Below are 72,089 nucleotides of genomic sequence, written 5' to 3' on the forward strand. Positions count from 1 at the left end.
AAGAGAATGATTGTCCCAAACACCGATAAGTACCACTTATAATTATGGCTTTCCCGTTCCAGATGAGTGCTCCATGAGAAAGGCAGTAATGGAACAAAAAGCAAACAAAAAAATACAACTTTAAGATGCATGTGACGCTGAAAAATGACAAAGATAAAATGCAGTAGTCAGACACAAGTGCCCATTAGAACCTTGTTTTCATTCAACCCATGTAACCAAAAATAAACCCTGTATAACACCTAATGTTTACACAGTAACATTTACAAAACACAAAAAAGCACTACCTAAAGCTTCTACTACTAAACAGATGTGTGATATATTACGAAGATCCTATTCTATGAAGTGGTTCATGTGAGAAACGTTGTGAAGGCCGACCGACCCTTTCGTCTTCAATGATTCAAAGTCCAGGGTGTTCTCGTGAGCGATTCTGCGCACTCGGAAGGGCCCGTTATACAGCGTGAAGAACTTGTGGCACTGCTGTTTCACCTTATTAGATAACTGGAAGGGTTTCGCGAAGACGTTGTCTCCAATGTGCAACTGTCGCATCTGTGCAGTCTTGTCAGCCCGAATTTTCCTACTGCGAGCGGCTGCTTGAATTCTACGAAGCGCTTCCTCCACCACCCTTGGGACGTGAGTCACAAGAAAACGCAGACACAGGCTTCTAGTTCACAAAGCCTTACCACACATATCTTCAAAAACAGTCTTACAAAATCTTTTACAAACCGGCCTTACAACAGTAAAAGAGCAAAATCCCCAACGGAAATCTTAGACCAATAGACAGATCATAGAACAACGGAATTCCACCAATTATACAGTGACTTATTCCACTGAACTCATTCGTGAAATCCTTTTCAAGTATAACAACGCTTAAGCAGAAAAGACAGTTATCTTAATAATCACCAAGACGTAGCTGCCAGAGCTAAGGCCGTCCGAACATGTTTCAATCAAGGTGCCGCCCCTGTATTGGTCAATCCGGAACTGACTGTGCCAGCCGCTCGTAGTACACTGTAACATTAAAAAAAAACAAAGGCCAGACAACCAAAGCAAAGGACACAACACAAACCCTCTCACTTCAGAGTTATGCCGTCCTTAACACATGCAAGACCCTAAAGAAGTAGCATGGAAAATTATTTACAGCTCATACTTCTTTACTCTTGCAGGCATACCCCAATAACAAGCATAAAGTCTGGAGAAGTTAAATGCCTGCCGAACAAAAACCCATAATACAAGACACCATAGTCACTGCCCTTCCAAATGAAGACCACAGAATAATCATAAGATACTCATGTAACATTACAAGCACACTGTCTTAACACTGAACATGGCCTGCACGCTATCCTAGAATGGCTAATGCAACCTTCACGTTACTCACGCTTAATGCTCCCGTCAATGAGCAATGGTTTACAATCTTATCAGCACTACTCAACATATACCCGAACCAAGAGTGAATTCCTTACTCTCACCACGGCAGGGATAATCACATACAAATCACTGTTTCCGGCTGTGAACACAAATTGCAATGGGACTGATCACAAGAGCAACTTCAAAGAAATAGCTGATTCCCACCGTTAGAAGTAGCAAACGACGAGAATTCACATAGCATACATTGGCATCCAGCATCAGGTAGTACATAATACACACTTGCTAGTGCATTGGAGGCCATCAACACCAGCCCGCCGCCGACACACTCCTCAGTCGTAACACAGCGCCGCGAGCAACCAACGCTCCTCCGTAACGGTCACTGTAAGACTCGCCAAAACAACATTCGCCCTAGAAAAGGGCCCAGTAACGGAAAACCAAGAGCACCATAGCCTGAAGCGCCGCGCTTATATAGTGGCCAGAATAAGAAAACCAAAGAGAAAACGAGCATGCCAGAACGGGAGGGATTACTGCCCCTACTAGATAAGAGAATCACTACCGGCAGCAATTCCCCCACGGCTCAACCCTCTATGTTGTTCCCGCGTTCTTGCAGGGTAATCAACAATGGTTGTAATCAGGTCCTTTGGCTGGCGATTCCTCAGTACAGTCGCGGGTGCGAATTGTATCACTCTGTGAGGCACCTCACTGAGTATCTCCTGAGATTCGTTCAGGAAAACATCACACGTCGTATGTTGCTTATTGCTGCACATCCTGCAGATATTACCCAGTTCCTTTATCTCGCGTTCCACAGGGTTCGAATTTGGAGGGTGAGAGCTTTGTTCCTTCAACACCTCCTTTCATCCACCTGATTGAAACTGTGGACCGTTGTCCGAAATGATCTTCTCGTCGTGTCCCACTTGAGGCAGGAAATAGTTAGTTAAAGCCCGCGACACTGTCGTCGCTGTTGCCCTCTTAATACGTCAGCGTTACGAATTTAGAGGTAAGCTCCACGAAGAAGAGGATGTAACAGTATCCTATTTTGGTGCGAGGTAAAAGGGCCCTTGAGGTCTGTCACCGCTAGAAGTTCAAGTTTCCGAGGTATAATGGGTGTGTTTTCCCATTTGGCATAATTTGCTCACCCATAGGATGAGGCGGATTCCCCTATTCATGTTGTTGAAGTGCGCAAAGGGTCCGCAACTTCAAGTAACACTTCAGAGCTCATGTGCCCGTAACTATAATGAGTGTGCCAGACAACCTTTTCTATCAGTTGCTCCGGTAGACAAAGGCGCCATAGGGAATCCTCCGTGCTTCTCCTGTGAAATAGTATTCCCTTCCTAAGAATGTACGAGGGCAGTTCAATAAGTAATGCAACACATTTTTTTTCTCGGCCAATTTTGGTTGAAAAAACCGGAAATTTCTTGTGGAATATTTTCAAACATTCCCGCTTCGTCTCGTATAGTTTCATTGACTTCCGACAGGTGGCAGCGCTGTACGGAGCTGTTAAAATGGCGTCTGTAACGGATGTGCGTTGCAAACAACGGGCAGTGATCGAGTTTCTTTTGGCGGAAAACCAGGGCATCTCAGATATTCATAGGCGCTTGCAGAATGTCTACGGTGATCTGGCAGTGGACAAAAGCACGGTGAGTCGTTGGGCAAAGCGTGTGTCATCATCGCCGCAAGGTCAAGCAAGACTGTCTGATCTCCCGCGTGCGGGCCGGCCGTGCACAGCTGTGACTCCTGCAATGGCGGAGCGTGCGAACACACTCGTTCGAGATGATCGACGGATCACCATCAAAGAACTCAGTGCTCAACTTGACATCTCTGTTGGTAGTGCTGTCACAATTGTTCACCAGTTAGGATATTCAAAGGTTTGTTCCCGCTGGGTCCCTCGTTGTCTAACCGAACACCATAAAGAGCAAAGGAGAACCTTCTGTGCGGAATTGCTTGCTCGTCATGTGGCTGAGGGTGACAATTTCTTGTCAAAGATTGTTACAGGCGATGAAACATGGGTTCATCACTTCGAACCTGAAACAAAACGGCAATCAATGGAGTGGCGCCACACCCACTCCCCTACCAAGAAAAAGTTTAAAGCCATACCCTCAGCCGGTAGTCATGGTTACAGTCTTCTGGGACGCTGAAGGGGTTATTCTGTTCGATGTCCTTCCCCATGGTCAAACGATCAACTCTGAAGTGTATTGTGCTACTCTTCAGAAATTGAAGAAACGACTTCAGCGTGTTCGTAGGTACAAAAATCTGAACGAACTTCTCCTTCTTCATGACAACGCAAGACCTCACACAAGTCTTCGCACCCGAGAGGAGCTCACAAAACTTCAGTGGACTGTTCTTCCTCATGCACCCTGCAGCCCCGATCTCGCACCGTCGGATTTCCATATGTTTGGCCCAATGAAGGACGCAATCCGTGGGAGGCACTACGCGGATGATGAAGAAGTTATTGATGCAGTACGACGTTGGCTCCGACATTGACCAGTGGAATGGTACCGTGCAGGCATACAGGCCCTCATTTCAAGGTGGCGTAAGGCCGTAGCATTGAATGGAGATTACGTTGAAAAATAGTGTTGTGTAGCTAAAAGATTGGGGAATAACCTGGTGTATTTCAATGCCGAATAAAAGAACCCCTGTTTCAGAAAAAAATGTGTTGCATTACTTATTGAACTGCCCTCGTAGAAGTGCCAGATCACGGCCTATCTCCAGCCCTTCAACTTCTCCTTAAGCTTTAGGAACCACGAATTTTTGGTCTACTCTTCCATGATACGATGCATACTCGTAGTGACATTCTCTTCGAATGCGATTTTCCGCATGTAATAAATGCAAAAGTTTTCTCCCTGTAACTCATTATCTTTCGCTTCCACAAAGCCAATGGGTGACTGAGACAGAGCGTCAGCTATTTCATTGGTGCTACCTTTTGTGTGGATAATCTCGAAATAATACTCCTGAAGCAGGAGAACCTTCCTGGTGAGGCGTTTATGAAACAGTTCCACCGTGAACAGGAATTCCAGAGCGTTGTGGTCTGTGTAGACCTTGGTCCTACGCCCAAATAAGAAATACCTAAACTTCTGTCTCGATTATCGTATTTATCTGCCGAAAGTCAAGAACCAGGAGAATCGTCCCGTCTTTCTTCTCTACAAAACAGATCAGGCTATTATACGTCGACCTCATGGTCCAAATAACACCGTCTGCCAACATTCGGGCTATCTCTGCTGCTACCCGTTCGCGATACGCATTCAGTATAGGGTACAGTGGCACAAAGAATTTTGTGTGCTCTTTTACTTTGAACTTGTAGCATAAGTTCTTTTAAGGCCCACGTTTCGGCGAGAACACACCTGTGTTAACCGTTAACAGATACCTGAGCTCGTCCCATTCTGTCGGTTCTGTATGTTGAACGGTGTCCACTTTTGTCAATTGACTCCTCAATCTCCTGCATCACTTCATCACTGCGGTTGTCACTGTCATATTTTCCCAACTTATGAGACAGTCTGTTGTCGTCACGGCTGTAACAAAGTGCTGGTACTTGTGCTCGTATCGCAGTCTCATCGAACTGGATAGAGACCTCCTTTCCCTTGCTCAAACGGCCTCGCCTCTTGCCAGATCGAGTAACGCCTGATACTCCCTGAGAAAATTCATACCAATAATTAGATCAATGGCCAGGTTTGGCACCAATATAAAATTAGTCTCCAGGTGGTGTCCTTGACGCTCAAACTCAGCCCTGGCCTGAAAGTTGATGACAGCCCCATTTCAGCAATTGGCCCCTTAATCTGCGTCTTGCTCATGAAAAGTGTTAGAAAATTTTGTTGCTCCGAACAATGCCGAAAAGCATGTTCTGAAATGGCCGTTTTGTTACTACCACTGTCCACAATACCTTCAATCATTACGTCTGTTATCGTTACTGATTTTACCATATGTAAATCACCACAGGTGACTACATTTTTCTCTTGTATTAACACCTCCCTCAGGTCTACGTAACCAACCATGTGTACTTGGTGACATGGCTCCGCAGTTATTGGCTGTAATAGATGAGGGAAATCATCAAACAACGTCCGTAGGCCAATGCTTTGAATACGTTGAAGTTACGGAGGGGGGGGGAGGCTATGACAGGCACCGTTTCTCTAATAACAGCCCTTTCCTTTTACCTTTAAAATTTTACAACTTAATTAACTTGATTTTAAAATCGTGAGCTGTAAACTTCTTTAAAAATATCTAAGTGTAACGTTCTTTTAAAATATTATTATTTGTGCCTGTAAATGGATATACAATGCGTAGTGTTTGTCTTACGGGAATTTACTATGTAACGTGTTGTTGAGCAAATGGTTTGCTTAATGCGTTTTACTGTAATCCAAACAAAAATTAAACAGCTTAATCGGTAAAACTAGTATGCAATGCCTATAATGAAATCGAAACCTTTGAAATTTACTCATTCTCGTGAAAACCGAGTTCTATGACCCTGTGCAATAAACACGACATGGAAGAGAATGAGGTACTGATAAGGGGATACGTTAAGATCCAGTCGTTCAGTTTCAAACTTGTATTCAGAATAAAGTTTCTCCTTTACGAAATATAATATGAAACATTTTATGGTAACTTCAAAAACAGTGAACTTCTAAACTGTTCTACAATTCTCACTTACTGACGTACTTAACAATATTTGGAGAGTTACACGACAAAAGTATAACATCGTTTAACAAAATAGATTCCAAAATTTACTTGTCTTTATTAGAATTACGACATACACAAAGTAGTAGAAATCGGGTATACCAAATCGAACTATACATTAAATTTGATGGTAAATACTTGGTTCCTGCATTCAAGGGACGATACTGTTACAATTAGCAAAATCCACATTGCGCTGCTACATACTTAGAACTAAATATACAAAATTTCAATACCTAACAAAACTGTATTATGCTCCGTCCATAAGCCAACAGTTAAATTCTCACAGCTAGCTACTAGCTTTAAGTCTTACATACTACTTCTAACAGAGTGCCATGACAACTGCTACTGCACTCCGCGACCCTACTTACAATCGGCTATGCCACTCAAGCAACATCTTCGGTCCAGTGGTGTCAAAGATACAATCTATTCTACATGTGATAATCATTTCATGTCATTTTTCATTAAATAGTTTACAAAATCGGGCTCCACGTATATGTTGATCCCTCACTTAAGTAGTCAATGTAGAGATTGGTCATCTCATGTACCAACTGCTCTAAAATCATGTGGTTAGAAGATGCATAACATTAGTGATACTAAGAGCAAAATATATCACTAGTTGTCAAGAAAATAACGGGAAAATGGTTAAGGAAATATTGGTACATGGTTGAGGCTTATAACCATGTAGACACGGCTGCAATATGAAGACCACTTCTTTGCAGTCTCACATCTGAGCATTAGGCATAGTAGTTTGATCCAGCATACAAGAACAGCTAAACAATTCATCATAGTCTCACTCCAGTACAAAGGTACCAACACCCAAAGTTGGTTGTTCTCAGTACATCAGTATTGTGTTGATCATCATGATTACTATATCTGTAATTTAAGATTCTTCATCGACCTATATGGTGCATAGGCACAATGAAGTATGAATATTGATATCCAATAGCTCCAATGCCATCAGCAGAGGGAGGAAATTGGATGATGCAAGGTGGGAAGCAGTAAGACTGGTAAGGTAGTGGAACATATCCTAATAAATGTAGCAAAATTTCTACGTAAGTTCTAAATCAAACTATACTGAAAGTTGCCACATGACAACTCCTAATAAATGTCGGAACAGTGAACAGTAAAGAAGCAATATCCTCATAAAACCATGAACTGGACTAACTCGTAGTGCCATATATTATGACACGCCAGTACTATGCAATATAATAAGTACAATAATTCTCAAGAATCACAGATGTAGCTAGGAAAAGACGACTAGCATTTTATGAACACATTTACAGGATGCATCGTGACAGATTAACCAACCAACTTCTCTGTTACTGGCAAAAGAGGAAGACCAAACCACCATGGTTGATGGAAGTGGAGAAAGGACTTCATGAACTGGGAATAACAGAAGAAAATTTGAAGGACCGGACAGTATGGAAGAAGAAGCTTAGAAAAAAAAGAGGTTCCAGGACAGATTACCAAGAAAGAGGACTGGTGCCCTCAGTACATAGGAGAGGAAGGAATAATACTGCCAAAGAATGCATAACTACTGGGCAAACGTCAAAGACCACTCCAAACGAAGTAGTTGGATGTCGTGGTCCTCAGCTGGCCTATACAAAATAAGAAGAAGATGAATTACCAAGAAATGTGCCATCACTCTATCTCTGATTACATCAATACTAGCATACATGTTAAATAAACAAGACATAAAGATTTAAACAAACAAGGCCAGACAATATTGTTGTTAATGGTGGATAATCATCCTTCTTAATCTGCAGTGGCCTATATACCTATCACAAAGTATATAGCAGTGGTTAGACATATTAGAAAAATAGTGAGATGACTACAAGCTCATTTTACATAGTAAACATCTTGACAAAGTATTTAAGAAGGTGATAAGAAATACTCATCCTATGGCTGCATGCGGCCATAATATAAAATATACGTATTAATGGAAGGTCATAGGTCGGCTACAAGTGGCCGTTATAGAGTATACATGAATACATAGCTACATAAAGTAGTCGCTTAAATTTAAAGCTTCTGGCTCTCAATGGCCATTTGACATGAATGTTTACACAAACGCCTCATTATTGTCATGAAAATTAGAATGCTGGCACTCAGTGGCCTTGTTTATGCAATACTGTAACAAAATTACTTAAAAATGACTCTGAGCACTATGGGACTTAACTTCTGAGGTCATCAGTTCCCTAGAACTTAGAAGTACTTAAACCTAAGTAACCTAAGGACATCACACACTTCCATGCCCGAGGCAGGATTCGAACCTCCGACCGTAGCGGTAGCGCGGTTTCAGACCGTAGCGCCTAGAACCGCTCGGCCACTCCGGCCGGCCAAAATTACTTAAAATAAACGTAACAGTAAAATCAAGAATTGAATGGCTCCAGATGGCCATTTTCTTGGAATATGTGCACATTTTAACTAAAACACCTGTAGGGAAAATATAAATCAGAGGCTCCACATAGCCTTCTTACACACACAAATGCTGAATCTAGTAGCTATAAAATGTTACAGACATATTTGTGGCTCAAAGTAGCTAGGTTTTACAAAGAAATAATTGCTGACCATAATAACTCAAAAGTGACAAAAATGTTCTTTGAGGCTTACAGCAGCCCTGCTTCTACATGAAATAAATGCTGATCTTAATTGGCTGATCTTTCTGGTTCGAATTGGCTTAGTTTTACATAGCATAAACATCAGAACTAACTCGGAATAGCTTTCTACGAGAACAAAATGCATAAATAGCAGTATTATATAAAATTATGTCTCTGTATGGCCTGTACGAGTACATATTAGACAAATAGAATCAGAGTAAAGACACAATAGTTGTAGGTTGTGTAGCACTCTCGGGGCTTCATAAAAACTATTTATTAAATGACCTGTATCTCTAACAATGCGCATATTTTCAGGGGAAAATATGGGAATGATTGATGGAGGCAGTGCACTTTATCTGTAAAGAGAATGATTAATGGGCAATCGTCATTCGTCGTGAGTAAAGAACTGCTACAGCCAAGGCCAAGAAAAACGTGATTACAGTATGTGCATGCATAAATACCGGAGTTCTAGGATAAATATAGCTTACTGACTATGGAAATTCAACATATCACAAAAAACGTGATTATAGTATGTGCATGCATAAATACCGGAGTTCTAGGATAAATATAGCTTACTGGCTAGGGAAATTCAACATATCACAGGAAACCCTGAGGTAAAAATGCAAAGATAAGGGTGAACTGCAGAAATAAGGGACCCTGTATATGTGATTATTAACCTGGAAACCAAAAAAACGCAGTCATGCTAACATAATAAGGCAATATCATATGCAATCTCATAAGGAGTGGTGAAATGAAATATTTATGTGTACAGTTTCTGTGACAGTGTCCCACAAACACCTCCAGTCATGTGGTACAAAGCAAGACAGATTTTCCTAGAAAGAACACAACTTACAAAAAATATATATTAACATCCTAGAACATCATTAAGAAAAATCATCAATATGCCCATATAATCACCGCTGGAGTGCAGCTCATGGCATAAACACTTATTAAAAATGAATATTCCATCATTATTCCATAAAATTGGTGCAGCTCAGGGCATGAACACTGCTTAAATATTTCAATAATACTCTTATATTTAACACAAAGTGAAGAGAAGAAACATCCTTAATCCTAAATCTTTATGGGCAATCTGTCTAATTTACCTAGTAGACTAAGAGGAAAATGTTTATAAATGGCCTTCCAGAAAACTGAGTGAGAAGTGTCAATGGTGTTTAATTCCAGATAAAGTGCTTATGTCATGCATTCTATGTACTGCATTTCCTGCACTTTCATATGCTTCCATTTATGAGCATAATGTCTCCTTTGGATAAAATGAGACTTTGCTACATTGGTTCTGAGAAATATACAAAATAGATGAGTATGTGCAATGGACATGAGTTACAGGGTACATTGAGTCCTTAAATCCACATAGGGGAAAGCAAGTAAACTAGTAACATCATCAAGTACAAGAGACATAGCAAATTGGACCACAAGACTGGGCATAAATGATACATGGCAACAGCATAAAGAGCAAAGAGTGACTAACCTAACAAAAATGTAATGATAATTCATTAGAGAATAGCCTGAATTTCAGCACAGTATCGTAAAAATAGCACATCACATGCTACCAGAAAACACAAAATAGCATCAGAAATAAATGAACGTAAGGTATATAGAGGCAATATACAGAATGGATACAAGTTGTTATTATGAAAAAATGTTTCAGTTACAGTTTTCACCGGTCAGACCACCCAAGGGATATGATCCGCTGGACACATGTCAATATAAATGTTGTCTCTTTCAGCTGTTTTCAAGAACACCCATATGGAAACAGAAAATGTGCAAGGCCTAAAATTAGGGTAATAGAACTAACCTGCAACATTCTCCCTACCGGGTACATCGCCACCTAATAACATGCTGAATAATCAAGGAAATGTGAAAATAAGTACCAACAGAATTCCTATAAGCATGGGAAGTGCATCGGGGTAAAAAGTTGTGTTGTATCATATTATTATGTACACTTATATGGTTAGCGTACTGACATATCGCTGGCTTAGTTGTGGAGTATCTTTGCGGGCAGCCACGTCCGTCGAGTCAAGCGCGGGACACGGAACTGTTATGTTGTGTAGTGTGTAGCTCTGCATGTGAGAGGCATTGTTAGTATGGAAGTTGAAGTGTAGCTCCAGGTGCTATTACAGTAGAGTGATAAAACATGCAAATGGTTCAGAGGAAAATGCATCAAGAAGTAATTTAAAAATGAGCAGTGCTGCTGATAACGCATATGTGTATCCTCTCGATGCGTGTCGTACTGTACAGTATCAGTCATCCGCGCCGTGTTCGGTCCCCCAGAATGAACTGATGTGAATCAGTAGAAATTAGTTACCATAAAAGAGTGCATTCAAGTGCCAGTGATTAGCAGCGAGCGTGAGAACGTGCGTTCGGTTATCGCGTTTCCGCATTATCAACAATCAGCCGCGCAGCGACGGTTACGCGCACGCTCGTACAAGTGAGAACTGATAACTGAAAAACTAGCTTTACGAACAGTGTGAAAATAACATTACTAGTGTCAAGCAGGAGGGGTACTAAATATCTGTGTATGCGTGACGAGCGTAAGAACTTTCGTGCGATCATTCGGCTGCCGCATCATCAACAATCACCCGCGTTGTGTCGGTTCCGAATGATATTATGGACCGTTAATCATCCATTAATTGGGATAACATTTCTGAATTAGAATGTAAACAGTGCAACCTGCGATTTTCGTTTAATCGTCTTAGAATATAGTTGTTCATACCAGACGTCGGACAGTGTTGTGTTTTAACATTGAGTGGCTTCCCTAAACCCGCTTGCATATTTCGATAGATAATTTCAGGAAATCCAGCAGTAGTGTGGAGCAGAACGGTACGACCGCCCCGGGATTACCAGGTACGTGGAGTGGACAGGGCGCACGGTTCAGAAACGACAAACAATTTAAGTGTCCCCCACCCCCAAATGTACTCCCGAGCGTGTTACAATATGTAAATCGGAATAAGCGTACATAAAAACTGGCAATATAAATACGCACGTCTGTAAAAACATTTCTCAGCATAGTTCCTGAAAACTAGCAAGAAAAATTTATACCAAACTGAACGGCGAAAAAGTAAATAGTTTGTGGTATGTGATCACCAAAGTTCTATCTAGCTAAGTGAAATAAATAAAAGCAAAAGTGCTGGAAGTTGCTGATGCGTTCGTAAATTTTCACTGTGAACCACATTGGGATGGGTTCAAATGGTTCAAATGGCTCTGAGCACTATGGGACTCAACTGCTGTGGTCATAAGTCCCCTAGAACTTAGAACTACTTAAACCTAACTAACCTAAGGACAGCACACAACACCCAGCCATCACGAGGCAGAGAAAATCCCTGACCCCGCCGGGAATCGAACCCGGGAACCCGGGCGTGGGAAGCGAGAACGCTACCGCACGACCACGAGATGCGGGCTATTGGGATGGGGAAGATCACGTATCCTAAAAGGTCCAGAATATAAGAATTCAAATTTACTGCAACGACACTTTCCTCTGTTAGATAGGTAGTGAGTGCGTGCTAATACTTTTTGTCCTACGCGAAATGCCTGGAGGTTACTCACCTGTTTTTGTTGACGTTTGCCGCTCTGTGCTTCACGCTTTATATTGTTAAGAGCTTTGTCTGTAATTTCTTGGTGACGTAATCTTCTTGTATAAGAAGAAGAAACAATTTCACGAATTTTATTAGGCGGATCTATACTTTTCCACACAAGATGCGGCGAAAGCACGGTAGAGCCGTTTGGTATGGAATTGATGACGTCATGAAAAATCTGAAATGTGTTTGTCCCAATCAATGTTTCTTGTTACAGTAGATGCGACAAAGTCTTCCAATCTCTTTCATTATGCTCCCTGACGGGTTGGAAGAAGCATGGTATCTGGAAATAAATATGGGTGTAATATTTCTAGCTTGTAGTGTGCGTTTAGATATTACTGATCGAAAGTGCTGTCCATTGTCGGAGACTACCCTCTGAACATGACCAAAACGAGGCAAAAAAATGTTTAGTAAAAGCGTTAGAAACTGTTGTAGCAGGGGCTTTTCGTAACGGAGTGAAAGATAAAAATTTCGAAGTTAGTTCTACAACAACGGAAATATAACAGAAACCTTTGTTAGTTCTTGGAATGGGTCAAAATAGATCAACAGCTGCCATATGTCTTAACTTCATGGGTACAATGGGGTACAGAGGGGCAATGTGAGGTAATGTAGAGGATTTGGCTTTTCGACCAATTTGCAAGTCGCCAATGCTCTTGTAATACCCTTTTCCATGTTTGTGTTATAACAGTTCTGTCGAAGCATCAGGAAGCTTTTCAAAACACCATAATGGGCGTAACTCAAGTGTGTGTATCAGATTACCTTATTGACAAGTTCTTCAGGTATGCAGAGAGTCCAATTATCGCTGTCAGGGCGAGCGCGGCGAAACATAATATTATTTTGCAAGGTGTAGTAATTTCTGATCATTGCCTGGCTGGCCACAGAAGTTTCATCTCTTTCCAGACGTCGTCCTTGCTCTGATGTCTGGCAATGTCTTTTAACGATGCTGAAATAATATTTTCAGAAGCTACTTGTTAAATGTAGAGCTCTGATCTCTGGCAATGTCTTTTAACGATACTGAAATAATATTTTCAAAAGCTACTTGTTAAATGTAGAGAAGGCTGAAATTAGTTTGACACAATTTAGCGGCAATTACTTGCTGGTTACCGCACAGTGAGCGAGAAAGCGCATCTGCTACAGTATTCTGGGTTCCTGGTGTGATGACAATTGTAAAATCAAACTCCTGTGAATAAAGTTTCCAACGACTGAGTCTGTCATGTGTGAACGTAGCTGATAAAAAAAACTAAATACTTCTGTGATCCGTATAAACCGTTGTGAGTCTGCCTCATAAAAATGATGAAATTTAATGAAGGCCCAAACAACACATAATGTTTCGAGTTCTTTAGCCGATGAGAGGATTCGACTAGCAAACGCGATGTTCCTCTTAACAGTTGTACCGTTTGTTCTATTTCCTGAAATACATGGACACCAAGAGCAGTCTTGGAACTGTCAAGCGCTCGAAAAATTCTTTGTCGGATCAGGATGTGATAGAAGTGGAGCGTTAAGTAAAGCTGTTTTCAGATTGAAAAACGCTGACTGTGCTTGGTCGTCCCAGTTTTTTTACTAGTAAGATGACACAATCAAGGGTATCTAGTGCAGACCGGAGTATGAAACGGCGAAAAAATTGATCAAACCGAGGAATCTGCGAAGTTTTTTTGTAGACTGAATTGTAATTTCACGGATGGTTTGTTGTTTGTCGGGATCGGGCGTAATGCCGTCAACCGAAATTACGTGACCCACAAATCTAATGGAAGTCTTGCCATAAAGAGATTTATTGAGATTCACGGTAACACCTTCTGTAAGAAGAGTTTGAAATAGCATTCGAAGAACAGAATTATGTTGCGACCAAGAAGGTTCTGCAATTAGAATATCGTCAATGTAATTGGTGATTCTGTCTTAATTCATTGGGAACAATAGTATTCATAGCACAGATGAAAGCAGCGGAGCTAGTTGTTAAACTAAAAGGCAATTTGCAGATTTGATAGAAGTTGCCGAAACAGAGGAGAGCAGTGTATTTTCAGCAGTTAGCATGCAGTTGAATTTGCCAGAATCCAAATTTTAGCTCCAGAATAGAATAGACTGACGTTCCGTGAAATTTGTGTAAGAGCTCTTGCAGCTTTTGCGGACGATCGGTTTCAGTAATGATGATTTCGCTGATTTGACGTGAATCCAACACAATGCGAAGTGAGCCATCGTTCTTCTTAACAACGTGAAGAGGGTTAAGATATTGACTAATGGCTGATTCAATGATACATAACCTGAAGTCCTTGCTTCACTTGATCTCGATCAATGAACGGAATGGAATAACGTTATGCCTTGAATGTATCGGTCTTACTTAGAATTCGTAAACAAAACTGGACATGGTTGCTGGTACATTGCTAAATACTTCAGAGTGCTGTAAAAGAATATCCTGCAACTGTCGAAGCTTTACATTCATTCACCCTACTGTTGATCGTCTGCCCAATGTCATAATATACACCCTCAGGGATATTGTTACTACGGAAATACATGTTTGTATAGAATTTTGTATGAAAATTAGTATTCTTAGATGTTGAAATGATCTGTACTCAGTGTCTTGCTCCTCAGCTGACGGGGTATTCTGAAAAGTGACAGCTGTTGCGTATCGGATTTAAATGTAAGCAATGACTTCTTAAAGTTTATAACAGAGTCATGTTCGACAAGGAAATCCATACCAAGGATGCCGTTGGTTGTTAAGAGAGGAACGATCCAAAAATTAACATGAAATGTAAGATCAGCAAGTATAAAAGGTAGGTGGGTTTGCAGTTTCACATCTACTCCTTTGTTAGAGGTTACGCCTCGAACTTTCGTCTTACCACGTGGAAAGGTAGGACAGGTATTGGCAGCGTTACATTTTTGGAATGCTGTGTCATTAATCACTATTACTGGTTAACCAGAGTCGATCACTGCAGAAAATCAATACAAACAAATTTTAATTTCAACTACGGGATGAGAAATATTCTTCTGAGTTTAGTGTCTCTTGTAATAATGTGTCCCTAATGTCGTCGAAGGTTATGACGTTTTGCTGTACGGTATTATGAGTAGAAGAATCGCTTTGCTGGTTTTCCGATTGAACGGCGTCGGTAATTTCTAGTCATGCATTACTAGAGGGCTGTTTGGTGGCAGAAGTCTGCTGTGATGGTTCAGTTTTACATACTGCACCGTTGTTTTGGTCTCCAGAATGCCGCGGTTGGTGGAAACGAACATTACGTTCATTAAAAATGAACTGAGATGGTTGGGGCTGATTGTGATGAAAGTTTCTGTTGCCCAAATTACGCTTAAATTGTTGATTATTCCCTTCATGCTTGTGGTGAAATTTTCTTTTCTATTGATCGTTTCGATGTGACTGACCATTGGTGGGAGAAGTTATTCCTTTGCTGTTGCGTAAAATTACTGGACTGGTCTGTATGGCAAAGCTGGGCGGTGGCACATTGACGTTCGGTTTGGCTTGTCTACCGTATTGTTTTTGGATATTTCCGGGCTGCTGCGGCTGCGGCAGGAATTGCGTCTGGAAACTTATTGTTAGCGCCGAAATTCTTATACACTTGCTGCTACTGAATACCCGTGTTATCAAATTGTTGTCTCTTGTTAGCAGCTGGCCGATGTGACCGAGAGGTACTAGGCGCTTCAGTCTGGAACCGCACGACCGCTATGGTCGCTGGTTCGAATCCTGCCTCGGGCATGGATGTGTGTGATGTCCTTAGGTTAGTTAGGTTTAAGTAATTCTAAGTTCTAGGGACTGATGACCTCAGATGTTAAGTCCCATAGTGCTCAGAACCATGTGAGCCATTTTGCGAGCATTTCCATAAAATTCGTTATCAGAATGAAATCTTAATTGTTTTGCTATGGAATGGGCGGGATTGTTCGTTGTAACCGAATGAGTTGTTACCTTGATTGCTCTTATTGACGAATGAATGGTCCAACGGCTGAGTTTCTAATAAGTCTCTGAATGCTGAAATACTTTCCTTTTGATGTGCGGTGAGAAGGGAAACTCGTAATGAACATGGAAGTTTTGAGATGCATAATTGTATGAGCGCAGGTTAGCTATACATTTCGGCCAGGTACTGGTTTTGTTGGACCATATATTCAAAAAACTGGGTGATAGTAGGAAAACTGGAGTGTTCAAAATTGGGGAACTCATTAGCTGGTCTTTAATACCTCGTTGACTTGTTTCCGACCAATACGCATATAGAAAAGCATTTAGAAACTCTTCGACGGAGTGACATTGCCTTGTTATGGGTCCCATACGCATCAAAGGTTCTCCCTCTAAAAAGTTACATATAAATTTGAGCTTAAGAGTCACTGGCCAGTTTGGTGGCAGCGGAAATGAAAATTGCTGCATCCAATCAAGGGGTTGCAGATCTGTGCCGTTATTTCTACATACCTTAAAAAAATGGCTCTGCACCTTATGGGACTTAACTGCTAAGGTCATCAGTCCCCTAGAACTAAGTACTACTTAAACCTAACTAACCTAAGGACATCACACACATCCATGCCCGAGGCAGAATTTGAACTTGCGACCGTACAGATAGGAAATGTTTATAGTCGAATCCTTCGTGTTGCAGATTTTGAGAGGGTTCGGCGGCGTTAAAAAAAAATAAAAAATAAATTTGTTTGTGAGATGACTGGCTTGTATTAATGTCACGTACTCTTTGTAGTCAGCTCATATTATTTTGAACCTGAAAAATAGGTGACTGTTGCTGTTGCACATTAGTTTGAAACTGATTACGTGGAGAAAATTTTCTATATTGTCCACTTCCTGATATAAACTTAGCTTTCCTATGTAGCGATCTGTTATGTCCACCAATGTGGTTTAATGTTCGCTGTATGTACTGATATTCTTGAGATTCCCACCCAATGTCCGAGTTTTTTTTCCGTTTGATTTTCAAGTGTTTCTATACTTGCCGATAGCTCATCACATCTTTTCGTGAGCGTAAGAATGTGTGTGGAATTGTTTGAATCTGAAGTGTCGACTTGCTTATGTAATTTACGTTTAGTTTTGTTCATCTTTTTAAATGGTCTTTAATTGTTTCAGGGTCCTGCACCAGCTCTATTTGTTCACGATGGGAGCTTAATGACTCAATGACACCCGTACACTTTTCTTCAACTTTTTGGATTCGTGTGTGAACAGTGGTTTTGAAACAAGATTCATCTATCTGTATTTGGTTCTGTGATTGTTTTACTTTGGTAACCACGTCTGTAACGGAATTTATACTAGCGTCAACATGGGTTGTAAGACTAGTTAGCAACTGCTGTTCTACTTCCTGTTAATGACTGATAAAGCTGATTGTTTTCCTCTGATTGATTACGGAGACAGTCTTTGTATCGCTTTTCTGGGGTCTCAGTGAGTACTTTCAGACGTGCATCTAACCGAGTGTCATGTTGATCTATTCTGTCATTAACGGGTTGGATTTTATCTGTAAGCTTTCTATAGGTTTCATTACATAGATGTCTTAAATCATTAATAGGTCATCTCTCAAAGGGTTGGTGCTGCCCGCGTACTGCCTGGCTATGGCTTCAGATTTGGCGCAAAGACGTTCTTCACTGGCCGTAATGTCTGTATATACCTGTTTGAAACGGTTATCAGTCGTTTCTGCGCACGATTTAAGCTCGTCACGTATGGTGGAAAATTGTTCATTGAAGTGAGTGGTGGTGTCAACTTTTATTTCCCCCTATTTCCTGGTGTGAACTTGTAGGTCTCGTATTTCTTGTATGGTGAAAAATCGTTCTACTCGTATGATGGAACATGGTTCATAATTTTTATTAAATCGTTCATAAAACTGAGTAAACTATTTAAATATCAGTTGCATGAAATTTTGAAGTGTTACTTCCGCACTCTTTTCAACTGATGCGTCGTGTGTCACCTATGTTGTGCTTTGAGGTGTGAAGACATCTACAAACATGGACGTCTCGTATGTTGAATTCACTGCATAATTACCGTTTACGGAATCTGACGGATATTTAAAAACAGATAGAGTACTTTTTACTACCGTGTCCTCTGACGTACTGGTGGCATTCTGATTCACTGTACCAGGATTGGGAAGTTCACTGACCTGATTCGGTAAAGAATTCGTGTTCTGACATCAGCGTGTTAGCAGTATCTACGACAGCGTCTTCCGCTACGCCGGAATCGACAGTCGGAGCACATGGTTAATTAGGTGAAATCATATGCCAGGAAACAGTACATTACTCTGGGAAGCGGGACTCACGGTTTCTGTGGTGCTTTGCAACTTTTGCACCACAGAGTGGTTACTGTTATCCTCAATATTGTTGTCAATAATAGGAAAATTATATTTCGGTATCATCAGGGGCGGTGGCAAGGGGGGGGGGGGGCTATGGGGCTATAGCCCCCCCCCCTCGATGGAGTACCATTTTACACTGGCTAAAATGACTTCAGAAATCAACGATTATATTACTTCAACAGATCCAATAATTGTTTATAATTATGTAGCGATATTGGTTGCAATGTGTTTCAAAAACACATTTTAACAAAAGAATAAGAGCAGAAAACAGCTTACTATCTAAACCAACAATATAATTTAACTTAAAATGGGCGTCTTATTATTCATTAAAAGACTTACAATAATCAAGAAAGCTAAATATGCCGGTTATGCCTACCAACACTTAAATTGCTAACCCCAGACAAAAACTGCGGAATCGCCGGACGTCTGGGTCAAATCGTATTATTTTCCAGGGCACATACAATCTGTAGACGTGTTGCAGTGCTGGCAACGCCAGCGGGCGCGCGCCATCTGCCGACCAGCAGATATTAACTAACCACGAGACTATAGAGACGTTCATGTTCAAACGTAGTTCGCGTTTGTAGTAAGGAAAATGGACATTAATTAAGTCCGTTTCTAATACAGCTCAATGAAGGTAAATGATATTTAAACTATTCCTTGGTCTGGCGAAGGGATCGATGTCGTGGTGTATACGATCCCAGATTGTTGGCGGCGTCTCATTATCGCAAAAGGAAAATACAGGGTGTTCCAAAACGATCTTTACAACTTTGATCACAGATATTTCAGAAACGTGTTAAAACCGAAAAGTCCGAAAGAGAATGTAAATAAAATACTTCATACCCAGAAACTGAGTGTAAAATTCATATAATGGCTGCAACCGAGTTAAGAAACCGACTGGACGAAAAAAACAATCGACTGTTAAAAACAATCGGTTGCCCTTCCAATACTTCCACTTGCTGTCAGCGAACACTTGTTTTCCGATTACGATTACTGATATTACTGTTGTATGTGACTGAGTAGTGTGACCGAATCATGCGTCGTGAAGTGTCAACTTTTTTCGTAAATAATAGTGTATTATAGATTGGAGTGTGCGATGAAAGACGTTACTGCAACGAATCGCAAGCTAACGGATTCTTTTGGAAAACCTGAGTGTAGGTCCAAAAACTCTCATAAGGAGTCTGAAGCTTGTGCTACAAAATTGGAACCGTCACAGGCTTGTGCATCTAGAGTCTACAATTTCGACAACACAAAACAATTGGTAAGGGTCATATCGTCTTAATTTTAAATAATAACTCCTTCATGTAATTGAGTAAGATTAACGCTATTATTTTTAATCGATACCTAATGGTAGGAATATGACTGTTGGAAACACAGAAAGTGAGGTCATTTTCTTAAAGACACCATTCGTCTATAAGGTAGTAAAATATTTTCTGCACAAACCAGCATTATTTAATTAATTTGTACTGAAAAATAACACTTTGTTCTTGTACTTCTTGAACTAAAGCTGGCCATACGTATTTTTGGTATTAATAACATCAACAAAATTTGTAAGATGTGAGATGGTGGTGGCTTATTCTATGACGGAGGACACAGCTGTGAATGCTGTAATTGCATTTGTTTAATGTTGCAAATTTTTCACACATATACACTGTAGCGTTGCTCTTGGGGGACGAAAAGAAAAAGAACTGTTATTTTATTTTTTTTGAAAAATGTCGAAAAAGTGAATATATTGGTGGGCCACTTGGCAACAGAATCAGGGATTGATTACACTATTATAACAACATACGTTGAGCATTAAATACCTGAATAAGAGCAGCATATTGATATATATATATTTGAGATCGTTCGGAAGAAACGTTATCACTTCTGTGCATTTTTATAGTCGCGATGTAGTCACACCCAGATCAACACTAAGGGACCAGAAGATTTATAGACTTTAAAAGAAATGCAACACTACACAAAAAGTTGGTTCAGAAATAATAGGAAAACGATAATGTTCCTTCTGCCTCATGCTGCGTTCGGCCCATCAGCGTGATCGTAATTTCTGGTGATGAAGTAACACACAATAATTATCATTCAGGTAAATAAGGAGATGGGATCATCAAGGTTAATTTACTAAAATAAGCACACTTATCGTTAACACACTTTTTTTTAATGCTACGTACCTTTTCATATTAAATTACAATAGATGACCAATGTGGTTAAATACTTTATACATAACAGTCAAAATGTCCTCATGCTGCTGTCTGTTCGCAATCAGTTACAAGAAACTACATGCTTTCTGGTTGGAAAAAAAAAATAACATTTAGCATTTTCACTCAATATTTTCACATAGAATATAAAATACAGTTGCGGAACGCAGCAAGTCCGCGTCCGCCTTTCATAGAATACAAATACTAAAAGGTGAGGTGCCAAAAGCCTCATTTGTCTTGAAACAACAGAATTCTTTTTTATACCATTAATCGATACATGTACATAGAGATTTACAGGCACAGCGCAAGAACGGCAAAGATAAAGTATAATAGATTCTGTCGCTGCTATGCGATGGTTCATTTCTTTTACTTTACAATTGTTCGATAATTTTAGGCCATCAGGCGTTTACTATTGAGCGTATATTAATGTTTGTGAGGCGAAAATTACTAATATTACACTGCCTCCCATGAGGAGGGAAGGAATACCGAAGGTATTACTTTCATCCTCATGCCCATTGGAATATTAGCAAGTTTCGGGTGTAACATACAGGTTATTAAAAGTTTCATTTCACATTCATTCCATAATAAAAGAATTAACGTTTCAATTTGTAATTACTGACGCTGGTTCATTGTGAATTTGTTCTGTTTTTCTATCAGTGTTTGCATGGATTCAGTCTTTCTTGATGATTCTTAAAATTTAGGCTATAAGCACACATATTTACAAAATTTATAAGGAAATAGAGTCACACTTCATTTTTCATCGTTGCAAAAGTAATTTGACTATCACAACTGGTACACAACTTTCTGTTCTGATTGTATTCATTATATTGTCATCGTCTTGTCGATTGAATGCCTTGTCCGTTGTCGCACTTAATTATACATTTATTTTCGTCGCACATACACTATTTATGATAGACTTGGATTGTAGAGTGGCCACTGGTGATGGCTTCGACAAGGAAGTCCATATCTTTCACGTTCAGGGCTCGAGCGTGGCTCTCCGAATTATTTCACATATGAAACAGATAAAATATATTAGAATAGCTTACAAAACTAATTTTATATACATGTGGGATGGGATATAGGAGGATGGGTTCCTTTGACGTATTTTCGTGTGCTTATTTTCATTCGTATCGTGACCTCTCGTTAAAGTTTACATTTCAACAGTGTTCAGAGGTGACCTTGTGACTTGTCTCTGTGTACAATCAGACATTATAATAATTACACTAACTTCTCTACCTTAGAGTCTCTCTGAAGGTTTATGATACATACAAAAATGTTTTTAGTACTGGGTGTGAATATTTTTGCTGCAGAATGTAGCGCACAGCAGCTGTGTTGGCGGTTGAACGTTTACATTATTTCGTCACGTGGTGGCTGTCCGCCTCCACTGTTGCGAGCAATCTTGAAATTCAGTCTGTGCGCGCACATGTGACCGGAGCTTTCCTGCAGAGCGTTGATTTCGCGCTTCGGGTGCCGTGCGTCGCTTTTGTTCGGCGGATTGTGGCTTTGTGCTTTTTAGATTGCTGGAGGGAGCTTCTGCCACCGAAACTGCCTCACATCACTTCCTGTCCACTATCCAATTACGGATTCACAGGTAAGTGGTAGCTACCGCTGCAACTGCATGTGTGGAATGACACTGATTATTACACACTGCACACATCAATGAATTTTTCACACATGTGGTGCAGTAGAATACTGCCACTGAAAATCGTCGAACTTTAAAACTTCACTTGCACTGTGGTGAGCGTCTGCGTGAACGGTGTATTAAAAGAAATTCTCGCTTCATAACATCACACGGTGTTTACAAGTTGATTTACATACTAATATTTACAAGAGTTCATTTAAATGGAGAAATAATCTGATTGACCACTTTGAATCAGAACAATTGTCTCTTAATTAGCCTTTTTTTATTTATGCCTACGGTCACAGGTAAGCTATTATAAGTCATTTTTCTTTGACCAAATTCATTCCAATCTCATTTACAAATTAATTTCCTTCATAGTAAAATTTATCACGCTTGCTTATTCATTTTGTAGGCCCAATACATTTTTTTAGTGCTCATCTTATTTAGTGACTTGTGAGGGGAGCTTCATTTATGTCAAAGTTTTTCTCGTATGTGCTTGTCTTTAAAGAAAGTTCGAGGACAGATTTGAAAATAGCAATTCCGCCTCGGGATTTCGTGTAGAAATACAAACAGTCTAAAAAGAAAAGAGAGCAAAGCGGGCCTACTCGCAGATCGTCGACGGAATTGAAATTACTACTCAACCAGGTCGAATATTTCATTTACATTACGAAATTACAAAAGCAATTTGCGCGTCGCGAACCTACTCATTTTTATATCTAGTGCCTCACTTCCTAAGCACACGTGCATCTTTACAAGTTGGTCCTGAGGAGTGGATAGGATCAAGGATCTTAAAGGATTTGCACTTAGGAAAAGGATTCAATAATCACATAATGACAGAGGAAACAATAAATATTGCAGTGCGCACTTAAAATAAAATCTATCACTTCAAGCATGTATATCTAATATGTATCTTGCTACAGCTTGCTTACTACTCTTTGCTCATTTCTTAGACTAAGTCAAGTTTATGCATTACGCATTTGAGTATTAATTATCATTTGTGTATATAAGCCTCTCACTAGAGTGTTGTTTTCTGCTGTCGCGACCTGTGAAGCTTGGGCGAGATTCTTATTCTATTTGCTGCTAGCTTGTGAATTTGCGGTATCGCTAATGCTCAATAGTACCGTGAAATTGGCATAATAAACCATGTTACTCATAATGTTCTTTTACCCAGCTTGTTTGTAGTCTGGACTCATATTGCTTTGCGTTATATAATAAACTTCCTTTTTATTCCATCACGCTTTTATTTAAGGTTAACGTCTGGCCTTTTTACAACAATTGCACTGCGTTATCAGTCTGTTCATGCTTAATCGTAGGTACCTGTTTACTTCAAAGAGATGTCATTTTATCGCTGGCACAGCACTGTGCTGGAACTTACAAGTTAAATCTACCGACTGTTTTGCGCTAACAGGTGGTGCCATATTTACGCCACATTTGAAAATAGGGAATAACCCCATGGAATCGAATCTTTTCACACAACTTTCCTCTTTTGTCTGGACGTTTAAGTATTTCCTTTTAAAACAGGTCATTAATTTGTCCTAGATTAAATTTCACTTACTAATACTAAGCACATATAATCATCATTTTCATATTACTATTTAGCGAGAGAAGTGCATTATTCGCTCCTTCCTGCTCAATCTCAAATTACTATTTAGCGAGAGAAGTGCATTATTCACTTCTTCCTCTTTCCTCATTTTAGTACCTCGGGGCTAATTAATACCTGTCGAGTACATCATTTTTGTTACATACTAACTAATAACTAAAATTGAAAATCGCCTCTAGGACATGTCCTCCTGTTTACATAAAGATTATTCCTGTAAATACTTGTTTACAACTTATTCTGTATTTTATTTTTCAGACGCGTTGTTTTAATACATAAGGTTTCCTTTTAACACTGGTTAACGTCCGTAGTCAGTTCAGTACAGTTCTTGTTACTCATTGATTAATCCTAATCTCCAATACCTTAGAATTTTCTTACAGCTTAAATTAACTTAATTCCTGGCGTTATAAAATTTTCTTAAATCGTGATGGTGGAACAATCCTTTGATTTTATTCGTGGCAGGGTCAGATAACAAATAGCTACCAATGTGTGGTTTCCTCACTATCACAAAGGGACCTTCATATATGTGTTGCCACTTACGATTCTTCTTTAACAACAGGGATGGTTTAAAGTGAGTCCTGACTAATACCTTTTCTCCTTTTTTGAAATCTATAACTCTGTTTACCTTCTTATCAAATGCCTTTTTTCGGAGGTTAGCATACGTTGTCAATGATATGAGAGCTTGCCTGATTTTTGCGTCTAGGTCCAATTCGTTGTCTTGTAACTTTGGAAGGGGGTCCATCCATTCATTCCTTTCTTTTGATCTTGACATTAACTCATGTGACGTGAATCCGGTCGACAGATGAGGAAGGTGGCTTTCAATCTGTTCGAAAGGTGTTACGAAGTCTACCCACTTAGATTGCTTATTCGGAATGTACGTCCTTATAAATCTGTTAAATTCTTTGAAGATTCTTTCTGTCGGATTCGATTGCGGTCGAAACAGGGATATCAAAATTTGTTTCATTCCATGGCGAGCAAGAAATGCACGCCACGGGCGTGATGTAAAATTTGAAGCATTATCGGACAAGATTGATTCTGGAACCCCGAATCGTGGGAAATAATCATTTTCAGTGCGACGAATTATTGGATTTGCACAAGAAGATTTCACTGCGTACAGTCTTATGTGCTTAGAAAAATTGTCCAGGATTGCTACTAAGTATTTAGCGCCTCCCCTACCGGTGGGTAGTGGACCTGCCAAATCAATACTAAGAAGCTGGTTTGGCCTTTCAGCAATTATTGGATTTAGTGGGATTGAAGTGGAAGTATTTAAGGATTTTGCCTTTTGACAGATGACACAGTTTCTCAATAATTTATGGATTCTCTGATGTAGATTCGGAACATAACAGTAAGTCGAGATTTCCTTTTACAATTTTCTGGTCCGTAGTGACCCCATGAAATGTGAGTGTACCACAGAAGATGTTCAATGAAATTTCGAAGGATGCAAACACACCACCTCTCTGATGACTCAGACTTCTTATGAAATAGCACTTGGCTATGAACTTTATAAAAATGGTTCAAATGGCTCTGAGCACTATGGGACTCAACTGCCGAGGTCATTAGTCCCCTAGAACTTAGAACTAGTTAAACCTAACTAACCTAAGGACATCACAAACATCCATGCCCGAGGCAGGATTCGAACCTGCGACCGTAGCGGTCTTGCGGTTCCAGACTGCAGCGCCTTTAACCGCACGGCCACTTCGGCCGGCGAACTTTATAAAACTTGGACAACTTGTGGTCTGGATTTTCGTGAAGAATTTGTCTAACCTTTTTCCATTTTGGATCTGTATTTTGAAGAATCTGAATATGCCTACATAACTGATGAAAATACTTTCTGTGAATTGGATCTTTCATTAACAAAACTTTATAATTAGACATTTGTTCCACCAGTTCGCTGGTTTCTGGTAAGCCCTCAGGTGAGCGAGAAAGTGCGTCTGCTATAACATTATTTTTACCTTTTATATATACAATGTCAAAGTCATATTCCTGCAGGAATAAGCACCATCGAGTAAGACGAGGGTGTTGCAACTTGCATGTAAGGAGGAATGATAAGGCTTGATGGTCTGAATAGACTTTAATATTTCTTCCATAGATATAATATTTAAATCGCCTAAAAGCCCATATTACGGCAAGTAACCTAATAAAACTTTTCACACTCAGATAACACTCGACTCGCAAAGCTAATCACTTGGATTTGCTCGTGTCCATTTACTAACTGAATCTGGAAAAAACAAGCGCCGATACCCACAAAGGAAGTGTCTGCAGTAATACAAAATTCCTTATCCATCTGAGGATGATGGGGAATGTTACTGTTAATCAGACTGTCTTTAATTTTCTTAAATCCGTCTTGTCATTCCGGCGTCCAATTCCAATGTGAATTCTTTTTTAAAAGGTTGTGAAGAGTGGGATTGTTCAATAGCAGATTGGAAACAAAACGTCTGAAAAATGACGTAAGACCGATAAATCCTCTCAGTTGCCTTTTTGTAACAGGGGTTGGAAAGTTTTTTATAGCAGACAATTTTTCCGGGTCAGGTTTAATTCCTTCAGGGGTGATGATGTGTCCTAAAAATTTAATTTCACTTTTTCCAAACTTGGATTTCTTAAGATTTGCTGTAATACCATACTCTCTGAATCGTTGAAATACCTTTTGCAGATGGGCCACGTGATTTTCACAATTTTTCGATGCTACAAGAACGTCATCCACATAGACTGTTACCTCATCTAAAAGTTCAGGACCTAGTACACAGTCAAGGGCAGAAATAAAAATTCCGGAACTCACATTTAGTCCAAACGGTACAACTTTGAAATGGTAAGATCTACCTGCAAATATAAACGCAGTGTACTTCCTAGACTCCTGCGCAAGTTTTACTTGCCAGTAACTGCTTTTCAAATCAAGGGTGCTGAAATACTTAACTCCATGAAACTTCTGCAGATGCTCTTAAAGAGCCTCTGGTCTCGTTCTTATGGGTACTATAATTTTATTGATTAATCTTGCATCTAGGACTAGCCTTACACTACCATCTGATTTTAGTACAGACAATAAAGGACTCGAATAAGGTGAATGAGATACTTCTATCACATTCCAGCGTAACATTTTCCTGATCTCGCACTTGACAGCTTCGCGTCTCGCATTTGGAATGGAATAGCTTGTTCTACAGTAGGTTGAATGGGGCAGGACATCCATTCGATATTCAAATCCTTTTATTAGTCCAGGTTTCTTAGAAAATACTTGAACGTAATCTGTTAACAAATAGTAAAGCTCATTCTTCTGTTGTTTGGATAATTCAGTGGACTCTCTAGCTTTACCGTATAATTCATTCTGACCGGGAATTAGGTCTTTATACTCATCGTCATTAACACTTTCAGGATCTGTCACGTCTTCTGTCTGACTGTACTGTTGTCTTCTAGTCCATGGCCGTACTGCTATTTGAAGCACCCCAAAGTTTGTCTTCACCTTACTTCTTAACAAATTTACAGTTACTTGTTGCTGGCTCGCTACTAGAGTACAGATTCCACACCCGATGTCAATTTAAGCTTTCGTCTGCCTCAAGAATTCCATACTCAGGATACATGGCACTGATAGGTTTTTAACAATAAGAAAAATGCACGTTACTGAAATAGACTCTATCTGGATTTGAAGCTGAGTCTGAAGATTTACACGTTGTGTTAGTGGACCAAATGCTCACGATACGGTGCAACCTTGAATTGGAAGTGATAAAACTTTGCATACAGAGGATATTTGCTTAAATAAAGATAAAGATAAGACATTTATATTATCTCCTCTACAATGGATGTTACTGGTATGTTGGCAATTGATACTCTTATGGAAGCTTGAACTTGTTCGTCCCATACGTCATCATTGTCTTTCGTCTCAGTGTCTGCTACTAGATCATCCCGTAAGTTTGTCTCTTTGTCATACCTAATTGCTTTAATTTCGTGTGAACTAAGGGACAGGGTGCCTCCATTCAAACCTGCAGCATCCTCTAGGAGGCTCAAAGGTGCTGCTTTTAATTTTCCAATCGACACTTACTTTCCTGCTGATTTATATTTCTTAAAGTTTCTTCCGTCTGGAACTGGTGTTGGTTTTGTGGTACGAACTCGGTTGGAAATGGATCCTGTTGTCCTGGCGTATTCGCTTGCGCATAATAAATCTGCGTATTATTCGGGCGTTTAGGCTCCAGACTTCCCGAAGGTCTGTTCGCTTGTTGCGTGAAGTGTATATTTTGTGGCTGAAAGGTATTTTTCTGTTGCTTGTGTTGATTATAACCGTTACTGAAAGGTGTACGTTTGTCTCCACCTTGATTATGCCATTTATTTCCTTTCCACTGACGATTTGATTCGTAAGACTGATCGTTTTGATAATTACCGTTGATCGTTTGCGTGTTTCCATATTGCTGGGGCTGTGTACTGTAAGGTGCATTTCCGTACTGAGGTGGTGACGAATTATATATTGGATTGTATCTCTAGCCGTTATTGTACTTAGTTTTGTATTTACTGTTGGAGTACGTAGTGTGCTTATTTTTTAAACCGTTGTGGGGTTAATACTGGCCGTCGCTGTGACGCGCTTTCGCTCGGCCACCATTGTTGCCTGCGTATTCTGTATTGTGCTGGCCGCCTGCACTGAAGTGGGCGTTGCCAACATCAACTCTAGCGTCCTCGTAAATCAGATCTAACGAGTCTAACACAGATAGGAAAGTGTCCGTATCGTCCTCAGACACGTTTACTAACTTTTCTCTGATCGCAATCGGTAGCTTAGTTTTTAGAATCATAATAACGTCTTTGGCGGTGATCGGCGAATCCCAGAACTTGATTTTCTCTAAATACTTTTCAAAATATCTTCTCAAACTACCGCGCTTACTGTTAAACACTTCGGCATTGTAAACCTCTTTTCTCAGGCGCTGCTGCACACCAGAACTCCAGAATTTAGCTAAAAACATCTGTTCAAACTCTTTGTAACTTTTACAAGAGTCGACCATTTCGGTTCCCCATAAGGCAGCATCGCCTACGATAAATCCAATAACGAATTGAATTCGCTGGCGGTCACTCCAGCTATTCGGGAAAATTCTTGAAAAATTTCGGAGGAACACTATAGGATGAATTTCTCTTTCTGTGGGTGAAAGGTAGGAAAAACAAGATGTTTAATCACGCTTTCCTCCTGCATCAAACTGACAAAAGTGGGTGGGCTGGTACTCTGGTTAAATTGTGCTTCTATAGAACTATGAGTTTGAGCGTTATCAAATGGCGAACGGTAATGTACCTGCTGTTGTTCATTACATCGTGGTGAATTATTCCACTGTCCTGACACGGGATGTGGGGGATTTTCAACTTGACATTTTAGTGTACGAACTTCATCAACTATCTGTTGACGCCATTCAGGTAAATCTTGCGCTAACGTTCGTCTTATCTGGCCTAATTCTGACATGACTGTGTCTCCTGTTTTTCCTGGGGCTGCCAATATTTCAAAGGTCACGTTTTTGACAGTTTCCCTGAGTTCGTTCTTGACCTTGGTTTCTATGAATCCGTCTTTGTTTTTAATCCACTCTTGGTAGTTGTCGGACAATGCTTCAGCATGTGCCTTAACAGTATTCTTTATTTGATCCTCTACATTAAGAGTCTCAATCTGTTTGGAAAGATCGTCAACAACATTTTCGATCGTGTCTACTGCGGTTTTAACTCCTTTGACCCCCTCAGAGATTGCAGTATAATCTTCTTTTAAGGTCGCAGCTTGTTTTTGATATTCCATCACTTTTGAATTTATCTCTCCCTTGGCTGCTTCGATTTTTTCATCTAACCGTTTTGAAATATCCTCTATTTTTGACTCTACTTTTGTGTCAATTTCTAGCCTCATGGTCGTGACGTGACTACTGATTTGGCTTTGGACATTACCCAACAGGGTATTTAAATCAGCTGTTATGTCTGCCTTTAGTTCGGCCTTTACCGAATTTAACCGTGTATTTAGGTCATTTATCTCCGTTTGCAGATCTGTTTTTACTGAATTTATGTCTGCTTTTACTGAATTTATTTCTGTTTTTACTGAATTGCACAGATTTGTAAGGAGCTGATTTTTATTATGCCGTCTTTCGGCCTTCTCTTTTTTTTCGCGGGCCTTTTCATCTAATCTTTCCTGTTTTTGGCTTTCGAACTTACGTTCCATTATTGCTTCGATCATTGCAGCCAAGTCATTTTTTTCAAAAGCGGGAATAGTTTGCACACTAGGACCAGCTTCTAAAACTTCGGTCGAGGCTGCTTCTACCTCCGCTCGTGTACCTATCGCGCTTGATCGTAATGGATAGTGAGGTCCATTCGCATCACTGCTTTCGTCTGCTCTTGTTTGTGTCCGCCGTTTACCGTGAGCCATGTTCATGAATTATTTGTCAAACGTCAAAATGCTACAGATATTGTTTGTCACTGCCGTCAGTCGTTTGTCTGTGACTGGGACCTAAGACTTCGAACTAGTATCTATGGTCGAAGACCTAAGATGAAATTTTAACTCTGAGTAACAACTGACGTTCATGTACGCCAAGAAGACAAGATGGTTCGTACTAATTACAAACAAATGAAATATCACACGTTTAACGACTTTTGAGAGTAGTTTTCCGCCATATCGTAATTTTTTTATGCACTGACAGCAATGGTACACTTTCACTGAATTTAACTACATAAGAATGGACTATGGACAAATTGAAATAAAGCTGTTTCAAGGCAAGGAAAGACAGGTTTACGTTCTGATCAACTCGAAAGACGCTACGTCACTACGAAAGCTTGGCTACTGCGTATAAAAATTTCACTTACTATGGCTGTCTTGATGGTGATACGGATGAATACTCGCGTTTTTTGGTAATTTAATCAATAGTTCTTCTGAATTAATTAAAAGGTTTCCCCACTTCTCTTTCTCGGTTGAATTGCATCCACATGAAAAAAATGGAACAATTATTAGAACAAGCACTGAAAAATTTTTAAACACATACAAGAAATGATTTTTGATCAAGTCCCTGTTCGGACGCCAAGTGTAGCGTTGCTCTTGGGGGACGAAATGAAAAAGAATTGTTGTTTTATTTTTTTTTTAATGTCGAAAAAGTGAATATTTTGGTGGGCCTCTTGGCAACAGAATCAGGGATTGATTACACTATTATAACAACATACGTTGAGCATTAAATACCTGAATAAGAGCAGCATATTGATATATATATTTGAGATCGTTCGGAAGAAACATTATCATGTCTGTGCATTTTTATAGTCGCGATGTAGTCATACCCAGATCAACACTAAGGGACCAGAAGATTTATAGACTTTAAAAGAAATGCAACACTACACAAAAAGTTGGTTCAGAAATAATAGGAAAACGATAATGTTCCTTCTGCCTGAAGCTGCGTTCGGCCCATCAGCGTGATCGTAATTTCTGGTGATGAAGTAACACACAATAATTATCATTCAGGTAAGTAAGGAGATGGAATCATCAAGGTTAATGTTCTAAAATAAGCACACTTACCTTTAACACACTTTTTTTTAATGCTACGTACCTTTTCGTATTAAATTACAATAGATGACCATTGTGGTTAAATACTTTATACATAACAGTCAAAATGTCCTCTTGATACTGTCTGTTCGTAATCAGTTACAAGAAAGTACATGCTTTCTGATTGAAAAAAAATAACATTTAGCATTTTCACACAATATTTTCGCACAGAATATAAAATACAGTTGCGGAACGCAGCAAGTCCGCGTCCGCCTTTCATAGAATACAAACAGTAAAAGGTGAGGCGCCAAAAGCCTCATTTGTCTTGAAACAACAGAATTCTTTTTTATACCATTAATCGATACATGTACATAGAGATTTACAGGCACCGCGCAAGAACGGCAAAGATAAAGAATAATAGATTCTATCGCTGCTATGCGATGGTTCATTTCTTTTACTTTACAATTGTTCGATAACTTTAGGCCATCAGACGTTTATTATTGAGCGTATATTAATGTTTGTGAGGCGAAAATTACTAATATTACAACACGCTTTTACACAATTTACAATGTGACAATGTTAAGACAGTTGTGAAAATGATGCATCTTGTCCTCTTTAATTCTAAACGCAACAATATTAAATTTTAATTGTAAGTTTCTTTACAAAATTATTCTTATGATTACATTATGATGTTGGCTAGTACAACAATAAATCATCCAATTCCGGTTCAAAGTTCGGTACTATTTAGGATGACAATCAAGTCTATAGCGGATGCTTAGTTTTGTGACAAGTCGAGCAAAAGATTACCTAAGGTCGCTCGAGTTTACAGTGGACACAAGGTGGTGAACCAACAAGTTTATTTACCTTAGCTGCAATGTGCTGACATATGCATGGCCGCTCTCTTTCTCTGAAATTTCTATAAGAACTTATTAAACTTTTGCTGAATTTTCCAGCAGAAACTCTCCCTATGTTTCTCGTTATGCGAGGAAACAAGTACTCATCCCTAGTCTTGAAATATGGCGATATACATGTGCATGGCTGTAGCAACATGCGTATTATAATGCCCTCTTAGTTCTCGCAAGAACTTTTAACTAACTGGCTGGTTTGTGTCTCGGCTGTTGGAGCTAAACGACGCTACAGCTAATTTCTAGCTGGATGTCAGTCGCTATGAATGCAGTGTTCACTCAAATTTCTGCGCCCTGTCCTGCATTTGACACCTGTTCAGAGAAGAGTCCTCGAAAACTTTCGTCTTGGCCTTCTCGTAGCCAAACTGTTCCCCATGTCACGGCTTTTTTCGACCAATAGAAGCGTTCATCTTAGTTTGTGGAAACTATCTCTACCAATCGCAAGGGTCCTACCATTAAACTGTGTCAAAATCTCGGCACTTTACTCCTTCCTAGTGCGTTTCCGCCAATCGGACGTTTTGTGCCCGCTCCAGCAGCCTAAAAGGTTACATGTGCCCATCACGTGTGTACTACTCGCTCTTTATGTGATCGAATGCGTCACAGGTTTTGTTCGTAACCATTTGTAATTCCGAAACGCAGTTTTCTAAAGCTTTTTTCCGTCCTCCTTCTGGTGGCCCATTACTCGCTCTCCCGTCGGAGTCACCTGGTCGGTCGGTCGTTGACTCCCGCCTTACGACGCACCCTAAGTGCTTTCCGTGGTAACCCCTATGGTGTGGCCTTCGCCTCTCCTCGCAGTTGCTTCCAAAACAAAACGTTTCCTCTCACTGCTTGACTCACCTTCTGCTCATAGACATGCATTATATGATCGGTGTGTAAATACCGTCGATTGAGTGTCATCCCTTTTGCATTACATACTTATAGGCAAATTTGCTTATTACTGCCGAATTAAGTTAGGTATCATATTCACTTTCCTGTTATGATGTATAAAGCTTTTATGTAAGGTGCGAAATTTACCTTCATTTATTGTGCCACCTTACAAATTATTCAAAGCTTTCTTTCTCAACAATATCTACTCATTTTTACTAATACTACGACTGCAAGTAATGTGATGCGGATTCTTTCCTGGTTTTGCTGTTATTAATCTATGACCGACTGATAGCACGGGGCAGAACTAACCAACGAACTTCAGTGGCATAGATCGCTAATGTGTTAAATTTTGAAGCCTTCCTGTAGGAACATTTGCAAACAAAACTTCCAGGCAAAGGCCACTAAATTAAGGGAAACTTAGATTTTATGTATCTTTGGACTCACAAGCACCGTTCATTGACCGGTTTCACAAACAAACAAGAGTCAGTGTGTAAACTGTATCTTGACAGTCCTGAATTGGTAGAAGGCGGGAGACAGCAGTCACTTGTTCCGGGCTGCCGGTAACATTAGGCAGCTGAAACACTGTCTGAAGTAGCCATTGTTGTCTGCTTTCTTACTCTTTACTGCTTCACTGTTCTGAGTCTTTATTCCTTGTCATTATTGTACGAATTGCTGCAGTTAGTACCTTCATTAAGCATGACAATACACAAGACCATTTCAGTACTCTTTACTGAGGGCGCCCATAGGTATATTTGTAGGGGGAGGGAGCAAGACTTAGGGATATGAGGCAATGTTAATGTTTTGCAGACAAATGGTGACTTTTTGGTGGTCATAATAAATTAATATTATTTATATGTGTAAATAACGCTATATACTTTTGTGTTGTACCACTTGTACGTCATACTGAAATTTAAAGCATATTTAATTCACAGGAAGGAAGACCAGAAAGGACCAAAACATATTATGACCCATATGATATGGGAAGTGCTGTTAAAGGCGCCTTACGTGATGATGAGAAGCTTAAGTTTTTAAAGAATAGTTGGAAGCCTCCCGCAAACTTTTCCTACTCAATTACAAGGGAAGCAAAACCGAAGATTTAAGAATGAATGGATGAGCCAGTACAACTGGCTTTCATACAGTAAAATGTTACGTGTTGGATTTTGTACTGCATGTGTTCTGTTTTCGCCTTCAGGAGCCTGAATCGGCTCCTATATACTTATAACAGCTTTCCATTATTCTAAATAATTGAAACCTTTAACTGGCTTGGTAAAAAATATAAATAACTTGGAGGTGTCGTTTTTAATTGGAAACATTTCAGATGCAAAAACATAATTATTCAAATAGTTTTCAGGCTTGGTTTTTCAGCAAAAAATTTCAAGTGCTTACAAGGTTTGGTGTTTGCACTATTTCTTCTTTACTTAATTCTCTACCTAAGACATTTTTAATTTATTTTTATAGTCATTCAAAACACCGGTAAAAGAACCATTGGTCAAATACAAAAAGGCTACGGAAGATCGTCGTCATCATGAAAACACAAAATATAACAAATTTTCCATGGAGAAGGCTATAGAGTTCACCAAGTCTATGGAATCAAGTAAAAAAAGTATTGCTGTTGTCCTCGATACCACGAAATCTTCAGTTATTGAAGAAAACTGGAAACGCTTGAGGCCTATTATAAAGACTGTAGTCCCGCGTGCTAGAAATAACCAACCTTTACGAGTACGTTGTGATCACGGTTTAATTCGTCAGCTAAAAGAAGAAAAAACAGATGATCTTCTAGTGGCAAAACATGGAGTGTTTCAGAGTCTTTTGGCTTTTCGTGTGGATGCTGGAGATGATGATTTAAAACATCATTTCAGTACATGTGGCCGAAACAGTTCTATGATCTCCTCAACATCGAGGGATGTGAGAAAGGCTAAATTGTTAGCATTGTGTGTGATGAAAGAACTGATGACACCTCTAAGGAACAGATGACATTTTGTATTAGGTACACTGACATAGAGACCTTTGTTACTGAGCTTAAATCAACTACTGGCATTTCGACTGCAGAAGCCATCGATGAAGAACTTAAGACACTGGGGCTGAGCTATCAATATCTTAATTGACAGGGCTCTGATGGCGGGTTAAACATGGCTGGGAGATTTAAAGGAGTTCAAGCTCTTATTTTAAGTAAACAACCGTTGGCTATATATACCCACTGTTTTAGCCGCTCTTTGATCTTCTGCATTTCTAAGTCATGTGATACTCCAATAGTTAGTAATGGAAATTATAGGATCAGTTTCCGCATTCTTGTCTGCCTCTGCAAATATAAAATATTCCCTAGAGGAAGCTCTAACACGACTACCGTTCACAGAGTCAAAGAAAACTAAGCTGAAGGCAATGTGTCCAACAAGATAGGTGGAAAGACACGATACCCTTGTTACTTTCAAGGAGCTATTTGTCCAGGTCGTGACCTTGCTTGACCAACTTTCAAGTAGTCGTGGAACCAATGCAGAAACGGCTAGTAAAGCTTGTGTGTTTAGTTCTACTGTCCGAAGAGGAGACTTCGTAGTAGCTTTAGCAACTGCAGCATATTCCAGACTAAGCGTACAGCTCCAAAGTCCTGAAATGGATTTAACAACTCCCTTAAATCATGTCAATTATGTGCTTGAGGTGTTCAACAATATAAGGACGGATGCGGAAATAGAATTAGGAAGTATTTTTGAAGACGCTGTTAAACTGGTAGAATATATTGGAAGTGTAATAGCAATGCCAAGAACTATTTTAACACAAACCAAAAGAGAGAACGTTCCTGCTTCAAACGCCGAGGAATACTTCAGGCGAACAGTATTTTGACCTGTTCAAATGGCTCTGAGCACTATGGGACTTAACTTCTGAGGTCACCAGTCCTCTAGAACTTAGAACTACTTAAACCTAACTAACCTAAGGACATCACACACATCCATGCCCGAGGCAGGATTCGAACCTGCGACCGTAGCGGTCACGTGGTTCCAGACTGTAGCGCCTAGAACTGCTTGGCCACTCCGGCCGGCTTTTGACCTGTTGTGGATAGTTTTATTGCCGAGCTAGAAACAAGATTTACCCAAGAATTTCGCTCCATATTGCACTTGAAGGTCTTATTCCTGCATCTGTTTAAAATACAGTGAGGATGAAGTGATCCAGGCATCCGAGAAATATTAACAGTTTTTGGAGAGTTCTTCGCTTTTAATGAAAGGAGAGGTGAAACTATGGAAGAAAAAGTGGGTTGATGAAAGTGAAGGACCTGAAACAGTAACTGAAGCATTAAAGAATTGTGACAAGCACTTTTTCCCAAATGTATATGTTTTACTTCAAATATTTGGGACTATTCCTGTCACCACAAGCACTCCTGAACGAAGTTTCTCTACTTTGAGACGAATAAAGGCTTATTTACGTAACACAATAGGGCAGGTGAAACTAAATGGATTGGCTCTTGCAAATATCCGTAAAGAAAGAGATATGGACATTGAAAATATCATTGACATATTCAGTAAAAAGAAACAGAGACGAATGAGCATGGCAAATTGGGCGGAAGATGGAAATATCTAGTGAATTTTGTAACAGAATTTTTTTTTATATTCATGTCCAGTTAAAGTTTTTACGTTCATGTCACCTTCTGTATCCAGGAAATTAATGAAAACTTATTTGTAGTAAGTTGACCTTTTTTATTATGGTTTATGTCATTTATGAAATCTCCCATGTGAAAATAAGTTTCTTTTACCCTAAACTCCAAAACAGTTATCAAAAACTACTTTAAGCAACACCTAATTTTACCGATTTGTCGGCAGAGGACTCCCAACTCTCCTTTCTTAAGCGATATTCCATTCCCCCAAATCCCCCCTCCCCTCCCATAATAAGCGCACCTCCCCCATTCACCGACTTCTATAACCACTCCTGGGTATCTTTAATTGTGAGATTACGCGCCGGAAACTTAACAGTTTTGTGCGGAATCGTAAACCACATACAGCGTGAAAATCGAAAGACCAAAATTCAAGACTCAACTCACTGGAAAAAAAAAACAAGGCGGAGCATAAGAATGCCGATGAACTGTGAAAAAATTTTAATCGAGCTAGTAAACTGCGTTGCCCCAAAAAATCCAACTACTTTCATCGCTACAGAGTGGTTGAGAGAACAGAATATATTAATCTGACTACTTTAAATATCAAACATTGCAAAAAGCGAACGACTGGCAGAGCAGTCACCAAGTGTAATCTTCTTTAAAAAATTATAAAAGTGTAGCTTTCTTTAAAAATAATTAGTTTAAGGTTCATTAAAAATTAATTATGTGTTATCCAATTTTACTGTATGGTGTGTTGTTGAGCAAATGGCATGCTTAATGCGTTTTATTGTAATCCAAATAACAATTAAACAACTTAATCTGGAAAACCAGTATGCATTGCCTGTAATGAAATCAATACCTTTGAATTTTACTCCGTCTCGTGAGCACTGAGTTCTATAGCCCTGTGCAATAAACTGATAAAAGTCCCTATGCAAATAAACAATAAAATAAATTTTCCTTAGCTCTTGAGTCACAACGGATATAATCTAGGTATTCTGTTCTCTCCACAGTAGGCGTAGAAAATATTGAATCTTGTGACAGCGAAGTGTAATACTGGACATAAAATAACTTCATAAAAATAATGTCAGTATACTGCTTGATAAATGAATAACCTTGCTGATGTTCAGAGAACATACTGGATATTGGCTCAGCGCTGTGCAATGCTGCCTGCATTAAAGCTGTCACACGCATTAATGCCTTTCTGATCCTGAAACATTAATATTCTTCTAACTGATTAAAAAATCATTTCTTTTAAAAAATATTTTTGGATTTAAATAAACACGACATGGAAGAGGATGAGGTACTGATAATATGATGTGCTAAGACCGAATGGTTCCGTTTCAAACTTGTATTCAAAATCATGTTTCTCCTTTACTAAATATAATATGAAACATTTTATGTTGATTTCAGAAACAGTGAACTTCTAAATTGTTCTACAGTTTTCACTTACTGACACTTCACAAAACCTGGATAGTTACATGACAAAAGTCTATCATCGTTTAACAAAATAGGTTCCAAAATTTACCTGTCTGTAACAGGATTACAAAACACATAAAATATTACAAATCGGGTATACCTTATCAAACTATACATTAAATGTGATGGCAGATATTTGGTTCCTACGATACTGTTAGAATTAGTAAAATCAACATTGTTCAGCTGCAAAATTTCATTACCTTGCCAAACTGCATTATTCTCCGTCCATAAGCCAAAAATATAAATTTTCGCACCTAGTCTCTAGCTTGAAGTCTTACATCCCGCTTTAGCAGAGGGCAACGGCAACTGCTACTGCTCTCCGCGTGCCCCTACTTACAATCCATTCTGCCACACAGTTAACATCTTTGGTTCAGTTACGTCAAAGATACAATCTCTTCTACATGTGATAATCATTCTATCTCATTTTTCATTGAATAGTTTACAAAATCGGTCTGCACGTACACATTGTTCCCTCACATAGTGAACATTCGTTATGATGAACAACAAGATCCTCAATATAGTTTGTTAATGAACGTTCCTGAAGTACTTTAAGAGATCAAAGAACCGCTCTCAGAATCCGTTCCTGAAGTACTTTAACAGATCAAAGAACCGCTCTCAGAATCAATTTACAATACTTAAAACTCAAAATACCTTTCGAAGCAAAAGAAAAAAAATACAAATTGCCTAATGCAAGCTTAAAAAAAGAGTCTAACGCCACATGGCAATACTAAAATTTTCGTAAATATGACCTGTGAAATCTAAATGGTTCAAATGGCTCTGAGCACTATAGGACTCAACTGCTGTGGTCATAAGTCCCCTAGAACTTAGAACTACTTAAACCTAACTAACCTAAGGACAGCACACAACACCCAGCCATCACGAGGCAGAGAAAATCCCTGACCCCGCCGGGAATCGAACCCGGGAACCCGGGCGTGGGAAGCGAGAACGCTACCGCACGACCACGAGATGCGGGCTGTGAAATCTAAAGGCCATAAAATATTGATCACTCAATTTTTAATTAAAGTAATCTGATTATTATCGTCGTGTCGTCAAACCCCATAGCCTTTACCATGGGCACCGTGTCACAAAATTTTTCTTTACTTTAAAACACCTTACAACCTAAACATCCTCACACGTGATGCATGGTACCGCCAATGAATTATAACATATAATTAAGCATAAATACACTCCTGGAAATTGAAATAAGAACACCGTGAATTCATTGTCCCAGGAAGGGGAAACTTTATTGACACATTCCTGGGGTCAGATACATCACATGATCACACTGACAGAACCACAGGCACATAGACACAGGCAACAGAGCATGCACAATGTCGGCACTAGTACAGTGTATATCCACCTTTCGCAGCAATGCAGGCTGCTATTCTCCCATGGAGACGATCGTAGAGATGCTGGATGTAGTCCTGTGGAACGGCTTGCCATGCCATTTCCACCTGGCGCCTCAGTTGGACCAGCGTTCGTGCGGGACGTGCAGACCGCGTGAGACGACGCTTCATCCAGTCCCAAACATGCTCAATGGAGGACAGATCCGGAGATCTTGCTGGCCAGGGTAGTTGACTTACACCTTCTAGAGCACGTTGGGTGGCACGGGATACATGCGGACGTGCATTGTCCTGTTGGAACAGCAAGTTCCCTTGCCGGTCTAGGAATGGTAGAACGATGGGTTCGATGACGGTTTGGATGTACCGTGCACTATTCAGTGTCCCCTCGACGATCACCAGTGGTGTACGGCCAGTGTAGGAGATCGCTCCCCACACCATGATGCCGGGTGTTGGCCCTGTGTGCCTCGGTCGTATGCAGTCCTGATTGTGGCGCTCACCTGCACGGCGCCAAACACGCATACGACCATCATTGGCACCAAGGCAGAAGCGACTCTCATCGCTGAAGACGACACGTCTCCATTCGTCCCTCCATTCACGCCTGTCGCAACACCACTGGAGGCGGGCTGCACGATGTTGGGGCGTGAGCGGAAGACGGCCTAACGGTGTGCGGGACCGTAGCCCAGCTTCATGGAGACCCAGCTTCATGGAGACGGTTGCGAATGGTCCTCGCCGATACCCCAGGAGCAACAGTGTCCCTAATTTGCTGGGAAGTGGCGGTGCGGTCCCCTACGGCACTGCGTAGGATCCTACGGTCTTGGCGTGCATCCGTGCGTCGCTGCGGTCCGGTCCCAGGTCGACGGGCACGTGCACCTTCCGCCGACCACTGGCGACAACATCGATGTACTGTGGAGACCTCACGCCCCACGTGTTGAGCAATTCGGCGGTACGTCCACCCGGCCTCCCGCATGCCCACTATACGCCCTCGCTCAAAGTCCGTCAACTGCACATACGGTTCACGTCCACGCTGTCGCGGCATGCTACCAGTGTTAAAGACTGCGATGGAGCTCCGTATGCCACGGCAAACTGGCTGACACTGACGGCGGCGGTGCACAAATGCTGCGCAGCTAGCGCCATTCGACGGCCAACACCGCGGGTCCTGGTGTGTCCGCTGTGCCGTACGTGTGATCATTGCTTGTACAGCCCTCTCGCAGTGTCCGGAGCAAGTATGGTGGGTCTGACACACCGGTGTCAATGTGTTCTTTTTTCCATTTCCAGGAGTGTATAATAATTAACCACGTATGTAAGACATTTCATTTCAAAATCAAAAAACAAAAATTATCTCTTACGTTCAGTGGTTACATCCGTTGAGAGATATGCAATACATAGCTATTGATTTCGTCATGCTCATGCGCTGTTATGCACCATGCTGTCCAGAATCACATGCGGCCCGCGAAAGATTTTCCACGATGGATAAAACGTTAACACAGCGCAACCAACTTACACAACCCGCATACTAGGATTATACGTCAATGTGGAAGCGGCTCGCGTATCTTAAAACGGGCGAGGGAGTAGATGCGGTACTACTAAACACTTCGACAATACCGCTCCGCACCAAACAGCAGTAAAGTGGGGCAGACAAGAGACTAATGAACAATTGTTGCAAAGCAACCACAGAAAAGGCGGTAATAAAATATTTGGGGCTCTAAATTCTTGGTAGGGCCACACCAAACCACAGAATGACGTCCCAAGCTAAATTATGAAAATACTATCGACGATTTCGCCCTGACAAGAAGAACCGTAAAATACCGTATGAACTGAAATGCGATTAACACGATTCATAAGCGTCCCACTGAAAGGCTCCACAGTCAATATCTCCCTTACTATAAACATCTACATCCATACTCCGCAAGCCGCCTGACGGTGTGTGGCGGAGGGTACCTTGAGTACCTCTATCGGTTCTCCCTTCTATTCCAGTCTCGTATTGTTCGTGGAAAGAAGGATTGTCGGTATGCTTCGGTGTGGGCTCTAATATCTCTGATTTTATCCTCATGGTATCTTCGCGAGATATAGGTAGGATGGAGCATTATACCGCTTGACTCTTCGGTGGAGGTATGTTCTCGAAACTTTAACAAAAGCCCGTACCGAGCTACTGAGCGTCTCTCCTGCAGAGTCTTCCGCTGGAGTTTATCTATCATCTCCGTGGTGGTGGTGGTGGTGAGTGTTTAACGTCCCGTCGACAACGAGGTCATTAGAGACGGAGCTCATGCTCGGGTTAGGGAAGGATTGGGAAGGAAATCGACCGTGCCCTTTCAAAGGAACCATCCCGGCATTTGCCTGAAGCGATTTAGGGAAATCACGGAAAACCTAAATCAGGATAGCTGGAGACGGGATTGAACCGTCGTCCTCCCGAATGCGAGTCCAGTGGGCTAACCACTGCGCCACCTCGCTCGGTCAATCATCTCCGTAACGCTTTCGCGATTACTAAATGATCCTGTAACGAAGCGCGCTGCTCTCCCTTGGATCTTCTCTATCTCTTCTATCAACCCTATCTGGTACGGATCCCACACTGCCGAGCAGTATTCAAGCAGTGGGTGAACAAGCGTACGGTAAACTACTTCCTTTGTTTTCGGATTGAAATTCCTTAGGATTCTTCCAATGAATCTCATTCTGGCATCTGCTTTACCAACGATCAACTTTATATGATCATTCCTTTTTAAATCACTCCTAATGCGTACTCCCAGATAATTTATGGAATTAACTGCTTCCAGTTGCTGACCTGCTATTTTGTAACTAAATGATAAGGGATCTATCTTTCTATGTATTCGCAGCACATTACACTTGTCTACATTGAGATTCAGTTGCCATTCCTTGCACCATGCGTCAATTCGCTGCAGATCCTCCTGCATTTCAGTACAATTTTCCATTGTTACAACCTCTCGATACACCACAGCATCATATGCGAAAAGCCTCAGTGAACTTCCGATGCCATCCACAAGGTCATTTATGTATATTGTGAATAGCAACGGTCCTATGACACTCCCCTCCGGCACACCTGAAATCACTCTTACTTCGGAAGATTTCTCTCCATTGAGAATAACATACTGCGTTCTGTTATCTAGGAACTCTTCAATCCAATGACACAATAGGTCTCATAGTCCATATGCTCTTACTTTGTTCATTAAACGACTGTGGGGACTGTATCGAACGCTTTGCGGAAGTCAAGAAACACGGCATCTACCTGTGAACCGGTGTCTATGGCCCTCTGAGTCTCGTGGACGGATAGCGCGAGCTGGGTTTCACACGACCGTCTTTTTCGAAACCCATGCTGATTCCTACAGAGTAGATTTCTAGTCTCCAGAAAAGTCATTATACTCGAACATAATACGTGTTCCAAAATTCTACAACTGATCGACGTTAGAGATATAGGTCTAAAGTTCGGCACATCTGTTCGACGTCCCTACTTGAAAACGGGGATGACCTGTGCCATTTTCCAATCCTTTGGAACTCTACGCTCTTCTAGAGACCTACAGTACACCGCTGCAAGAAGGGGGGCAAGTTCCTTTGCGTACTCTGTAAAATGCCGCACGGCCAGCCTCCACATTGACCCTCCGTCTTGTGCGCCGCGAATGCCGCTGAACCCGCCACTCCCCTTGGGTAGAGGATGGCCCAACCGCGCCCGGTACCCGCGAAGATGTCTCGACAGCAGGACAGTGGGTGAAGCATGTAACACCTGGGGTGTACCATGCGGCGCACCAGACTCCCCACTGCCGCTACACTCCGAGGCAGCAGCCTGAAGATGGCTGACTGCGGCCATCAACACGTTCAGCTGTTCGTGAATAGTGGCCAGCTCCTCCTGCGTCCGTACACAGCAGTCACACATCCTATCCATCCTATGAAATCAATTTACTGTAGAGGGTTAATCAACTTTTAACTAGATTGCTAATTCACTAAAGGCGGCTGATTGTTGACTAAACTGTGGTTGCTAGACACTTCTTGTAGAAAACAATGAAAATAGCACTACCTGTCTCTGGACTGTATTGAAAACAAACACTACCACTACTGGCACTAAGGCTGACTAAAGGGACTCTCTCTGACTGTATTCAAAACAAACACGAAATCTATGGAACACTATTACTAGCACTCGACAATTAAAGCTTCCTAAAAGCAAAAACACACGGAAGAAGAAGTGACAAGTAAGAAAAATACAGTTAATACTTAAATTAACGTAGCTCGCTGCACAATAGACGTGAAGCAGGCGGCAGTTACAACGACACTTAACAGTACCTCCAAGGTAACTCGTGGATACTACGAGAGTGTCAGATTACTTGTTATAACTGTGGATAACAGTTGAACAGGCTGCTGCCGACTTAGGTTTCTTAATAAGACGAACGATGATTCGTTGCCTCACTTGGCTCCACCTTCGATCCAAAACTGTCATTTACTTTAAAGCAGCTAAATAGATGACAAGGACGATATCAACGCTCTCCTCCCAAGCAGCGCTCTAACTGGAGACTGCAGTACAGAAGCGTACACCACCAACAACTCTGAAATACATGCCACCAACGTGCACCCTTTTAGAATTCTTTTGTTCACCTCGTGCACCAAACTTGCCGTAATTCTTCGTCGGAATCCAAGGGCAGAACCAAGAAATCACTTCTCAGCCCTTGAATGACCATATGATGATCGCCCTCGGGTATAACTCCGGTCCTCCACACAACGATCTTGGAGCCCACGGCGTTCCGTCCTCAACCGACTGCTTCTGCGTGCCCCACCCACCAAACACCCTTTCCCTCCGGTACTGACGTATCTTCTCCCGTCCAATCTAGTACCAACTCCGCAACCCCCTTCTTCCACGTTCTGTCCACCTCGTGGCGCGCAGGAAGCCAATTCGCCAAATATATGCGGCGACCAGAGACTCCAATCCGATCTCGATATTGACATAGCGGAGAGTACTGAGAAGGCGGGTGGTTTCAAAAGACGACAAAATTTAAATAGTGCGCCATACCTCGTCATCCTCCCCCACTAACACAAATCCGCTGTGCAAAGGACTAGCTCTGGCTAATCTGGCTAGAGTGAACCCGCAATATCCTCCCGGGCTCTAAGTGCTTGATCAGTAAATTCACCGTACCGACTCACCTTAGAACCCCATAATGCCGAAAAAGCGGGGTAACATCTTGCCGGTATAGTCTTCACCACCCTTCTGAGGTGGCCCGTGTTGCGGACGAACACCCTACCCCCAGGTTGGCAATTAAGTTCCTTCCTACCCTTATTATACCGCCTCTCCAGCCGCTGATTGGCACCCTGATTATGAAGCCGCGCCCGTTCTAACTCCACTGAATAACACCGGCCTCAATGCGCTCCGGGAGGACATCGTTAATCGACCACAAATTGGACAGCAGGGAGTTCAATTGGTACCTTAAGATCAACGAAGCCGGACATGCTAGTACTGACTCAAGTTGAGCTGTGTTAAACGCGAAGTTTAGCCAACCAAGTGAATTATTCCACTTGGTGCTGAGCTGCTGTGAAACGTGATTAGGTCTGCAGTTGAATTCCTGTTTACACGTTCCACAAACGACGGCTGGTGACAGTAAGGAATTTTGGTGATACGCCAAATGGCCTGTTCAAAATAAAAGCTCCTGAACGGCTTGGAAGCAAATGCAGGAGCTTTATCACTGTCTAGGGTCTTCGGTAGTCCAAATATCTAAATCATTCCCGATAAGTGACGGATGGTAGTCGTAGCTGTGACGCTACTAGTTGCAATAAGATATGAGAAACGCGAAAACGTGTCTACTACCACCAGAACACTCTGGTTACCCAGGCTAGTATGAGGCAGTTGTCCAACATGATCAATGAACGACTCGTCCATAGGATAACTTTCTCTTGTGCATTGGAGAAGCCCCTGGAAGGATACCAGTCTGGTCTCACATGTTTGTAAATTTTACTCTAGAACATATGACGGACATCTTGTATAAACTGGGCCAAAAGAGCCGCCTCTTAATGTTTGCGATGGTCTTATTCCACTAGGCAAATATTCGCCTAAAACGCCGGCACCCAGGCCCCGACAGCAGACCAACCCCGTACATAGGGCGTATCTGGTTACCTATTCGCCTGTGGTTAACCTTTAATTTTCCTAATGTATGGATCTCCTTCCTGTCTCCGGCCTGTCCCCAAACAATTCTGGGACCTCCGATAAAATAACACCTCGTCTGGCGTGAGGTCGAAGTAGTTGAGCGCGGGTACAAGCTCACAGTTCCTCGGTCGCTAGATGGTGCGGGCCAGCCAGTCGCTGGCGCGGCATAAATCACTGAGTCTCGCACTAGGGCGTATCGCTTCTGGTCAGGCGTGCTCCCGACAGGCCTCACATAGGGAAGTGAGCAACCATACATAGTCTCTCCTACCCAAATGGCTCCATCAGCTTTTCTGTGGTGCCAGACGTCAACATCGGCATTTCTCGGCCCCACCCGAAGGTTGCCTTGCGTCAGACGGGAGAGCTGCAACCCAAACCGATGCAAAAGCAAAGGGTGCCTGACCCATGGGGAGATGTGTCCAGGGACTGAAGATCTGGCCCTTGGGGGGGAGGGCTGAGTGGGGGTGTTGCTGACGCTGTGTGCAAACCCTCTGCCCTGGGCAGCTGCTGCTCTTCTCTCTCTCTCTGCGGAGAGCACAGAACACCAGGTACTCTGCATGCTGGTGATCTCGTTTGTCAGAGTGGGATCTCAGCGCCAGTCGGCAAGGACGCTTCACCACAACCATGGGAAACCAGGGTGTGTTCTGCCAAACCCAGGAGTTGGTGACATCGCCTAGGCCAGACTGCTCAACGACTGGGTGACCAGCCCACCATCTGAGTAGGAGTGAGACCCTGGCTAAGACGGATGCTAGGGCTTGTAGGTGGCTAAGGACGAGGAGTGAATGTGCTTCTCCAGAGTGTGGGGTGCACTTGTCAAGGAGTGCTGGGTGAAATCATCGATGACAGGGCCACCGAAGGGTACCAGTGCATTGGCGATGACGTGCTGAGCCCGGCAGCTCGAGAGTGCCCTTGCCCTAGGGGCGAGGTCAGTGGGCGAGCTGCATCTGACCTCCGCCCCCCCCTCCATGCCACAGGAGCCAGTCCGGATTAAGAGATGAGCTCCCACCTTTTGTCACTCGTTAATTAATCATGGCTGAAATAGAAACGAGTGATGTGAGTGCTTCTTCATGGGAATCTGTGATGTCTGCTCCCTCTCCACAGGACGAGCTGGGACAGGAGACTTATGAATATCTTACGCAGAAGCATGCTAGGATTACGTTGCTCTGGGACCAGAATATTAAAAATGGAAAAATCAGTCAAGCGGCATAGTTAACAATTAAAAACGAGTTGGCTGCATGGTCTATTGCCAAAGCCAAACTCGAAGGCCGCGTTGAAGAACTAGAGAAAGAAAACGAGGGACTGAGAAAAGCGCCATCCAAGCGACAGACCACTAAAGATACAGCAGCGAAAGTAACCAAGCGGACAGACATGGCGGACTTCCTTAGGCTGCTGCCTGGCCAAGATATCAAAAAAGTCTATGAACTTTTTACAACTATTGTCAACCCTGTTGAAGATAAAATAAAGATTATTAAGGTGAAACCTGGCCAACATGTTGTAATTGCAGACGTAATCAGGAAGACAAAGAAAAACTTCTAAATAATCTAAAGCTAATCAAAGTAGTAAAATATGAGACACCTAAGAAAAGAAATCCCTTAGTTACACTGTACGACGTATCTACTGTAATGAAAGACGAAAAACTGTATGAGACAATAAAAACACAAAATTTTGAAGAGATGGAAGATTAGTTCAAGAAGCGTTTTAAGTTGAGATTCAAAACGAGGCCTCGGGAGCGTGATATCGTCCATCACGTTGTTGAGGTCACCGGAGCAATGTGGAACAATGTCAAGACACTTATATAGGATTTCACGCGGTCGAAATTAGGGAGGATTTCACGCGGTCAGTATTAGGGACTATCTCGCAGTACCTCGTTGACACAACTGTGGTGACCAGGACCACATTCTCAAGCACTGTACCAGGGTTTCGGCGTGCTCCAAATGTGGTGCGGAAGGTCATACCTGCATATACTGCAAGACAACATTGGTATGTATCCCATGTAAGAAAAGAGGCAAAAGATCATGCGGAGCCACTGGTTGGAATTGCCCTACGTGCAGGATGTATGAGCAAAGGCTTATTACAAGAATAGATTATGGCTGAAAACGGTTACGGAAACAGGATGCCAAAGCGAAAATCGCCCAGCAAAAGGATGAGGGATGCTATGAGGGCAAGTAAATGTATAAAATTCTTTAAGTCGCTCTCGGACACCCATAAAATTGAAGTAATTGATATCGGGATACAAACGGTGCTTCCCACGATGATTGCAGCTCTGTCCTCCCAAAGTCAGGGAATTAGGCTGACAAAAGTCCTGTATCGGCAGTGGCATCCTGTGGTAGTGGCCCCACCAGTGGCCATCAAGAAAAATGAAGTGCGTAGAGCGGAACAACATCGAGTCCAAGAAAATACAGTAACAGGCGCAAGTGTGCTTCCATCTACACAGGACACCACTCTGGTCAGAATTCCGCCTGCTGACCCTGTTAAGAGTGTACCCAAATATAGAACACGCCATGCAACTGGCAAGTTTGGAACAGCCGGCTACCCTGACCACTGCTTTGCGACATGTGGTCCGGGTGGGGAATAAATATGGTAAAAAGGTCACCTTCTCGTTGATGGAGGCTGTAGACAGAATACGGCTCAAGTCGATGAATCTCCCCAACGACTTCGGAGCCCTGTGGGATCTCGTGAAGAAAATTTTTGAAAGACGAGGCGATAAATTTGATCTCGATGACAATTACACACAATCAGTCTTGGCAAGTGGACGTATTGCCTTCGACTGGAGGAAAAACTGGCCAGATGATCGAATACACACATTTCCCATAATGCCTAAAATAACCATTGGCCAACTAAACACTCACAACAGCAGACTGGTGATGCACGAGGTAAGTAAGGTTGGCTCTGAGCACTATGGGACTTAACTTCTGAGGTCATCAGTCCCCTAGAACTTAGAACTACTTAAACCTAACTAACCTAAGGACATCACACACATCCATGCCCGAGGTAGGATTCGAACCTGCGGCCATAGCGGACGCGCGGTTCCAGACTGTAGCGCCTAGAACCGCTCGGACACTTCGGCGGGATAGCTAAGTAAGGCGTTGGAGGAGATGACACTAGATGTGATCTGCCTGCAGGAGCCGTACTCTAAAGCTGGGAGAATAGCTTTCACAGCCGGAACATGGCAAATTGTCAGCAGTGTGGATGACCCGAAAGCGGCAATAATAATCACGGACAAATCGTAATTGTAACTGCAGATATAAATGCGAGTTCTCCCCTATGGTACAGTGGCACAAGGGACGCAAGTGGAGGAAAAGCGGAAGAATCGATCATGGCATTGCAACTTGTGGTGGCCAACATGCCTGGTAACCCTCCCACCTACACAGTAGGAGGGGGACAAGGCACAAATGTTGACGTAACGTTAACTACACCAAATGCCGTCAACATCATAAAATTTGGAAGGTTGAAGATAACGCCACCACAAATGATGATAATCTCATCAACTTCACTTTAGGCGACAGAGAGTGCCACAGGACGATGGGGTGGGAGGTTCAGTTTAAGCATAACAAAGCAGACTGGGCGCGCTTAGCGAGGGAGTGCGACATTCCTGCGTTTCCAGAAGGTGACCTACACCATGACATAGATGTGAAAAATTATGCTGAAGAGCTGGTGAGTGCTATAACGAGAGCTGTGAAGGCTGCTGTTCCAACTAGGAGGAAGGCCATGGCGGCCTCTCCGTCACCATAGTCAGCTGAATTAGAGGATATGTGGCAGTTTGTCAGAAAGCTGAAGCGACACTACCAGCGCAGTGTCGTTTAGTGGGAAAGGCAAAGATGGCTGCAGCAATATCGGCAGGCAAAGGAAAGTTTCCGAAACGAAAGTCTTCCAGTAAGGGTACGAACCTGGGAAAGCTATGTACTAAATCAATTAGCTATAGACCCATGGGGAGTACCCTACAAGTTATTTAGAGAAAAGATCCGCCCTCCAATGGCAATATCAACAGCCAGGCATGGGGACAGGATGACAGAAACCTGGCAAGAAACTACTGAGGTCCTCCTCCAGACCCTACTGCCTGATGACAGTGCGGATCGGGAAACCGAAAGCCAGCGACAATTGAGAAATGAAGACCTTGACAGATATATTAATGATAGAGCAGTTTACCCGTTTTCTGAACAGGAGGTGGCTGCTCACATCAATTCACTAAAGAAAGGAAAAGCCCCCAGACAAGACGGCATTGTGGCGGAGGTTGTGCAATTTTTAACCTCTCAGCTGGTAACAACACTCGCCCAATTATTCAATGAATGCCTTAGACAGCAGAAATTCCCGAAGCCTTGGAAAGTTGCCAACGTTGTAATCATCAAGAGAGGACCCGATAAAGACCCAGTTGAAACTGAATCATACAGACCGAACTGTTTGTTGGACTTGTTTGGAAAATTTATAGAGAAACTGTTGGCTGACAGACTGACTGCACATCGAGTGCTGTGCGGGATGAGTGGCAGGCAGTTCGGCTTTAGGCCTGGGTGGTCAGCATCTGATGCGATCGCCCTGGCGGCCGGGGTCTGTGACTCAGCCCCGTACAAGTACATTGTAGGCATCATGGTGGACATCAGAGGCGCCTTTGACAATCTGTGGTGGCCTTCACTCTTCTCCTGCCTACATGAGAAAGTGTGTCCAGGACCGCTACACGGTTGCATGAGGAGCTACTGCGAGGATCGGGAGGTCTGGCTATCATCCCCTAACGGGAAAATTGGAAAAACCATAACAAAGGGATGCCCCGAAGGTTCTGTGATAGGCCCCGGTTCTGGAACATCCATATCGAACCCCTACTGCATAATCAAGAGCAAAGAGGTGCTAGAGGTGATAGCCTACGCAGATGACCTCCTCCTGTTGGTTGTCGGCCGTAGCCGCGAAGATATTAGCCAAATATAGAAAGGACAATGGAAAAATTACACCTTAGGTGCAGGAATACCAAAATGACAATTTCACCGACTAATTCCACATATCTTCTGCTAAAAGGACAACTTGAACGGAGCCCGACAGTGAGAATCGAGGGCTCGCCATTTCTTTGGAGACACAAGGCATGCAACTTGGTGTCATCATTGACGAAAGGTGGAACTTTGGAAAGCACATCGAAACCATAACCCAAAGAGCCTTACAAGTACTTCATAACCTTATCTCCATTCGTCATAAAAGATTTCAACTTCCCCTTCATCTGATAAAACTATATCATAACAGCATATTAACGTCAACAGTGGGTTATGGCTCGGGAATCTGGGCGCACAGGTTCACAACGGTGGTGCCCGCCATGTCAGTGAGAAGAGTGCCAAGGAATATGATATTAAGGCCAGTGGGGACCTACAGGACGTCTCCAGGTAGGAACCTGTTAGTGATAATGGGGCTCTGCCCTCTGGACATCAAGATTAGAGAGCAGGCAGCATAGTTCTGGACCAAGAAAGGGAACATTGAGAAAACAGAGGACATTCTGGGTGTTCGGGTTGGGGACAAGGGCGCCATTAGAAGAAGAGGTGATGAGCTGTGGCAGGAATCGTGGGAGACTGATGATACTGTCTGTAGAACATTTCAACTTCAGCCAGACGTGAAAGAAAGGTTAGGAATGAAGTACTTTGAGCCAACTTGGGGACTGTTCCACTTTCCCACTGGTCATGGGCCGTATCCAACATATCTATGTCGGTTTGAGAGGAGGGCTACACCTGCGTGTAACCGTGGCGCACGGAGGGTACTCCCGACCATATGGTTTACGAGTGCTCCTTTTCAATAATGTAGCAGCTGCTTTACGACTTCAATTACCAAACAATGACACGTACTGCCTGCTGAGACGTGAGGAGACATTTCTAACTCTGAACTGCCTAGCCAACGAGGTATCACGGAAAGTTCTAACAGAATATCTGAGGGACGATCGCAAATAGCAGGAAATAACTAAATGTGTCCCAATACACTGATCCAGTACCGCCTGTGCATGGATAGGTCGACTTACAATACAGTTGGAATCCGCCACGTGCAGGACTAGAAGGGTAGGGTACAACAAACCGAACTGAGACATGCACCAGACTTCACGTAATATAGGATCTTAGTTAGTAGGACTCAGAAATAGGAAACAGAAATAGGAAACTGCAGCGATTCAAGTCATCCTTGACCTGCCTAGTGTCAGAACTATTTTCATAGGGGTTAGCTCGGTGGGCAACGCCGTGCAGTAGGTTTGTACATCACTGACACACCTGTGACGTTGCAGGCAGTAGAGGTTTAGTCATAAGTAGCGGTGGTGGTGGTGGTTACTGTTTAACGTCCCGTCGACAACGAGGTCATTAGAGACGGAGCGCAAGCTCGGGTTAGGGAAGGATTGGGAAGGAAATCGGCCGTGCCCTTTCAAAGGAACCATCCCGGCAAGTCATAAGTAGCCATTAGAACTAAGTAGAGTACTAATAGAATAGAATCTGTACTGTAGCTCACTTGTAATTACTGTAATTAGCTGCTAACAATAATGGTACTGTAACACTTTAGGAGCCACTAATCATGTAAGGTGGTGGGTTGCGTATGTATAGTATAAAAATGAAGAATAAACAATATTAAAAAAAATAACGCCTACTCCAGCCAGCTGATCTGGTCCAGCCTCCTCAGGCTCTCCCTCACTCTCGAACATTCGACTTAAGGCATCTGCCACCTGGTTATAGATTCCCTTATATGCTTTGCGTTAAAACGGAAGGCAGATATTCTAATAGCACACCTGGCTATCCGACCAGTCTTACGTGGGCAAGCCAGCACCCAGCTAAGGGACTGATTATCCATTTCGAGCAAAACCTCGCGGTGTTCCAAATAAAATTTAAACTTTTCCAGTGTGAAAAGCACTGCCAAGACCTCCCACTCGTACACAGAGTATTTGGCCTCTGCAGAGGAGGATCTCCTGGAGACGTAAGCTACAGGTTACAGCTCTCCCTCTTGCTCTTGTAGCAGCACTGCCGTTTTCCCACAGTAAACAGCATATCGAAATTTGGGATGCCCAACGAGGTAGGGTTGCTCAAAGCCTGCTTAATAGCCTCGAATGAAGCCTGATGATTCTCATCCCAAATAAATTTTGCTCCCTTCTTACGCAGTTTGTTCGAAGGAGCAGCCAACTGAGCAGACATACACACGAACTTACGAAAGTAGTTTTCCATCCCCACAAATCGTGCCACTCCCTTGTTACTAACTGGTGGAGGAAACCTTTGCAGATCTGTAGGCGCCCCGGTGGTCCCGGTCGCCTACGGTGGACTGGATGGCCGAGCGGTGACCTCTCCAGTTGTCAGGATGCTAGGAAATGGCTGTAGAAGTGTCAGAAACGCCAAAGAAACATTATTCATTTATAACAACTTTATTCCTGCCGAGTACAATGTGGCTTGGTGATATCAACGACCTTCCCCGAGTCCTCGCTGACTCGTAGCGATGACACCAGATCCGGGCCGCGCAGTCTTGCTAGCGCAGCGCCGCGTGCTGTGAAGTAGCGGTGGAATGCCCTTACTTCGGCCGCGCGTGGCTGGCGGCGCCCGGCTGAGCGGCGGCTCGGCTGCGGACAGCAAGCTGGTGCGCGTAAAGGCTCTGGGTTGGAGTCCCGGAGCTGTCGGCACGAGAAGTGTTCTTGTAGTGCGGAGTGTACTCTATCCCACCCCGTCTTCTTCCCTGCTCCTCCTGGTGGCTCGTCCGCGGTGGACGGGCTGCAGCCCCCAGCGTCGTCGGCTCACCCGGTTGTGACGGCGGATGCACAGGGCCTAGGCCCCGCACGATCTCGACGACGGCTCACTGATGTGGTCAGAATTGGCGGCGAGCGACTCTGCCGCGATGTCTGCTAATCCTGGGTTGATGATTGACAGCGGCAGCAGAGAGGACCAGAGCTGGTGCTGTCCCCTCACGTCTGCTGCTGGATGGGCCGCCCTTACTGCAACATCTCCTTAATAAAGATTAACATGTCGATCACCGAGCTGAGCGCTACACAGCGACCCAGTACACATCTCACTGCAAGTCGTAACTGCGAGTGCGAGTGCGAGTGCCTTGTTGCTATCAAAGCTGGCGTATTTAAAGGAAGCACGAGCGACGTCCTGACGTCATACTCGTTTGTAATGACCGCATTCGTTCCACTTACACTGCTGATTCATCTGTCGTACTCGCCCCTTAGGTGTTCTTGCGACAGAGTTACGTGTTGTTGCGGCAGACTTACGCGAAGTTGCGAAATGCAGTACAGCTGACGCTATACCTCTGTCTCGCAGTCTACGAAAGTCTCCATCTACCACAAACCCGCATGCTAAGCAATTCTCTCTCGCCTGTTGTGTGTATCCAGGCCATTGCCCCTGCGTGACGACACATTCCGATACCTCTTGGCTAACCTGCTGCCTCTGGCACTCGGCGTAGGCAACGAAACTTTGACTATATTCCACGTTTCCAACTCTTTACTATTCCGCGATACTAAAGATCTTTACTTCACTCTATGCGAACACCATCCCCAGGGGCAAGGTGCCCCAAGAAGGATATCTATCAGCCATTGTGACCTAGGACGGCTTAAGAGTAAGCCCGGCCCCCTCAATCGACGCGATACCGTCTCCAAATGTTCCAGGCGTTCGTGGAAGGTACAACCATAAACCACAACGTCATCTAGATAGTTATACACGCAACTTAAATTTTACATATCCAAGCAAATTGTCCAACAACCAGGACAAAACCGCTGCTTCGGTCGACAATCCAAATGGCACCCACTCGAATTCGAAAAGATTCCTATCATTGGAGAACACGGTTATGTGCTTGGAATCAGCAGCAAGGGGAATTTGGTAAAATGCCTGATTGAGGTCCATAAAACCACGTAAACCAATTGTGCATGTCTGGCAAGGGAACCGACTCCAAAATTACCTTTTCGTTGAACAGGCAGTGATTGACTACAGGCATACGGAAATGTCGAATGTCTTGAAACCCCTTCCCTTAGCATGCCCTTCATTAACCCACGCAAGCTCTTCATCTTTGGGTGTGACAACCGATAAGGAGGTTGTCGAACTAGTATGTCATCCTTTACCTAAGGCATTGTTTTTTTAAAAAAAATTTTGAATGTGGCATAGCCTTAAGTGTTGGGCTTTCAGCCGATTTCCAATTCAAATTGCTTGCTTGGAAAATCTCAGATTATTTGGGCCTTCGGCCTAAAAAAAGAACTGTTGTAAGATAAGGCTCGCCTTTTAAAATTCTGATTATGCTTGCGTTTTAAGTTATTGGCCTTCAACCGTTTTTAATGAGAATGGCTTTCAGCTGTCAATTACGTTGCAAAGATTAAAGCTGTGTATTTAAAAAAAATTTTTGGGCTCTTGTATTGTTTGATCAAGTAAGAAAGTTGTTTGTTCGAGTGTAACTGACAGTCCCTTATTTTGGCCCCTTTTCACAATTTAAACTACCAGTGCTGTACTGTGGGTTAAGCTAGGTGTCTCACAAAGCTTAAGGTATCTCCTACCTCACCGAGGACTTGTGGAGAAATTACAAGTAGCGCTCGACCTAGGCAACGCCGTGCTTCCATATCGGCTTATAACCTGAAAAAATTTAATATTAGCACAAATACTAATAAAAAATACGTAACATTTTAATATTAGCCAAATTCTAATAGAACGAGTACTCAACAAGTTATTATCCAAGTCCTGATGAAGTAAGTACTTAACAACTTTAATAGTATTTAGAGGAAGGATGCCCTATAATGCCACCTACTCAGGTTACGAAAGATCGCAACCACGCTCTGCTACCATTTAACATGGCCCCACAGGCTTTGGGGACGGGCAAGCACCGTCTCTCTAGCAAAAGCCCCTTTCTTTACACTTTTAAAATCTTACAACTTTATTAAATTGATTTTAAAATAATTTGCGAACATTCGTCACCATGAACAACAAGATCCTTAATATAGTTTGTTAATGATAGTACATGACGTATTTTAACTGATCAAAGAACAGCTCTCAATCAGTTTACAACACTTAAAACTCAAAATCTCTTTTTAAGCTAAGGGAATAAAATAGAAATTGTATAATGCAAGATTAAATAAGAGATATTACTCGTAACGCCACATGGCAATACCAAAATTTTCGTAGATATGACCTGTGATCCCTAAAGGCATTAAAATAATGATCAAACAAATTTTAATTAAAACTTAAATCCAATAATATCTGATTCCTACCAACGTACACTCATACCCGGTAACCTCTACGATGTGCACCGTATCACGAAATGTTTTCCTTCCTTTCACACACTTTATACCATAAACATCCTTCCACGTGATGCATACTACAGCCAACGAATTATAACGTATAATTAAGCATCAGTGTTATAATTAACCACGTGTGTAAAACTTTTCCTTTCAAAATCACAAACAAAAATTACCTCTTAAGCTCAGTGGTTACATCCTTTAAGAATATACAGTACAAATCATTTGATTTCGTTGTGGTCATGCGCTGTTGTGCACCGTCCTGTCCAGAATCACATGTGGCACTGGAAAGATATTCCACGATGGATAAAAGGATAACACGGCGCAACCAACTTACACAACTCGCATACTAGGATTATACGTCGATGTGGATGCGGCTCGCAAATCTTACAATGGGCGAAGGAGTAGATGCGGTACCACTGAACACTTCGACTACACCGAACTGCACCAAACAGCAGTACGGTGGAGTAGATAAGAGACTAATGAACATCTGTTGCAAGGCAACTCCAGCAAAGGCGGTAAGAAAATATTTGGAGTTTTAAACTCTTGGGAGGGCCACGCCAACCCTCAGAATGACATCCCAAGCTAAATTATTAAAATGCAGTCGGCGATTTCGCCATGACAAGATGAACCATGGACCTTGCCGTTGGTGGGGAGGCTTGCGTGCCTCAGTGATACAGGTGGCCGTACCGTAGGTGCAACCACAACGGAGGGGTATCTGTTGAGAGGCCAGACAAACATGTGGTTCCTGAAGAGGGGCAGCAGCCTTTTCAGTAGTTGCAGGGGCAACAGTCTGGATGATTGACTGATCTGGCCTTGTAACATTAACCAAAACGGCCTTGCTGTGCTGGTACTGCGAACGGCTGAAAGCAAGGGGAAACTACAGCTGTAATTTTTCCCGAGGACATGCAGCTTTACTGTATGATTAAATGATGATGGCGTCCTCTTGGGTAAAATATTCCGGAGGTAAAATAGTCCCCCATTCGGATCTCCGGGCGGGGACTACTCAAGAGGACGTTGTTATCAGGAGAAAGAAAACTGGCATTCTACGGATCGGAGCGTGGAATGTCAGATCCCTTAATCGGGCAGGTAGGTTAGAAAATTTAAAAAGGGAAATTGATAGGTTAAAGTTAGATATAGTGGGAATTAGTGAAGTTCGGTGGCAGGAGGAACAAGACTTTTGGTCAGGTGATTAAAGGGTTATAAATACAAAATCAAATAGGGGTAATGCAGGAGTAGGTTTAATAATGAATAAAAAAACAGGAGTGCGGGTTAGCTACTACAAACAGCATAGTGAACGCATTATTGTGGCCAAGATAGACACAAAGCCCATGCCTACTACAGTAGTACAAGTTTATATGCCAACTAGCTCTGCAGATGATGAAGAAATTGATGAAATGTATGACGAGATAAAGGAAATTATTCAGGTAGTGAAGGGAGACGAAAATTTAATAGTCATGGGTGACTGGAATTCGTCAGTAGGAAAAGGGAGAGAAGGAAACATAGTAGGTGAATATGGACTGGGGGGAAGAAATGAAAGAGGAAGCCGCCTTGTAGAATTTTGCACAAAGCATAACTTAATCATAGCTAACACTTGGTTCAAGAATCATAAAAGAATGTTGTATACCTGGAAGAATCCTGGAGATACCAAAGGGTATCAGATAGATTATATAATGGTAAGACAGAGATTTAGGAACCAAGTTTTAAATTGTAAGACATTTCCAGGGGCAATTGTGGATTCTGACCACAATCTATTGGTCATGAACTGCAGATTGAAACTGAAGAAACTGCAAAAAGGTGGGAATTTAAGGAGATGGGACCTGGATAAACTGAAAGAGCCAGAGGTTGTACAGAGTTTCAGGCATAGCATAAGGGAACAATCGACAGGAATGGGGGAAAGAAATACAGTAGAAGAAGAATGGGTAGCTCTGAGGGATGAAGTAGTGAAGGCAGCAGAGGATCAAGTAGGTAAAAAGACGAGGGCTAATAGAAATCCTTGGGTAACAAAAGAAATATTGAATTTAATTGATGAAAGGAGAAAATATAAAAATGCAGTAAATGAAGCAGGCAAAAAGGAATACAAACGTCTCAAAATGAGATCGACAGGAAGTGCAAAATGGCTAAGCAGGGATGGCTAGAGGAAAAATGTAAGGTTGTAGAGGCTTGTCTCACTAGGGGTAAGATAGATACCGCCTACAGGAAAATTAAAGAGACCTTTGGAGAGAAGAGAACCACTTGTATGAATATCAAGAGCTCAGATGGCAACCCAGTTCTAAGCAAAGAAGGGAAGGCGGAAGGGTGGAAGGAGTATATACAGGGTTTATACAAGGGCGATGTACTTGAGAACAATATTATGGAAATGGAAGAGGATGTAGATGAAAACGAAATGGGAGATAAGATACCGCGTGAAGAGTTTGACAGAGCACTGAAAGACCTGAGTCCAAACAAGGCCCCGGGAGTACACAACATTCCATTAGAACTACTGACAGCCTTGGGAGAGCCAGTCATGACAAAACTCTACCATCTGGTAAGCAAGATGTATGAGACAGGCGAAATACCCTCAGATTTCAAGAAGAATATAATAGTTCCAATCCCAAAGAAAGCAGGTGTTGACAGATGTGAAAATTACCGAACTATCAGTTTAATAAGTCACAGCTGCAAAATACTAACGCGAATTCTTTACAGACGAATGGAAAATCTGGTAGAAGCGGACCTCGGGGAAGATCATTTTGGATTCCGTAGAAATGTTGGAACACGTGAGGCAATACTAACCTTACGACTTATCTTAGAAGAAAGATTAAGAAAAGGCAAACCTACGTTTCTAACATTTGTAGACTTAGAGAAATCTATTGACGACGTTAACTGGAATACTCTCTTTCAAATTCTGAAGGTGGCAGGGGTAAAATACAGGGAGCGAAAGGCTATTTACAATTTGTACAGAAACCAGATGGCAGTTATAAGAGTCGAGGGGCATGAAAGGGAAGCAGTGGTTGGGAAAGGAGTGAGACAGGGTTGTAGCCTCTCCCCGATGTTATTCAATCTGTATATTGAGCAAGCAGTAAAGGAAACAAAAGAAAAATTCGGAGTAGGTATTAAAATTCATGGAGAAGAAGTAAAAACTTTGAGGTTCGCCGATGACATTGTAATTCTGTCAGAGACAGCAAAGGACTTGGAAGAGCAGTTGAACGGAATGGACAGTGTCTTGATAGGAGGATATAAGATGAACATCAACAAAAGCAAAACGAGGATAATGGAATGTAGTCAAATTAAATCGGGTGATGCTGAGGGGATTAGATTAGGAAATGAGACACTTAAAGTAGTAAAGGAGTTTTGCTATTTGGGGAGCAAAATAACTGATGATGGTCGAAATAGAGAGGATATAAAATGTAGACTGGCAATGGCAAGGAAAGCGTTTCTGAAGAAGAGAAAATTGTTAACATCGAGTATAGATTTAAGTGTCAGGAAGTCGTTTCTGAAAGTATTTGTATGGAGTGTAGCCATGTATGGAAGTGAAACATGGACGATAACCAGTTTGGACAAGAAGAGAATAGAAGCTTTCGAAATGTGGTGCTACAGAAGAATGCTGAAGATAAGGTGGGTAGATCACGTAACTAATGAGGAGGTATTGAATAGGACTGGGGAGAAGAGAAGTTTGTGGCACAACTTGACTAGAAGAAGGGATCGGTTGGTAGGACATGTTTTGAGGCATCAAGGGATCACAAATTTAGCATTGGAGGGCAGCGTGGAGGGTAAAAATCGTAGAGGGAGACCAAGAAATCAATACACTAAGCAGATTCAGAAGGATGTAGGTTGCAGTAGGTACTGGGAGATGAAGAAGCTTGCACAGGATAGAGTAGCATGGAGAGCTGCATCAAACCAGTCTCGGGACTGAAGACCACAACAACAACAACAAGATGAAACGTAAAATACCATATCAAGTGAACTGCAATTCAAAATGGTTCAAATGGCTCTGAGCACTATGGGACTCAACATCTTAGGTCGAACTGCAATTAACACGATTCATAAGCGTTACACTGAAAGTCTCCACAGTCATTCTTTCCCTTAATACAAACACTTAACAGTACCTCCAATGTTCACTCGTGGACACTACGAGAGTGTCAAATTACTTCTTGTAAGCCGGCCACTGGAGCCGAGCGGTTCTAGGCGCTTCAGTCCGGATCCACGTTACCTATACGGTCGCAGGTTCGAATCCTGCCTCGGGCATGGATATTTGTGATGCCCTTAGGTTAGTTCGGTTTAAGTAGCTTTAAGTCAAGGGGACTGATGAAATGGCTGTGAGCACTATGGGACTTAACTTCTGTGGTTATCAGTCCCCTAGAACTTAGAACTACTTAAACCTAACTAACCTAAGGACATCACACGCATCCATGCCCGAGGCAGGATTCGAACCTGCAACCGTAGCGGTCGCGCGGTTCTTGACTGTAGCGCCTAGAACCGTTCGGCCACCCTGGCCGGCCAGGGACTGATGAGCTGAGATGTTAAGTCCCATTGTTCTTACAGCCATTTGAACTATTTATAAACATAGATAATAGTCGAACACGCTGGTGCCGACTTAGGGTTCTTAATAAGGCGAGCGACGATTAGGTGACTCACTTGGATCCACCTTCGATCCAAAACTGTCATTTACTTTAAAGCAGCTAAATAGATGGCAAGGCCGATATCAACGCTCTCCTCCCAAGCAGCGCTCTAACTGGGCACTGCAGTACCGAAGCAACGCTTACACCATTCACAAGTCTTGTATACTCGCCACCAACGTTTGCCTTTTAAGAATTCTTGTGTTCACCTCGTGCACCAAACTTGCCGTAATTCTTCGTCGGAATCCAAGGGCAGAACCAAGAAATTATTTCTCAGCCCTTGAAATACTACACAATGATGCCCTCGGGACAACATCGGTCCTCCACACAACGACCTTCGAGTCCACGGCGTTCCGTCCCCAACCGACTGCTTCTTCGGGCCAAGCGCCCTTGTCCTCCGACAATGACGTATCTCCTCATGCGCAATGTAGCACCAACTCCCGCAGTCTCCTTCTTCCTCGTTCTGTCCGCCCCGCGGCGCGTGAGATGCCAATTCGCCTAAGATATGCAGCGACCAGAGACTCCAATCCGATCTCAATATTGACATTCGGCGAGTACTGAGAAGGCGGGTGGTTTCAGAAGACAACATTAAATAGCGAGCCGTACCGGCTAACATGGTTTCGTCCATCTTAGGCAGCGAAGAAATTTCAAACAACTTTCGAGTTCCCTGGCATCAATTTTACGGAGAGCTACCTTTATGTGTGTTTTGTGAGAAGAATTCGGTGGACGAATCTCAACCGTTCTCCTATCCACCGATTCCTGTCTGGACTCCGCCAACGTTCAGAAACTTGCTGGTTCTGTTCTCGCTCGTACCAATACGATCATAGTGCCACACATTATCCTCTGCTCGGTTCTGGTGCTCACAGTTTCTGCTGTTAGTTTGAGGTGCTCTTTCCTCTCTCCCTCTCTGTGGATCAAGGCGCTCACTGCGCCAATCCTTGTTCTTACGCAGTTGCAGGTTTGCGCTGTCATTGTTTCTGTGTCTATCCCTTACATTCTGCCTCTGATATATTAATTCCAGTTTGCTGAGTAGACATTTGAACGTTTCAGTGTTGTCTCCGCAGCTACCGACGAGTGCCTCTTGATACTGCATGGAGAGCTTCAAGAAATAGAAACGAATAATCTCCGACTGGCTGCAGTGTGCGTCCAACAACCGGTTCTTCTTTAATAACGCCTCGAACATTTTTACCAGTCCTTTGCATCCCGAAGTTTCGAGTTCAGGTCACATCATAACCTCCTGTTTTGCTCTATACTGCCTTTCTCGCGAGCAATATGTAGCGAGCAATGCCTCCTTGAACACTTCGAATGTGCTGCACATTTTATCGGCGGCCGTTCCCTCGGTATGCGTGCAGATAAATTCTAGCTTCCCACTGAGGGGCCATGAAGATGGTAACGACCGGTTGAATTGTCCAATCCAAATTTTAGGATGTAAATTTCCGCCATTTTCCCTATAATTTTGAAATTTTAGGTCGGACAGAAAATGCTTATAGTCGAACGTAGATTCGACCCTCGTGCTTAAGAATCTTTCAGATTCTGTAACGAGGATTTGTTCCTGATGGTGGGACACCTCATGTCATCTGTAGCCACCACATCTACCAACATTCTCCGAGAAGCTGTCCGGCGTATTCCTACCAATCGGTTGAGAGGTATCGCCTGAGTCCGCACTCGGCAGAAGACGTGGCTTGCGTCACACTGCTCTGTGCACTACCCGATGGCATCACTCGTGGCATTTAAGTTTCACACTTAAGTAACTGTTCCTCCGTGCAAAGTCTCGAAGTCTCTGTCCGCAAATTTTCGTCTACTTGAGCTATTCGATGGTTTACTATGGCAATATTCTCCGTGTTGGCTGTTGGCAATCACTGCCTTATGTCCCTGCGCGAAGGCCTTCCCACTTTTGTTTGCAATGGAGCTCGCTAGTTTTGCTCGAATGTCAGAAGCATGAGCGACCTTCTCCACACCTGCTGTCTGTATTTGGGGCAAGGTGAGCATCTTTCTTCGCCGCCTTCCCGAGTTCGTATACACGAGAAAGTTTAGCCACAAACTCGTCCATTCGTTTGCCAATCTGCTCCTTTACCGCAATTTCCGCGCACTCTCTTTTTCGTTCCAATTTTCTGCATCCTCCCTTCGTTTTCTTTCTAATTATTCTACCTCCTGCTTTCGTTTTCTTTCTAATTTTTCTACCTCCTGTTTCCGTTTCCTTTCTGAATCATTCATCTTCTTCTTAAGCTGACCTAGGAGAGCAATGACTGGATCAGATTCTGGTTCATAATGCGTGCCAGCCATTGGCGAGGCCACCCCAGATTTCCGAGCGCTGCTACATTGGGTTCCCACTGTGCGTCTGCCTTCTATCTGCTTTTCCAAATTTCTACTCGTTACTAATACGTCTAAATGGCCACTGTCGCCTCCAAAATCGGACTCATCACCCCTGCTAAGTCCCTGTTCCGATCCAGTATGATCTATCGATACCTAATGCCTATCATACATGTTTCGGCCTAACTTCTCCAAGGGAAACCCGTCCAGCACGTCATCAGAAGGCTGTTGATGTCAGCGTTATTAGCGTGTTCCATCGTATTTCCCGAGTTTACTAGACTTTGGCCATGAAATTTCTTGACTTTACTCCTCGTCTACATTCACGACTATGGAGGATAAAAAAAGGAAATTATTTAGCATGACGAAAAAGGAGAACAAAAGAAAGGAAAACAAAACAAAAACAATGCATATGCAAGAACACCTAATAATATCTGACTCTCAAATATACTAAACAAATACACACAACCACCCTACAAAAAAAGAGTTTATGCAATGCAGGTAGCAATGCTGAACTGCCAAATTCGTGGATGTGGTACAGAACCCACAAAACCAAAACATGAACAATTATAAATGTGTTACATAGCAAAAGATAATTTTTTTTACACTCGGCCCAGCCTAAAGTACTACTGCAGAATTAAAAATAAAAGGATAGAAGCACAAAAAGAGAAATGTGAATGTAATTACACGCTGACTGCTGTTATCAGGGGAAACCGAGGGGAAAATTCGATCACTGCAGGGTCACCAATATGCAAGCTAGCCTATGGTGGCGGCAGTTCTCCACCAGCAAAATGACTAAATATCGTAACCACCACACACAAGAGGTACCACGTTTAGCAATAGCGCCAGCACATCTGACATTCATTAAATAGGGGCTCCTGTGTGCATCACCTAATGAATTGACTTACTTGACATACAATTAATTTAATGCCTTCAAACCCACAACAAAATAAATGACATCATAGGGAATGAGAAGGGGTGTCATTGAAAAATTAATAACAAGGACATATAGTATCACAAAAAGATTTCTTAACTAATATCAAGGTCGAGAGAGAACAAACATATAAAGAGACACTTCAACAGTATAACACTTCAGGAACACGGACTCAGGTTGATTGGCAATAGACTTATGCAACCAAACTGGAATTTATGTGTAGATGAGACTGGCTACCGTGAGTGCAACAATGTCAATAAAGAGCAAGCGCACTCTGATGTATCATTCCACTCATTTGTCTCTAGAGTCAAAATATAATTAAGCATGCAATGGACACTGTGAGTACAAGGCTGCTATAAAAAAAGATGGCTGTAAACCGTTTGATAGCCTTCTGATTTTGCCAAAGCTGCGCAACATTACTTGTATAGGCAGTGAAAGACGAGAAGCTGTCATCTGCATGCGGGTGCTTCTGAAGCTCCTAGGATCAGTAACACGTCGCACTGCAGAGATGAGGCCCACGTCTGCCGGTGATTGTCTCAAGTCCATGAAAATGTCAAGTTTTGCCCGGGTGTCTGGATGTGATAACAAACAATTGCTTTCTCCTTAGAAATGGACGAGCTCTAGCAACTGTATTCTGCGATGGTCCAGAAGCAAGTCTGAGACTCTCCCATTCTCAAAACCTTCCGGAAAACAGCTGTTCTCCCACGATGTTCTTGAAAAAGCCTATCATGGGCAGCAATGGTTACCACGACAGTCATGTTTTCTAGCAAGGAGACCTCCTCTTCCTCAACCAATCACTAAAGTGCAGTACATATTCTGTTCTCCGAAAAAACAGCACACAATGCCTGGAGGTCCTGCAGCCAAACCCCGGCCCATTTCGCAAGATGATGGAAGCTTCCTAGTACAAGCTCCGTCTCGTCCATAAAACGATTTAGTGGGCGCCATTGTGGCGAGGTGCGGCGGCATCTAAGAGACGCGACATCCGGAGAAATTCGTAGTCCCGTTTCACACGGTATGCCGTTCTTGTAATAAACTCATTAGCTGGGCCCCAACCCGACACTGCTTTACCTGGACCGGCACATGGGATAAGGAGGTCAGACTCCCATACCACGTCCACTCTCTAATAAAGCGATTAGGCCGGCGTCAGGAGTTTCTAAAGGAGTGTCATTTTGCATTTCGCCACTACGTTCCCGCCCTCTTGTTTCGGCCGCTAGTGGAAAAGGCAGACCGCCAGAATGGTGGCCCACAAATCACTGCCCTGCAGGACCCACGACCAGATTCGGTGACTACAAAGGGCCGCGCGACTGCTACGGTCGCAGGTTCGAATCCTGCCTCGGGCATGGATGTGTGTGATGTCCTTAGGTTAGTTAGGTTTAAGTAGTTCTAAGTTCTAGGGGACTGATGACCATAGATGTTAAGTCCCATAGTGCTCAGAGCCATTTGAACCATTTTTTTTTTTTTTTTTTTTTTTTTTTTACTACAAAGGAAGGCTAGCAATGAGATTTCACAAACTCGCTTGCTGCTCGGGGAAAGTTCTAAAGCTGCCCCCAATGCAATATTCATCTCAAGGGTCCAAAAATGTGTCTTTCTAGCCGATTTTAATTGTACTACTGCTACTCAGGTCATTCAAGTACTGTGTTATCAATCAGTGGTTTACCTTAACCCTAATAGTCTATCACTTCAGTATCAACCCGGGAAAATGTAGATACACCAAAGGCAGATGAAACTGTATAATAATTACCGAAACAAACTGAAAAGCTAAGTGCCTGATGGGTATTACCACAGCAGTGGTCTGCCCGGAAGGCACCGCCATCTTTCAATACTAAACATTGTAATTGTGATTAATGGGATTTTAGTAGCTGTAACTTCCCACTTACAAGTGTTTTCGGTTGTGAATCAAGTTTACTACTGGCGGTTATCAGCAAAGTCTTCAAATGGTCCTCAGCTTGTTTAATTTTCAAATAAATTTTATATATTTCATTTAGGAGAATGATCGTCCACAGATAAATAATGCTGAAAAGGATAAAAACCACACGAGAAAACTTATGATACTGATCAAACTGTATGAGAGGAAGACTCATAAAATTCCAGCAACGACGAATATAAGTACTTATCTTTATAAATATCGCTACGTTTTTGAATCAACCATTTCTAAGCTTGAGCAAAGAATTGTATTCTGAGCAAAGACTTGCACTAGATTTATCTTTAAGGCAATTTTAATTAAATTAAATATTCACTGTTCAACACATTGTATCATCACTAAGAAACTATAGTCACAAAACACGCTAGTCCCACTATACTTTGCTTTTCAAATTGCACATGCTGCCACTACCCACAAGATAGTGCTGCGCTACAGCACTAAACTTCTTCGCTCTTCATAAGACATCACTGCTATATATCTAGCATTGTCGAAAGTAGCCATAACGAAAAGTAAAGCCCAGCACGCACATCGGCCACACCGGTACAGTGACATGAAACGGATACTCTCCCGTAAGTTCAACCAGAAATTGAGGAGTGGTGTCCGCTTCTGCTCACTGTGCCATAAATATCTCAGTCAGCATCCAGTCCTGAAACTAAACTCTATGAGTAATTCAACACTGCAGTATAAAGGTGTGATAAATTATAGTCTGTCTAACTTATCTTGAGCCATGCCAGCAGTGACAGCAGGGAACGAAGTGGTAACCACTATTGTCGCCGCGTGGCGAGGAATGTTGCGTTGAGAAGATATCGCGCAGTGCTGATATCATGTACATCTCGAGCTACGTTTTGACTGCTTGTCGTGATGTTAACGACTCACGGAAGAAACAGTATTTCCTAAAAGTGCCTTACAAAGACTTCCGTATGTGGTTCTTATTTTGTAGTAGTGCATATGAAATTAAATTAAGGCAACAGCATAAGGGCAAACAGTACGCCTTTCACTGCGTAATGACTGCTATAGTGCCACTCAGTATCAGGACGTAAAGACTAACATCAGTGGTAAGCGTCCTGAAAATTTCTGAATTGTAATGAGAAGTTCCGGGAATACTAGTGCATCAGGCCTCTAGAAAACTTACATAGACCATGGCTGCGTCTTGGCCGCTGCGACTTACTATATAAGACACTGTGCCCCTTAGGCTAAAATGTTGGGAGACCTCTGCTATATGTACACAATTAACTGACGGAAAGGGTGAGCAGCAATTGGCTGCTGCTTGCTGATGACGCAGTGGTGCACGGCAAAGGGTCGTCTTTGAATGCCTGTAGAAATAAATAATATAACTTAGATTATGATAAATACGCCAATCAGCATCAAGAGAAATTAAGTTACTTCATGTATGTTCATTCCAAAAGTCTAAACTCTGACACTGTTACTTTGATCTTTTGTTATTTTTGATATTTTCTGACAAAAACAAGCAGCCGTCTCAATACAATAGGCAGTTTTAGAAACAAATCACAAAGAGTTGGTGAAAACAGAGTTACGATCATAAATGAATGATGAGGGGGCTATGAGCATGCGCCATTCGTTGCAGATAAAAGTCTTGTGACGAGGCACAGAATCTTGCAACAGATTTCATACCAAAATGTAATGGCAAGCGGTCATCTACGATGAATGACATTTGCATACTCACAACTGTCTTCTCTTCAATAACCACCGTATATCACTTCGGAAAGATTCTCGTAGATTCATATGTAATTTTTTTTTTTATTAAAGTAGCTGTCTGTGGCAGACCTCTAACACTCTCGTACTCGTTGAACAGGCACACAGTCGTTCGGTACAGCTTGACGTCTGCGGGTCTATATTGATGCTCGCTTCACAGTTCCGAGTAACATGATTTATAAGAGCACTTGAGGAAACTTCTGGTCGATGTCATATGCAAATATTCTTCACAGGTAGAAAGCACGGGTCTTGTAGAGTCACAGACCTAGGAAACTTCGCTGGAATTCATTTCACTCTGGATATTTCCTATCCATTTACTGAAAGCCGTTACTTGAGCGCGGAAACTGTGATATTTAAATTGTATCACACAGCACTCTGTGGGTATATTCTCCACGTAAATAAATAGATGTTACATAGTACGTGTATCGTAGAACTTCACCTTTTTTAGGGAATATTTTAGATGGATCGGCAGTAGAGGGCAGAGATGCCAGAAATGAAACTTCGCTCAAACATTTATTCTGCTGAACAAACTGTGTGTACGATAAACTGCAGTTAATGAAAGAGAATGTAGTAAGTGTTCCCCAAAGACTGAGGTATGCTTTGTTTCTCCACCTCCATTTTAAGACTGGTAGCATATTATTATCGCTTCCTTACTTATGTCAAGAACTCTATAAGAAGGTGGGTGATTCTGCTGAAACTCTGTATGGCAATAATGTATAAGAATTTATTCACTTGCTTTTCCTAAACGAAAACCAACATGAGTAAAACTACTTTTATGATACGGACTCATCACTCGTTCTATAAACTTTCAAGGATATAAAAGCTGTGTCATAGGTCGGTAGTATTAAATTGAATAAAGTTCATTTGTTTAGGTACAGGTCATACCACGCCTGTTTTCCAAAATTTAACTGTTGTAGAGTTCATGAAAACCGTTTTTTTAATGTTGAGAAAGTCTATTTTCTCCTATGTGTCCGAATGAATTCTCGAAAACAGAAAAATACTGCTCTCTGAACCTGGAACCTAGAAATCTAATATGGGAAAACATATATGTTGTCGTAGCTTGAGGGACGTTTGTGTAATGAATTCTTACCTACCACCTAGAGCATAATGCAACTCTAAGCGTTTGCTGTGTAGTAGCTGTGAGAGGGCTAGATCATCATCTGCTGCCACATAGCTGTTACCATGGCATCCTTGATTACAGAACTGAAGTGGATTTCCCAGTACGCTCCCTTGTTCCATTTAAGCACATTCTTGGTGTCCCCCTATTTGTTTTATAGGATAGCGTACCTACACAGAATTGTATGTAGCTCATATTTCCTCACCGATTTATTATATTCTTTAATGGCTCCCTGACATTAACTATAGTACCACAAAAGTTGGCTTTATTTGAAATGAATAACTGTTCGTCCTGCTTAACTGCATCTACGACATTTCTGCATAATTACGTCTACGACGTTTTGTCACGTGTGATACTAAAAATGAGTAGCGACAGTTACCAAGTTCCGTGAAGAATATGACTAAAAGAGTAACCCAGAAACAGCAGGGAAGCTAGGAAACAGGACAGACTACGGACTTCAGAATAGCTCTTGAAGGAACGGAGGTCGGGAAGATAGAAAGTGGTGGCATGGTGTGGAGGGGGGGGGGGGGGGGGGAACACAATGCGAGCCTCTGTAAGCTAGTGATTCCGACTTCACTCTGCCTCAGATGTTGGAATTGCATTACTCTGCCCCGGGACGCGACGTTGTTCACAGTGGCACTGTGGCACTTAGCTGCAGAGGGTACATGGAGGGCTGCACAGTATACAGTTGGTTTGTTAGTGCCTCGTGGGATTAGAGTTTTATTTCTTATCCCATATTTCTGATCAGTCTCAGTTGTTCATCAAGAGTTTCTCGTCCCTTTGCCATCCAGTTTCCTTAACTGCAAATATTTCAGACGTGTTCCCAGGCTTCGAAATTACGAGGTGGACGTGCCACTTCATTACTGGACATAACATTGGCTATCATCCCGACCCGCTCAGACTACACTGCAAACGCAATATTTTGCAGTAGAATAGGAAATAGTCTGGAATACAAAAACACCGAACCAGCAAGAGTTTCAAATTACATTTCATTTTGAACTGTTTTATGTTTTCTTCACTCCGCTCTACTCATATCAGATTTCTGCTCTGGGATAAACCTGAATGATTCTTTCGGTGCGAGTTGCCGAGGGCATACAGCAAATAGGCTACCCATTGGGTCTATCTTAAGTGTCCCTGAGATTACTCCTACCAAACGTGATACAAATATCAACATCTACGAGTACAATTAGGACTAATGTTGCATCCAGCAGCACTAGATTTTCGTCTTATAAGATTAGGGTGGTGTAGTGACGCCGGCACGGTAGCTCAGAGTGAACGCTCGGAGCGCTGGCTGCGTTCTGCAATAAAATAACTGAGTCAAACATTCAACTATGAACTTGAAGGGATGTCATGTTACGTCCACCCTCACCAGATGAAGAGAACAATGAACAGAAATTAAAAGTAGTAGCATTTTTGACCAGTAATCGAAACGCCCTGGGTGAAGGGGTCGAATCTGGCCACTGTACATACACTACTGGCCATTAAAATTGCTACACCACGAAGATGACGTGCTACAGACGCGAAATTTAACAGACAGGAAGGAGATGCTGTGATATGCAAATTATAAGCTTTTCAGAGCATTCACACAATGTTGGCGCCGGTGACGACATCTACAACGTGCTGACATGAGGAGAGTTTCCCACCGATTTCTCATACACAAACCAGCAGTTGACCGGCGTTGCCTGGTGAAACGTTGTTGTGATGCCTCGTGTAAGGAGGAGAAATGCGTACTATCACGTTTCCGACTTTGATAAAGGTCGGATTGTAGCCTATCGCGATTGCGGTTTATCTTATGGCGACATTGCTGCTCGCGTTGTTCGAGATCCAATGACTATTAGCAGAACATGGAATCGGTGGGTTCAGGAGGGTAATACGGAACGCTATGCTGGATCCCAACGGCCTCGTATCACTTGCAAGTCGAGATGACAGGCATCTTATCCGCATGGCTGTGACGGATCGCGCAGCCACGTCTCGATCCCTGAATCAACAGATGGGGACGTTTGCAAGACAACTACCATCTGCACGAACAGTGCGACGACGTTTGCAGCAGAATGAACTATGAATACCAATTAATACCCGTTTATCATCTGCATTTCTTCTTGGTGTAGCAATTTTAATGTCAGGTAATGTATTTATAAAAGAATTATCAGCAAATGGCAGCTGAAGACTTCCACCATAAGAAGTCACAATCGTTCTGCCGACGACTTTCTCAAATGGGACGAAGAGACGAGAGAGGTTCGGTGCACTCTTTTGCCCTTGGGGTGGTAAACTGCCCCTAAAAGGCGGAAGAATTAGCGAAGACCAACGGCATGAGAACGCAGAAGACAATGGTAACCACTGCGGTAAAAACACATAATGTGTATCTACAGGACGTGTGGCCTATAATTGAAAATAAACGTCGTGATGGTATCTGAAATGGTAAAACTTGACTAGTCTCCCATTCGGATATCCGGGAGGATACTGCCAAGGGGAAAGTGACCACGAGAAAACGACTGAATAACCAATGACAAAGTAACCTACTACAAAAAGTTTGAAGATGGCAGGAAAGCTAGAAAATCTGAAAAGGGAAAGATTCAGTCTAGATATCGTTGGGGGTTAGTGAAGTGAAATACAGAGAAGAAAAGAATTCCTGGTCAGACAAGCATAGAATCATATCAACAGTAGCAGAAAACGGGATAACGGGAGTATGATTCGTTATGTATATAAAGGTAGGGCAGAGAATGAGTAACTGTGAAGAGTACAGTGACAAGATTGATCTCAGTATTGACGGCATACCAACACTGATATCGATAGTTCATGTACACATGCCGAAGTCGGAAGATGAATAAATAGAGAAACTAAATGAGGATATTGAAGGGGTAATTCAGTACATAAAAGAAAATGAGAAACTAATAGTCATGTGTGACTGGAATGTGAATGCAGCGAAGGAGTACAACACAGGATTGTCGCTTAACATGCGCTTGATAGCAGGAAAGAGAGAGGAGTAAGACTAATTGAGTCCTGAAATAAATTTCGGCTTATGACAGAGAATGTTCACGAGTCACAAGAGAAGGAGATGTACTTGGAAAGGCCTGGAGATACGGAATGATTCCAGTCAGATTACATCGTGGTGCAGAGATTCCGAACTCAGATATTGGACTGTAAGGCGTACCAACGAGGAGATATAGACTCACAACACAATTCAGTAATAATGAACAGCAGGCTGAAGTTTAAGAGACTTGTCAGGAAGAATAAATACTCAAAGAAGTGGGATATGGAAGTACGAAGGAATGGAAATGGAAATGCGTTTGGCGTCATTGGCCGGGAGGCCCCTCGCGGGGCAGGTCCGGCCGCCATAGCGCAGGTCTTATTACATTCGGCGCCACATTGGGCGACCTGCACGCCGGATGGGGATGAAATGATGATGAACACGACACAACACCCAGTCCCTGAGCGGAGAAAATCTCCGACCCAGCCGGGAATCGAACCCGGGCCCAGAGGACGGCAATCAGTCACGCTGACCATTCAGCTACTGGGGCGGACTACGAAGGAATGAAGAGATACGTTTGAAGCTCTATGGAGCTATAGATACCGTAACAGTGAATAGGTCACTAGGTATCTCAGTTGAAGTGAAATGGACATCTCCAAATGGGAAAAACCGAAGCTGGAAAGGAAAACATTGGCACAAGGAAGGTA

Source organism: Schistocerca nitens, chromosome 4 (genome assembly GCF_023898315.1).
Source record: "Schistocerca nitens isolate TAMUIC-IGC-003100 chromosome 4, iqSchNite1.1, whole genome shotgun sequence".
Lineage (NCBI taxonomy): Eukaryota > Metazoa > Arthropoda > Insecta > Orthoptera > Acrididae > Schistocerca > Schistocerca nitens.